Source organism: Rhododendron vialii, chromosome 11a (assembly GCF_030253575.1).
Source record: "Rhododendron vialii isolate Sample 1 chromosome 11a, ASM3025357v1".
Taxonomy (NCBI): Eukaryota; Viridiplantae; Streptophyta; class Magnoliopsida; order Ericales; family Ericaceae; genus Rhododendron; species Rhododendron vialii.
The window spans coordinates 25,254,639-25,326,524 of NC_080567.1; the positions used below are offsets into that span (position 1 = coordinate 25,254,639).

Consider the following 71,886-nt stretch of genomic DNA (forward strand, 5'->3'; position numbering starts at 1 on the left):
AAAGACATTTGTTAGAACTGTAATATTATTTTCTTCGGACATTGGTATTTCGATAACTTGGGGCCTCGAGCCAGGGATGTACTCATTGAAGTTTATTTGAGAACAGTGAACAGAAAGGTCTTTTGGGGTATTATTTGTATTACAGTGAGGACTTTATTTATTAAAAGTGTTTATTATTTATGTCGAAAATCGAGGGCGTGACATCTGGGCTCCTAACAGACCCAGGCCTGAACAGGAAACCCTCGCGCAACGGAGTGACTATGTCGCACGATGGTTTGGTTGGGCCTCCTGGCCCAATGCAGCTTCTGGACAGGCCCAATCATGCTTATCCACCCTTAAGAGCCTATAGGTTCTCACTTAGGCATTGCAACAATTTTGTGGTTTATTGTGAGTTGATGACTTTTAAATCCGAGGCGCATTTATATCCCCAGCAGTGGTCTGCCCGTGTACAGTCCATTTTCAAAATCAATGACGATCTATCCGTCCCATGTTCAAAATCAGCGACGATCCATCCGTCCGATTATCAAAATCAACGACGATCTATCCGTCCCATTTTCAAAATCAACGACGATCCATCCGTCCGATTATCAATCAACGACGATCTATCCGTCCATTTTCAAAATCAACAACGATCTATCCGTCCCATGTTCAAAATCAACGACGATCCATCCGTCCGATTATCAAAATCAACGACGATCTATCTGTCCCATTTTCAAAACCAACGACGATCCATCCGTCCGATTATCAATCAATGACGATCTATCCGTCCATTTTCAAAATCAACGACGATCTATCCGTCCCATTTTCAAAATCAACGACGATCCATCCGTTCGATTATCAATCAACGACGATCCATCCGTCCGATTATCAATCAACGACGATTTATTCGTCCATTTTCAGAATCAAGGACGATCCATCCGTTCGATTATCAATCAACCACGATCCATCCGTCCGATCTACTTGTTCCCCCAGGAAAGTTGCTTCAAACGATTGATCAACTCTCCGATCCATCGGTGCACGGTATTTTTACATGCTTGTTCGCATTTTCCATTTTATTGGCTTTTGGGTAAATTAGATGGGTGTCTAGAAATCTTTGACGTTACCCGTATCAGCCGATGGTGCCCTGCGTGCCGTCAAAGAATGACTACTGTAGACACCTCAATCTGGTTTCCCAATTGATTTACTTTCTTTTTCGGTTTCTTGTTTCTCCGATAATGAATCAGGTCAAAATAGTATTGAGTGTGAAGTGGTTTGAGCTTGGAGTAGGCAAAATCCATCTTGAACCTAAAGACCCTAAGTCAAAACCCTGATCTCAGGGGTTGACCATCGCGCGATCTATTGAGTACATCGCGAGATGCTCTACTTGCCAGGTGTTGGTCAATAGTCAAGGTTCCTTGACTATTGACCATCACGTGGGTGGGACAAACCATTGCGCGATGGACCCACTCCCTCGCGCGATGGTCAACTCCTGTCGTTTTCACTTTTTTCCAGCTGGATTTTGTAATGATTAGGGGGCTACTGACCTGGGAACCCCGTTTTCATGGGCTGAATAGCGTTTGCAAGTGCATGGGTTGCACCACCCTCACAACCGCTCCCCTCACCTTGTTGGCCACTTTCTCCACCAAGGAGGGCTGGCCAGCCTTGTTGGCTGGTCACTAGGCTAAGTCCTTCACCCACCTCACACCCTCTCTTGTCCTTTAAATACCCCCCATTGTTCATCTTGCAAAGGGTTACAAAAAAAAATCAAGAAGGAAAGACAATACTACTTTTGAACACTCCTCCCACTTCCTTACTCAAATCATTCCTTTACACTCATCTTCCAAGTCACACCGCCTAGCTTGATCCACTTCTATAACACACAAGCAAATGTATAACCCCTTTACTGTTTATTGTTTTGATCCCTGAGGGGGGCTGGCAGAGCCAAGATTGATAATCAATATCAGTCCTGGTTCTAAAGTCAGCAGGGTTACAAGAGCCGTGTAACAAGCAAACCCACGCGCGATGGACTCACTGCATCGCGCGACGCTTTGAGTTAGCATGTGACAGTCCTCGTGGGGATGGGACGCTAGTTATTTTCTGTTTTATAGCGCTTTGGATAATTGTGAAGCATGTTTAAAACCAGACCCACCAGTATTGCATGCTAAAATTTTTAGTTTAACTCCTCGCTCTTAGTAATTTAACTTTGGAATGCCCCTGGGTTGCTCTTGAACATGTCTCAAAGCCAGGCATGCAAAGTAATTCCTGGAAGTCCAGTCGTGACGCTCGCGCGATGAAGTGACCCCATCACGCGATGGTCAGTCTATTTCCAGAAGTTGCCCTTGCATGGGCAGCTTGGTCCATGATCATTGTTTAATGCCCCCACTGTTTAAGGGTTTGTTCTTATCTCCTATCCATTCTGTTTGTAATAATTATTTCCTTTCAGTATATATAATCTGCTTGGTTTGAATCCTGGGTGTGCACTGGTCCTTCTAGAGCCCAGAAGGAGATGAAATTCAACCTGTTTGGAGGGATACAACCATCGCGCGATGGTGTGAGTTTATCGCGCGACAGTTTACTTGCATGCAGGCAGAGCCATGCATGCAAATTGGCTGCTGCTTGTGCCTAATTCATGCCAACGCGCTGTTTTGATGCCCGATAATGGTGTTGGGTTTTATCTTGTTTATCTTTCAAGCATGCCATCCATTTATTTTGTCTTTAATCACATCCTGCAAATATGTTACAGCTTTAAATCCCATTAAACTGTCCCCCGCCCTAAATTGGCTATAAATTGATTAATAAAAGAAGAATCACAAACTTTTTTACAGAATGCTTAAGTAGAAACCAATCTCCGGATTGGGCGAGAAGGGTGCCTTAAAACCCTTCTCCTCTCGTAACCTGGCTCCCGAACCCAGATATGGTTATGACGGACTGGTTCTTTAACTTTTTTTCAAATCAAATTAGCGCAGCAAGTGCTTCAAAATACGGTTCCTTGGATATCGGACCTTTAAAACCCAAGTGGCGACTCTGTATTTTGCGAGCGCTTGTTGTCCAGCTAAAAGCGCTCCCTCGATTTCGGGCCTTTGCATTTTTGGAAATCCGGAAATTTCCAAAGGGCATGCTGCCCACATTAGGGTGCGGCGAATGCAAGAAAAGAAAGAGATACGGTAGAGGAATAAGGAGGACTAATCGGGGTGGCCTGAGGGGCCTGCAGCCGTGGCCACCGCTTTCCGACCCGTTGTGCACTGTGTGTGTGCTTGTTTTGTGTGAACTAATTACTCCAATAATCATGTGTAATAATTTTCCTGGCTACATAAATTAGGGAGTGAGTTCAAAGATTATCAGGAGAGAATCATGAAATTTTCCAGCAACGTTGGTCGGAACCGCGAGCGGTGATCTCAGATGGGAGTATTGGTACAGGAAGCCCTCTCTCTCTCTATTTATTTACCATTCCCTTTTTATTCTTGAGCTTTGTTTGTCTTTTAAGTTGCTAATTACTCCTAATGATAATATATATATATATATATATATATATATATATATATATATAGCGGTGGAGATATAGGTGAAACAGGTAAAAAAAAGTACACCTATTACCTTCTCTTATTGACACGTCATACTTCGCGTTCCATTAACGCGAACTCTGTCCGAAGGCGTTTGAATTCTAGTCTCCGAAAAATCCCAAAAATTCAACATAGACTAATAAAAATATGAGGATTATCACAGCGGTGTCCGATATTAAACGTAAGATTTCAACGTCACGTGATTCGTATTGTGTATCAGATGTAACTTAATTGTCACGCCCTCGATTTTCAACATAAATTAACAATACCATTTGAAATACAAAGTCCTCACAATCGTACGTACAATACCCCAAAATACAATACAGTTTCCGATTCCATAAATTGGTCTACAAATACAATCTTTCAAAGTAGGAATTTCATAACAAAGTCGTTTGTTAAACAAGAAAAATAAAGTGCTCTCCAAAATAGCTTTAATCGATAATGTCAGCATGCACTCCAAGTACTCCATGACCATGACCATGACCTGCAATGAACCTGAAATGGTAGGTTGAGCAAACACGTGCCCAGTAGAGAAATCTACACAACTATTATATACGAATGGGATGACAGGTGGAATGAATAACAAAAGCAAGGTACGGTATCTCAAATGATGAAACGAAACACAACTAGTAATTTTCCCAAGGTCGAAGACATAAATGAAGTACCGTGACTACACACCAAAACTCTAATTCAACCACGAGGACTTACTATCTATATGATTTTCTCATGACTGCCACTGTCCCTCATATCACTTCGAATCACCAATCCGATATCTTGACTTATGAAACTATCGTAATCAAAGAACCGCAACACCAATGTCTTTCGTATCACTTACTTACACTTTCACAATGATAGCCCATTTCCATTCACATCGTGTCACAATTTCCTCATCATTCTGTATCATGAGCAAAAGCTCCTGCCAGGCCAATTAAGAAATCCCGATACTCCCCACTAGTTTCGTCCTCACTGATGGAACTAATTCAAGTCACACATCAAAGGTCACCATACCACAATTCCTTCGATACACTTTACAATTTAGCCATTCATTCCAGTCACATATAATGAATTCACAACGAAAACTTATTCACATAAAAGTAGTACAGATAATTTCATCTCAATCAACTCGCAATCGTTACGTTAGTAATTTCTCATCACCATACAAGCACTCACACATCAAAAGATAAACTCTCATAGCGAGTTCATGGACTTCCACCTTGCAACTCGCAAAATCGTATAAGTTACGCAAGAGGTGTACCACATATCAAACACAAGGAATTGTCTCGGGTATCCATGCTTAGCATTGTTTAACTCAAGAAGAATTCTATGTGTTCGTTTTTCACTTCGCATGTCAACACATACAACATTTGGCCACCTATACTCCTTATATTCTCTAAACCCTCGTTTCGGTGTCAAACGACTCATACGGAACCCAACGACCACTACCAAGCATTTAGTATACTACTAGCCTCGTCAAACCATTCAACTAGTACTCAGGGGAACCTAAGAACACCCATGTTTCACCCAAACGATTCTAAGGAAAAAGGATTTCCCAACGTATACGAATATATCTATCTTATTTTGGCTGCCAAATCTTATCGGTTAAGAATTGGGAGATGAGACCACCACCATTGGAAAGTACATTTTCGGTACATGAATTTTGATATAAAATTTGCCCAAAACAGAGTTCGGATGAAAAAGTTATGCCCGTTCGAAGTTTTGCCAAAATGCTGAATTTTTCATTTCCTACCGGTAGGACACATTTTCCTACCGGTAGGGGACCACAATTTCACGAAAATGACATTACTGGACAGCTTTTGTACCGGTAGGGCCAAAACTCCTACCGGTAGGACATGGGTTTTCACTGCATGATTTTCAGACTCCACCAGAACATTTTTAACAACGAAAACAACGATCTAGGGCACGATTCAAACACCAAATCAACACATACACACATAATAGAAGTGAGAAATCCCTACCTCATGGGTTTTGAGCAAAATCCGAGCCTTTGACCGAGTCAACCAAGCTCTAACGAGGTCCGATCATGAATTTTCTTGGATATTTGGAAAGCTCGTGCTCCGTATAACAACTTTAATTCTCTGGCCTTGTCCGGAATCACACCCTAAGTAGATGAAATCGAAGAGAGAAGAGAAGAGGGAGTTTTTCGGAGGAGAGGAGGAGAGAGAGATAGCCGAGAGAGAAAAAGAGAGAAAAAAAAATGGGAGAAATGATTCTCCTGGGGAAATTATTGGCATGGGGATTAATCCCATGCTCCCACCCCCCACACACACATGTGCACCTCTCGCACAATTACCGTTATATCCTCCCACGAAGATGTCACACCGAATATCCGCACCGTCTATCTCAACGAGCCGTACGATTGCAAAAGAAAAAATATAGTCTCAAAAATACGGGTCTCTACACCCTGCCCTCCTTAAAGAAATTTCGTCCTCGAAATTTGCCAACCCAAACCCAGCCGAGTCACCAATCGTACTACCAAACCTCATGTTGCAATTTCATACTTATAACATCATTCTTTCTTTTCTACGCAGATTCTTCCTTATCTCGTTTGCTCCTCAGAACCCTCACTAATGGTATGGTCTTATCACTCAACACTCAGCCACAAACCTCCATCATCTTTATCATATTTTCAAATCCTAACATCTATACCAAAATACTAGTCCCCACATATCTTCATGACAATCCCACCGAGATTCAACAGTTTATAATCTCACGTTCGTCGAACTCTAGAATTCCTCATTCTCATTCTTTTCAGTTTATTCCACTAAGTATCTCTTGAACTTCCCAGAAGGACATACTAAACTGCTTATAATAACTATAATTCTAATACTCATAAGCTTCATTTTCCCAATACCAACTGATAGATCAATCCATCAATATTTTTTTTTGAATACCCAAATACTCTCCACTGTAATAAAACCAAGAAACCCAAAACTCAATCACTACATAACGATCATCACCATTTGCTCAATTTTAACACCAACTCACCCTCGTTGAACGTCTCACATTTCAAAGCTATTAATACATCTTTCGTCTCCAAAAATAAAAATAAAATAAAATAAACACACCCCACAATTGATTCAATTCTATCAATACCATTGATAATAGATAGTTGCATTATTCTCTTTAACAATCTCAAATTATTTCACGCACCTCGCTACTCACTTCCCTTTCTCAAAGGCAGGGTTCACCTCCCTTGGTACGACGAAACACACCTAACACAAAATCATCAACCTTTATCTCTGACTCACATTTCTGTTTACCAACACAACTTTTATATCGACTCTGCACAAATCTCAAACATTTTTTTCGGCCATTTAACACTCAAACACAACTAAGAGTTCAACACTACTTCATATTCTCTAGCCCACTCTGAATCACTATCGGTTTCTATTTTCGAAAAATCCAAACTCTCCCCTATTGTAACGCGTCCCTTTTACATAACTCTTCACAAGACACATTAAAACCATTCTGGTAAACTATCAATCCACTATTTCCTTAAACCCAATTCTCCAAACATCGTTGTTGCTACTCAAGAAAGGCATACACTCATAGCAACTACCCACATAAGCATCACTGTTTATTCTACATCATATACTTAAAGCAAATTTCACGCATTGAGATTACATAATAAATCAAATATGTAGGTTAGAACTAAACAACAGCACATTTCATTCACGAAATATTTCAACAAACCCACAATGCAATTTAATAGCTTACACAATGCCAGACACATCCACGCATTAACAGGCTCACTCAGTATCCAGCAGATTCACCAACTCACAAAGTATCCAACGGACTCACCAAGTATCCAGCAATCTCACAAAGTGTCAATCAGACTCACAAAGTATCCAGCGGTCTCATAAAGTGCCCATCGGACTCACAAAGTATCCATCAGTCTCACAAAGCATCCACGGACTCACAAAGTATCCAACAACCTCACAAAGTGTCCATCGGACTCACAAAGTATCCATCGAACTCACAAAGTGTCCATCGGACTCACAAAGTATCCATCAGTCTCACAAAGCATCCACGGACTCACAAAGTATCCAACAACCTCACAAAGTGTCCATCGGACTCACAAAGTATCCATCGAACTCACAAAGTGTCCATCGGACTCACAAAGTATCCATCAGTCTCACAAAGCATCCACGGACTCACAAAGTATCCAACAACCTCACAAAGTGTCCATCGGACTCACAAAGTATCCATCGGACTCACAAAGTGTCCATCGGACTCACAAAGTATCCATCAGTCTCACAAAGCATCCACGGACTCACAAAGTATCCAACAACCTCACAAAGTGTCCATCGGACTCACAAAGTATCCATCGGACTCACAAAGTGTCCATCGGACTCACAAAGTATCCAACAACCTCACAAAGTGTCCATCGGACTCACAAAGTATCCATCGGACTCACAAAGTGTCCATCGGACTCACAAAGTATCCATCAGTCTCACAAAGCATCCACGGACTCACAAAGTATCCAACAACCTCACAAAGTGTCCATCGGACTCACAAAGTATCCATCGGACTCACAAAGTGTCCATCGGACTCACAAAGTATCCATCACTTCACATTTCATCACTCTAGAAAGCCCAATGGTAATCTCGTTCCTTTCAACTTCACGATACCTTTCACATTTTCTGTTTACCCATCAATCTCGAACACTCTCGTCAATTAGCCTACTCAAGTCACATGTTTCCCATTTTCACAATCTCGAATATCATGTAACAAATACGCAACATCAATATTAATCATTTCTCTATCAACTTTACAATCACACGATATTTCATCGCCCAAATACCTACACAATGTATGCAATAGTTGCACTAATAAACTTTTACTGCTATTGATTTTCTCGATACTAAAATTTTAAACACCAATATAAATACAAACAAATTGATAAACCTCTTCTAAACACTAACAAGACTCTGGGGTTACAAATAACATGTCTATATTCCTCTTTATATTCTAAGACTCGTACTACCTCATTACTCAAGAATCAATTTCACTCGCACCAAGAACTTCTAATAGTCTCACTTGCCATGAATTTCACACCATTCCAACTAAGGATGCCAACTACACTCCACTTCATTATTAGCCTTAACAGTTCACCCTTATATCGCCTTTACTTCAACCAATTTTCTTACTTTGCCTTACATTGACCACTTGACTTAAATCACATCACTATCTTTCTCCTTGTGTCTTATTTTCCCTATCTCCGAATAACACAACTAATATTCTCCTATCGACCCCTCATAACACTACCGCTACGGCAATCACCACAATGACTACGACAACACCACAGCACATCATTTTTCTACGAAATTTCTATATATAGTTATCTGCCTCAAGCCTAGAGATCTTACCCCTTAATATAAACCTAGTATCCGATTGACTTCCCGAGACTTCCATCTAGAAGGAGCGGTGATCAAGCGCCTCTTCCAACTGGATCTCTTCGGTAGTCGCCTGGGTGTCCAGAAGACACATACTGTTTCTAAACACCCTACCTACAACTCTCATCTTCCTAAGTCAATCTCAGATACTTACAAGGGTTCCACCTGTCTTACCTATTCTTAAAACCACTACCCCTATAACTACCATAACAATAATAAACACAATCATTACCACAACAAGACATCATCTCTTCATACATTCAAGACACTCACTAGTTCAATCCTTTAGCTATGATACACCTCGCATCACATGAAAATTACTTAAGGTATTTAAACTTAACACATAATCTACACAATTCAAATAAAACGCATCAAGTATTTAGCTCACAAACCTTGTTAACAATACAACACTTCTTTTACATACTAACGGATATCATCTTTCACATTTCAACCTCGCCACTACGCATAACCACTACAACAATCTCGACTTTTCAAAATTTTTTTTTTTGTCTAACATCTCATCTGAAAGGATACCTTACCACAAACGGCTCAAGATCAAAACTAATAACAGTAACTTCGCAACCGTAGTCACTACAAAGAGGTCAAACTTCTCTTCTTCTTCTTCTTTTTCTTTTTTTACATGAGTCAACCACATTCCACCAATTCGCATAAACACAGATGCAATGCCACATCAATGAACACACATCAGTCAGGCAAGCACACTCATGTTTTGTTAAAAATATGCAATGACTTTTTTTTTTTTTTGAACCCCTGAGACTAAGTCTCCCCACGGTCTCTAGGTATTCAAACCTAATGCTTTGATACCAAGTTGTCACGCCCTCGATTTTCAACATAAATTAACAATACCATTTGAAATACAAAGTCCTCACAATCGTACGTACAATACCCCAAAATACAATACAGTTTCCGATTCCATAAATTGGTCTACAAATACAATCTTTCAAAGTAGGAATTTCATAACAAAGTCGTTTGTTAAACAAGAAAAATAAAGTGCTCTCCAAAATAGCTTTAATCGATAATGTCAGCATGCACTCCAAGTACTCCATGACCATGACCATGACCTGCAATGAACCTGAAATGGTAGGTTGAGCAAACACGTGCCCAGTAGAGAAATCTACACAACTATTATATACGAATGGGATGACAGGTGGAATGAATAACAAAAGCAAGGTACGGTATCTCAAATGATGAAACGAAACACAACTAGTAATTTTCCCAAGGTCGAAGACATAAATGAAGTACCGTGACTACACACCAAAACTCTAATTCAACCACGAGGACTTACTATCTATATGATTTTCTCATGACTGCCACTGTCCCTCATATCACTTCGAATCACCAATCCGATATCTTGACTTATGAAACTATCGTAATCAAAGAACCGCAACACCAATGTCTTTCGTATCACTTACTTACACTTTCACAATGATAGCCCATTTCCATTCACATCGTGTCACAATTTCCTCATCATTCTGTATCATGAGCAAAAGCTCCTGCCAGGCCAATTAAGAAATCCCGATACTCCCCACTAGTTTCGTCCTCACTGATGGAACTAATTCAAGTCACACATCAAAGGTCACCATACCACAATTCCTTCGATACACTTTACAATTTAGCCATTCATTCCAGTCACATATAATGAATTCACAACGAAAACTTATTCACATAAAAGTAGTACAGATAATTTCATCTCAATCAACTCGCAATCGTTACGTTAGTAATTTCTCATCACCATACAAGCACTCACACATCAAAAGATAAACTCTCATAGCGAGTTCATGGACTTCCACCTTGCAACTCGCAAAATCGTATAAGTTACGCAAGAGGTGTACCACATATCAAACACAAGGAATTGTCTCGGGTATCCATGCTTAGCATTGTTTAACTCAAGAAGAATTCTATGTGTTCGTTTTTCACTTCGCATGTCAACACATACAACATTTGGCCACCTATACTCCTTATATTCTCTAAACCCTCGTTTCGGTGTCAAACGACTCATACGGAACCCAACGACCACTACCAAGCATTTAGTATACTACTAGCCTCGTCAAACCATTCAACTAGTACTCAGGGGAACCTAAGAACACCCATGTTTCACCCAAACGATTCTAAGGAAAAAGGATTTCCCAACGTATACGAATATATCTATCTTATTTTGGCTGCCAAATCTTATCGGTTAAGAATTGGGAGATGAGACCACCACCATTGGAAAGTACATTTTCGGTACATGAATTTTGATATAAAATTTGCCCAAAACAGAGTTCGGATGAAAAAGTTATGCCCGTTCGAAGTTTTGCCAAAATGCTGAATTTTTCATTTCCTACCGGTAGGACACATTTTCCTACCGGTAGGGGACCACAATTTCACGAAAATGACATTACTGGACAGCTTTTGTACCGGTAGGGCCAAAACTCCTACCGGTAGGACATGGGTTTTCACTGCATGATTTTCAGACTCCACCAGAACATTTTTAACAACGAAAACAACGATCTAGGGCACGATTCAAACACCAAATCAACACATACACACATAATAGAAGTGAGAAATCCCTACCTCATGGGTTTTGAGCAAAATCCGAGCCTTTGACCGAGTCAACCAAGCTCTAACGAGGTCCGATCATGAATTTTCTTGGATATTTGGAAAGCTCGTGCTCCGTATAACAACTTTAATTCTCTGGCCTTGTCCGGAATCACACCCTAAGTAGATGAAATCGAAGAGAGAAGAGAAGAGGGAGTTTTTCGGAGGAGAGGAGGAGAGAGAGATAGCCGAGAGAGAAAAAGAGAGAAAAAAAAATGGGAGAAATGATTCTCCTGGGGAAATTATTGGCATGGGGATTAATCCCATGCTCCCACCCCCCACACACACATGTGCACCTCTCGCACAATTACCGTTATATCCTCCCACGAAGATGTCACACCGAATATCCGCACCGTCTATCTCAACGAGCCGTACGATTGCAAAAGAAAAAATATAGTCTCAAAAATACGGGTCTCTACATTAATTGTCCCATAGGTTTTATGAAATAAATTGAAATTCACATTTTTTTCATACCATGATAAACTTCACGTAGCCTGCCCTTATTATTCGAATTAAATTAAAGTGTCAGTTCCTATTCGGACCACACACGACTAAAATTTCAAAAGTTAGGATTTTACAAAACAGTTGGTGTCAACGAGTTCTCCCAATGTAATCAAGTGTAACTGATTTTGCAGAGATGGCCTTGGGTTTGACAGCTTCCTAGCAACATGTTGCATGGTTGGTCGACATAGTGGTCTAGCATTCAGACATTCAAATGCTACTTTTGCAGCAACCACTACTTGTTCTGCCACTCCATTTGTAGAAGGCGGGAGGCGTTTGTGTAACACATCCTTCAATAAAATCCTATTTCCAATTGATAATGAGGATGAGGACAACGAAGATGATGCTAGAGACGAGAGAATATCACCCGGATGCTCCCCCATAATCACTTCCAGTGTTAGCACCCCAAAACTGTAAACGTCTTACTTCTCATTCACTTCCATTGTATAAGCAAGTTCTGCCAAAAAAAATTCCCAACAGAAGAAAATAATTGATAAAAAAAGGGGCTCGATGGGGGGAAGAAAGAACCATGCTCTTGCTATTTAAGGCATTGGTTAAGTTTCAAATTTGTGCAGACAATCACTTCTAGTTTTGTGTAGAGTTCATGAAGGAGGAAATAACATAAGCCACATGAATGCCATTGGCAAAACTTTACAAGATAGAAACCTGATTGGGAATAAGAAAGTCATAAAGGAGGTACATGTTTCCAATTACACACTAACAAGACTAAAGTATGACATAGAGTGGGATAAATCAAAAAAATAAGGGACCTGTCAGTTCTAGTTATCAAGTTATTACCTTGCTCACTCCCATACGAGAAAACGAGTAAAGCCTCATCATTAATGTTCATAGTTCATGAGACTTGAAGCCTATATACATTTTGTAAATTCAGTGTTTCTGTACATAGAGCAATATATAAGCTGCCCAAAAACTTGCTATATTCTTGATTGTTTAAAAACTAAAATAAAACTGCCATGTTAAGGTTGGCTTGAAGATAATAAAAAGGGGAGAATAAAAACTTGCAATAGAGATACATACCAGGAGCAGTATATCCAAAGGTTCCTACAAATGAAGTCCAATTGGTAGAGTCAGGTTTTCTGGTAAATGACCAGTTAACATGTTCTCATCTACTCCCAAATTTCTCAAACGTTGTCCTCTGGTACCATGTCAGTAATTGTCTGATGCAAAGACTTGACTTGGGAGTTCATATTGCTCATTAATTATGCCAAGAAGGCAAGAATGGAGCATCATGCATGAGGGGATGTTCAGCTTTTGCAATATCAGTGAAATCCACCACCACTTTCTTAAACTAATGTCCACATTCTCTTTTGGTGTAAAGTTCTATCCTTAAAATCAGCAAGGAACTCGAAATCCACTACAGAAGTTTTTATTTATTGGAATGAGATTCTTAACCACCAACTCATCTACAAGCTTAAGCTATTAGAGAGAGGGACAACTTTATTATTTATATTTTCAACACACCCCCTCACGTGTAGCTAAGCTCTCCTCCTTAACATGCCCTCTCACGTATAGCCAGACTCTTTTCCATAAGGAGGCTAAACATGCACGTATAAGTTCTAACCATTAGGTAGGCTGTGAGGTTTGAACAGAGGATCTATTGCGTGCTCTAATACCATATGAGATTGTTAACCACCAACTCACCTAAAAGCTTAAGTTGTTAGAGAGGGACAACTTTATTATTTGTATTCTCAACCGTTAGTGTCGGAGGTCACAGTAATAACAGGATTCTATGGACTGGACAGAGATAGTATAGCCAGTGCCTTGTTATCCTTGTGCTTATATCAGCAGATTTTTCTATTTCTCCATACAAGTATTTGTTATGTGTACATACACTTAATTTCTTGGAAAGCAATTGCCTACTTGTTAGGTAATTGGGTAATGCCTGATAACAGTGTTTGGAACAACCTGACGGAAAATCGTATTCAAACCAAAATTTTCTTATGATCTTTTTTTTTTCCTTTCTTTGAAAATAAAGTGGAGTGTAGTAATAAAGTCGTGGAATTCAAAATAAAGCGTGCCTTCTTAAGATGATTTGTATGTAGCTTGAATTCCTGTCGAAACCTGCATCTAGACTTAGAATCACTAATTAAGATGATTTGTGTTGTTATTGATTTTATTTGATTTTAGTACTAAATACTGCCGGCGTGTTTTATTGTCATTTTTAATACTTCTGCTTGACAATTTCAATCCAAACATTGAGTTTCTTCGGTGTCCATACATAAGTCCTTTGTTTCCTTTTTACTGGTTTTTTTTATAGTCGGCCTTTCAATCCGGTATTAGAATTTAATTTAGTAATTAAGAATATTTAAGAGCATTTTACTTGATGAGATCATTAACTCAAACTTTCAACTTTTTATCTTTATGACAGTAACTTATGTATGAGAGATTGGGATATACATTAGAGAAAGAGAGGGTGGGATGAATTCTAGGTTGCAACTAGCAAATTAGATATATGATAAAACCTAGAGGGGTGAATAGGTTTGATTCCTGTAATAAGACAATTTTTTCTTTTCAAAGAAGCTTGATTAGCAAATCAAACGGATAATCAAAAAAATGAAAGTACTAAAAAATAAATATGAGAAGAGACTGAGGATTTTTATAGTGGTTCGGCTAATTGCTTAGTCCACTCTTTAGTGATTGTTTCCCTTGAACAATCACCGGCATCCACCATGTTCTCAGAACTTACAACAGGGTTGGATTTTATAGGAGCCAACACCCCTTCACAATATATACTTCTTTTGGTACACACAGACCATGACACTTCATAGACTCAGTGGTACACGTAGACCATAACTCAGGTACACGCAGACCTGATTTCACCATTCCAATTGATACACACAGACCAGTTCCTCAAACTCTTGGCATACTCACACCTAGTGAGCATACACTTCTCAAATCAAGCAAGAAACTCAAATCCTAACTGGCAACATTGTGGATTGGATTCTCTCTTTCACAAGGTAGGATAAGTGTGGTGATGATCAATCCTTCTAAGGAAGGGTGATTTACAAGTGTAGGCTCAAACAAATGAGAGTATAAAATTCTACAGTGAAAGCTCTCTCTGAAGTCTGAAGAGGATAAAACTACAGTGTATATATCAGACTTGAATTCTTTGAGTGTTCGAATGAATGAATCCTTTCAAGGCTCTTTCTTCTCAATCAATCTGGCTACCTCTCTGATGAAGACTTGTCCTTTAAATAACAAAGAGTAAAAACCCACAAAGTCTTCTACTGTAAATGACCAACGTTCCAACGTTCATCTCATTTACTCCATGCTTTCTCTTATACGGCTCAACGGTCAGAAGAATTAATGTCTTGATCTCTTTTGAGCTACAAAGTCAATAAAGCATGTGACAAATCTATGAAGGAAATATATTAGCACATAATCACCATAACCAAGAACATATATTTGAAAAAGCCCAAAAAGGATATTTGCAACTAACTACGTACTGCAAAATCCCCACTTATAGATTTTCAAATCAAGTACACGAGTAATTCAAATTGTGCCGGTATTTTTCAAATTGATAGTGAGAAATAATAAATATAGGTGTGCAAATATAATCCCCATAAAAAGGTTTATGGAAATCAAAGACATATGGCATGGACCCATGTTTAAAGATGAGAGAGAAAGTGAAATAAAACAGAGCAATGTAAAAACTGATTCTCGATATTGGTCTTCACTTTAAGATCCAACAGAGTAATCTGGTTTTCAACAATGGATGACACCATGAAATCCAGAACTGAAGTCCAGAACTTGGACTTTGCAACTGGATGTACAAAGCCATGAGATAGAGGTCCAGAACTTAGACATGAGATTCAGTCTGTGAACTATACTTCTAAATACACGTGGCTAAGAAATATTATACATTCATAAATCATCACAAATTACATCATCTTTTGAAAATTATTCCAACAAAACATCATCATCAAAATCAAATCCCTAACAAGATACTTTGCTCATTGCCAGATGACAAAATGAGCAAGACTCCTCATCAGGAATGATCACTGTTCAAGAGACTTCGTGGCTATGTATAGAGATTTGAAGCTTACCAGATGCATTATTGTTTAGTTAAGATTAGCACTGAATGAGATAGGGAGTTCAAATATAGAGGCAGCAAAAGTACCTACGTGGAGCAGCGTATCCAAAAGTCCCTGCAATTGAAGTCCAATTAGATGAGTCACTCTTCATGACTTTTGCAGTGCCGCAATCAGAGATGTGAGCTACGTACTTTGAATCGATCAAAACATTCTTGCTTGACAAGTCTCAAGGAGTGACTGGAGGAAAACGATTGCAGTGCATGTAAGACAACATTTGCCACCTTCAACAACATCCATTCTCCTAATCAAATATAACGACTCTACTGCTTCTTCCTCCAAGCTGAGTATATGTCCCAAGCTTCCTCCATTCAAAACGAGTGCCTCACATCACATGTGAACAAAATCCATAAAGCTTTATAATATTTTCAGGTTGTATCTTTGTTAATGTACCGATCTCACTAGCAAATCCTAAAAGACTCCATCCGATGACACATTAAGTTTCTTCCCAGCAACCATGGGACCATTATGTACGTAGGGCAACTCTATAGACAGTACTCCACCTCTCCCCAACACTGTTTGGCACAGATGTTTCAAGTTCCTTCAATGATGTTTTCATACACTATTTTCCGTAATAGCTTCACATTGCAAACAAATTATCACTGTTAATTGGACTTGGCTCACTCTCTGTGTTCACCAGTTTCTTACAAAAAAGCTACACAAACAAAGGGAAAAAAAACTGTAAAACACCACTGTAAAATGTAAAATCTAGTATTACATTTGAAACACTGACACTGTATATTTTGGTGTTAAGCGGATGCTAAGAAAAGTTTTGATTTGAAACACTGACACTGTATTTCTTTGGTATATTGATCTACTGTATATACTGGGAAAAATCACCCCTTCATTTCATATCATTTAAATCTTCACCCCAAAATAATTGGCTATTTGACCGTAATAGTTGATTTTAGAACCACAAAGAACTTGTATTTCTTTTCATCTCCATGACAATTATTTTTTCAACAAACATGGTCTATTTTACATCATATCATGTCTATTCAATATCAACAAAGCAAAAAAATAAAAAGAAGAAGAAAGCCGACAAAAGAAAAGTGAAATTGTACAGTCATAGCAAAAACTCACAAGAGCTTAAGTCCAAGGAAACTCAAGAAGTGAAGCTGTTGGCACCAACGAGTTCTCCCAATGTAATCATGTGTAACTGATTTTGCAAAGATGGCCTTGGATTTGACATCGTCCTAGCAACTTGCTGCATCGTTGGTCGAGAAAGCGGTCTAGCATTCAAACATGCAAATGCTACTTTTGCAGCAACCACTATTTGTTCTGCCATTTGATTTGTAGGAGGCAACAGGTGTTGGTCCAACACATCCTTGAATAAAATCCCATGTCCAGTTTTTGATGATGACGACAACGACGAAGATGATGATAGAGACGAGATGAAATCACCCGGATGCTCCCCCATAATCACTTCTAGTGTCAGCACCCCAAAGCTGTAAACGTCGCATTTCTCATTCACTTCCATTGTATATGCAAGTTCTGCGAAAAAATGCCCAGGAGAAGAAAATATTTGACTAAAAAGGGTGTTTGTTGGGAGGAGGGGGAGAACTATGCTCATGCTACATATCATGCATTGGTGAAGTTGCAAATTTATGCACAGATTCACTTCCGATTTTGTGTAGAGTTCACAAAGGAGGAAATAACATGAGCCACATGAATGCCATTGCCAAAACTAAAGTATGAGAGAGTGGGATAAACCATAGAATATGCTTCCTGTCAATTCCAGTTATCAAAATTAGTACGTTGCTCACTCCCATACGAGAAAACAATAAAAGCCTCATCATGAATGTTCATAATTCTTGAGACTTCGAGCCTTTATGCATTACATATATTCACAGTTCTATCAATATAGAGCAATATATAAGCGGCACAAAAACTTGGTATATTCTTGATTGGTTTAGAAGTAAAATAAAACTACCATGTTAAGGTTGACTTGGAGATAAAAAAAGGAAGAAGAAAAACTTGCAATGGAGATACATACCAGGAGCAGTGTATCCAAAGGTTCCTGCTAATGAAGTCCAATTTGTAGAGTCAGGTTTCATAAATCTAGCTGTCCCAAAATCAGAGATGTGAGCCACGTACTCAGAGTCGAGCAAAACATTTTTGCTTGACATGTCGCGATGGATGATTGGAGGGGAACAATCATGGTGCATATAAGACAAAGCATCTGCCAAACCTTTAACGACATCGAGTCTCTTGTTCCAATCAAACTCTACTGCTTCTTCCTTTGAGGCCAATACCTTTTGCAAGCTCCCACCTTGCAAGAACTCGTAAACCAAAAACAAGTGTCTTGGATGTGAACAGAACCCATAAAGCTTTACGATGTTATGGTGCTTTATCGCTGTTAATGTACTGATCTCACTCGAAAAGCTCTTTTGATTAACAGAGTTACCATCAGATGATGAGTGAAGTTTCTTCACAGCAACTATTTGACCATTTGGCAGGGCAGCTCTATAAACAGTACCACATCCTCCTTCCCCAATGCAATATTTGGCACTGAAGTTCTTCGTCGCATCAATGATGGTTTCATACATCATTTTCCCATCATAACTCCATATTGAAAACAAATCTTCATTATGTACTTCTCTTGGCTCATTTGTTGTGCTCTTCATTTTCTTACTAAAACACAAGCAAAATCCGAGAACCATGAGGGAAAGAACTAGAAATCCAAAAGTAGGAAGTACAATTAGTATCACCAACTTCTTTTCCTTCTTTCTTGGAACCCCGTCAAGCTCACAGGCCTTCAAACCAGTAGCATTACCACATAAACCTTCATTACCTCTAAGTGCCTCAAATGGAGCCTCTTGGAAAGCTCTAATATGAGGAAGAGGACCCTCTAGATGATTGTAGGATACATCAACTGATGTCAAACTTATCAGATTAACAAAAGAAGATGGTATGGATCCGGAGAGCTCATTGTGGGAGAGATTTAGCATTTCTAACCTTTGTTGTGCTCCAATCTGTTGTGGTATCGTACCAATTAGCAAGTTATCCCCTAGATCAAGACTTTGAAGTCCATGGATTTGACCTAGTTCCAAAGGAATGTTTTCCCCAAGTTTATTATTGCTTAAGCTCAAGTTCAATAGCTTCATGCAACCCCCTAACTCCTGAGGGATTGAGCCACTTAGTTTGTTTCCTACCAAATTTAGAATCTCTAAGTTGGCAAGACGATCGAGTTCTCGAGGAATATTACCTGACAGTTGGTTATCATTCAACCTAAGGTCGAACAATGAAACCAAACTACCAAAATTCTTTGGGATCTCTCCAACTAGATGATTGGAAGATAGATGAATTAGAGATAGTTGAGTTGCATCTACCAATGCAGGCGGTATGCCTCCAGAAATATAATTATTGGACATTTTGAGGCTTTTTAAATTGTTACATTTTCCCCATCTTGGAGATAGTTCACCAAAGAAATTGTTGTCACTCAAATCAATATAATCCAAATTCGGGTATATTCCAAAATCTTCTGATATGTTTCCCGAAAACTGGTTTCCCTCAAGCCTTACCCTGTATAAGCTGCTACAATTTTTAAGGCTTTTGGGGACACGTCCACTGAAATTGTTGTATGAGGCTGTAAAGTTTTCAAGTGATCCACTCAGGCATAGGTTTTCTGGTAAACGACCAGTGAACATGTTATCACCAACTTCAAAAAATGTCAAACGTGTAAGATTGTTCAAGTATGGGGGAATAGATCCAGTAAATTGGTTATCAAAAAAAGATAAAGACACAACAAATTCCAGACTCCCTATAGAACCAGGGATTGAGCCTGTGAGATTGTTCATACTGAGACTGAGATCAACTAGGGACCTTAGCATCCCAACTTCTTCAGGGATCGACCCGGAAAGATGATTGTCATGAAGGTAAAGAATGGTTAAGTTAGCCAAGTTTCCTATAGAAGTAGGGATTGAACCCGTGAGATCATTCGTATTGAGTTCGAGATCAGTGAGGGACCTTAGCATACCAACTTCTTCAGGAATTGACCCGGACAAATGATTTTTGAAAAGGGACAGTATGGTTAAGTTGACCAATTTCCCTATAGAAGTAGGGATTGAACCCTTGAGATTGTTCATTGACAGATCGAGATTAGTGAGGGATATTAACATCCCAACTTCCTCGGGGATTGACCCGGAAAGATCATTTCGATATAGGTACAGGGTGGTTAAGTTGACCAAGTTCCCTATAGAAGCAGGGATTGCACCCGTGAGACTGTTTGTTGAGAGTATGAGATCAATGAGGGACCTTAGCATCCCAACTTCTTCAGGGATCGACCCGGAAAGATGATTGTCATGAAGGTAAAGAATGGTTAAGTTAGCCAAGTTTCCTATAGAAGTAGGGATTGAACCCGTGAGATCATTCGTATTGAGTTCGAGATCAGTGAGGGACCTTAGCATACCAACTTCTTCAGGAATTGACCCGGACAAATGATTTTTGAAAAGGGACAGTATGGTTAAGTTGACCAATTTCCTTATGGAAGTAGGGATTGAACCCTTGAGATTGTTCATTGACAGATCGAGATTAGTGAGGGATATTAACATCCCAACTTCCTCAGGGATTGACCCGGAAAGATCATTTCGATATAGGTACAAGGTGGTTAAGTTGACCAAGTTCCCTATAGAAGCAGGGATTGCACCCGTGAGACTGTTTGTTGAGAGTACGAGATCAACGAGGGATGTTAGCATCCCAACTTCCTCAGGGATTGACCCGGAAAGATGATTTTGGTATAGTTGCAGAGTGGTTAAGGTTGCCAAGTTCCCTATAGAAGGAGGGATTGAACCCGTGAGATTGTTTGTGTTGAGTTCAAGATCAATGAGGGACCTTAGCATGCCAAATTCTCCAGGGATCGATCCGGACAAATGATTTTCGTAAAGGTGCAAAGTGGTTAAGTTGACCAAGTTACCCATAGAAGCAGGAATTGAACCAGTGAGATTGTTTGAATTCAAAGTGAGCTCAATAAGAGAAAGGAGCAATCCTATTTCGTAGGGGATGGAGCCACCTATTTGATTTTGGTGCAGCTCTAAGGTCTTCAAATTGGACAATTGGCCTATTCCAGGTGGAATTGAGCCAGAGAGACGGTTGGCGGACAAGCTAAGATGGGTGAGTCTCTTAAGGCTACCAATGGGGGAGGGGATGGTTCCATAAACCGAGTTGTTTGTAAGATCAAAGCTAAGAAGATGAGGGAGGGATGAGAAATTTAGATTCGAAAGTGTACCTCTCAATCCATAACTCTCAAGGTCAATATGAGTGATGACTCTGCCAGCCTTTTTGCAACCAATTCCAATCCATTTGCAGTGGTTGCTTCCGACAACCCATGAGGACAGGAGAGATTGGCTTTGGTTGTCAAGGCTAGCTTTCCATGCCAAGAGAGCCACTGCTTCCATTCCTTCTTCTCCAACTTCTTTCTTAGGCGAAGAAGAAGAAAAAGCAGTGGAATCGAAAGGAGAGACGAAAGCGAGGACGACGAAGAAGACAAAAAGACATTGGGATGGAACGAACAGGTCGGGAAGTGTCTTTGCTGGTAAAAGTTTCATTCTCGGTTTGATACGAAGAAGCTACGAGAGGCAGTTGGAATGAAGAGTTTTTAAGCGAATGGAGAAGTTTTTATAGAAAGAGTAAATAATTGCATGATAATCCTCTATTGCAAGAAAACCCAGATATCTGAGTTCGAAATTTGACAACGATCTTGGGGCCAGGCCACAATTAAGAAATCTCTTATGAATCCCCCAGTCATAGCGTGGATGACTTATCTTTAACCGGACCAGGGAGGGAAATAGTCGATCGGTGTATATAAGTTGGTCCGGACACCCCTACCCTGACCGTTGAAACAAAAAAAAAGAAGAAGTATTTATCGAGCCAGTATATAATTGACCTCTATCACTTGGAGAATTCTTTGCAGGTTTGAATATTCTCATACAAGATCATCTTCTATGATGTACAAGTTGTCGACAGTGTAAAAGTCGATTTGCTAAATTTGTATAGTACCGGATACTTTTTAAATACTCTAGGTCGTGCAAGTTTTAGTATCCTTTGAAATTTGAAACTGAAAAGTTTCCAACAGATTTGATCCCTCCCAACTTTTGAATCATTTCGCCACTCATTGCCTCCCCGTAAACTAGACTTTCAGGTGATGCAGAAATATTACGACTAACTGAAACTCGACTGTGGTTGTAATTTCTTCATCTACAGAGGAGGGTACCCGCTATTCCCAGATTTTAGAATGCTAGAGCTGGTGACATGGTTCAGTTAAGAACCGCGGTGTGGAAAGAAATTATTTCAAGTAAACTTAGGAAATCCAAGTTAAAGTCACTTCTGAGTTTTCCAAGGTCGCATTTACCGACAGAATCCTTGTGTGTGTGTTTTTGTTCTTGTTTTCTTGGTGCTTGTTTTATATCGACAATATCCGATCGGACATGTTGAAAGTTAAACTTAATTGATTACTGTGTGCGCATGTGTGTGGGCCTTGTTGTGTTTGGTTGAGGAGACAAAGAGAGAGTGGGATGACAGAGGAGAAGTTGAGAGTGATGAAGGAGGGACCTAGCCTAACTATTTTGGTACGGTGAGTTAAGAGGGCAGTTGAGAGATTGTGTGGCTAAGAGTTATTTGTGCTAGCTATATATATGTGTGTATGTGCTGTGTAAAAAGTGTGGGAAGGAGAGTGGGAAAGGAGAGAAAGCAGAGAGCAGAGAGCAGAGAGCAGAGAGCAGAGAGAAAGAGACGTAGGGAGCCCCTGAGGGGGTCTCCCCCCACCAGATTAAGTATGTGTGAGCTGTGAGTGAGTGAGTGAGAGTGAGTTAAATGTATTCGTATGTTTTGATTGAGAAATGAATAAAAGTAGAGTTGTTAGTATGTGAATTCTCTCTTGATTTCCAACAGAACATAAATTTACCCTGCTATCACAATTGTTCAATAATGGTCCCTCTTTTTTAAAACTGAAAATGAACATGAGCATTCAGTTCAATTGCTTTCCACACTTAGGAAGAGAGAAATATACAATTGTTGTTCTTTTTCTGTAACTAATAATTTTTTCGAAAGGGTAACCCATGTACAAAAGAAAACAAAGGACAAAAATCCAAAAAAATATACTCCGTCAAGAGAGCTTATACCCAATTCCAAGCACCAAAACCATATATGTAACGTGGCAAGAAATTGATCAATGGAAGGATTGCTCTCTCTCGACTCCCAATCAAACAAATTAGAAAGAAGAAGACTCTTAATTTTTGGCAACGACTTCTCGTCCGCATTAAATATCTTGGACTAGCGGATGCCCGTGCCTAAAAGCACATCGGAATGTAACATAGTCACAACTTAAATAAATTATTTGTTTTATCTGACTTCTATATGCAATAAACGTAATTTCCACAAAGCTTCAATTATCATTTTGAGATATCTTTCTATTTGATCATTATAGACAACATTTACATACAAATATATTGCCTAAAAAGTGAGGATAGATAGAGATAGATTTATGAGAAGAATATTCTTTGTAATTTTTTTTTTTTTTAAAATACACGATCTAATGGCTAATTTAATAGGACGTGATTTAACGGATGTAAAGGGTGCTTTCTTTTATGTGCTTAGACATTTTCAACAGAAACTGCTCTGTTTTATATATCTTCGATTTCTCGCCCGCCAAATATTACCATTTCTTCAAGGTTATGTTATGCTATAGACATGCCTGACTCTACAGGTCAAGCTAATAATAAAATCTAACTTGATTGACAGAATTTCTTATTGGGTAGCTTGAGCTAAAATATCGTACAAAGGAGTTTAGGCAAAAGGAATTCATTAATATAAAATCACAATGATTAAAAGAAAGTACTACGGGCATGACGGCATCACAACGAGAAAGCTAGCATCCCAATCAAGTGGGCCCCCAACTCCAATAATCATATGCCACCCTAGACTCTAAAAAGTTGGGAAGAATATAACCAATAGAAACCCAAAACAAAAACAACAAACAAAGGATTACAAGAATAAAGGAAAGAAAACAGGACAAGAACTAAAGCATGAAACATGTCCATGAAGCCCCTACACTATTAGCTTCTGATGCACGCCCAAAAAAGACTATTTATTTTTACAGTATTGCTCATATTACGGAAGTACTAAAATGCCGTTGGCACCCCACCCTTGCACGGAGCTCCGTCCCTGGATTCTGACCTTTGTCGTTGTCAGTGCACCACAGTATAGGTAATTTGCACAAATGTCTGATGCAAAGACTTGACTTGGGAGTCTGGCCATAGATTTCCATGAGCAAATAACGGCTCCTTTAGGCTGTGTGTGGAGCGCACCTTGAATTTGTGAAGGCAAATCCATAACATCTTCTTGTCCATCAACAAATCACTCCACAAATCTTTAATCCAAGCACCGCACAATTTTTTTCCCCCTGTTTTTCTTCAATCACAATTATCCATAAGTGCAAGTACGTTCTAAATCGGGACCAACTTATCCCTTCCCGCATTATTCTTCGATATTGGTCATTATGCCAAGAATGGAGCATGTTGAAAGGCAGTTTAGCTTGCAACATCTACTGAAATCCAGTAATCCACCAGCACTTTCTTAAGCTACTGTCGGCATTCTTTTCAGGGTGTAAAGCCCTGTTCTTAAAATCGCCAAGGAACTCGAAATCCACTACAGTAGTTTGTTTTTGTTAGTGTTAGATGTCACCCGTCACCGTAATAACAGGATTCCATTTACAGGGTATAGCTAGTGCCTTGTTTCTCTTGTGTACTTTCTTGGAAAGCAATTGCCTAATAACACTACTGCTTGGAACAACACAAGGGACAATCGTTTTCAAACCAAAACTTTCTTACGATCTTTTTCCCTTTCTTTGAAAATAAAGTGGAGTGTAGACTGTGTAGTAATGAAGTCGTGGAATTAAAAATACAGCACGCCGAACCTAAATGTCGCGAACAATTCAACTGCCATATCAATCGGAATCATGCAGGTGGCTGAAATTCAAGTCGAAAGATGCATGCATCAAGACTTGGAATCAGTCAATGCTGATTTTTGGATATTATTATTATCACATGGAGAATTGATTGCAGGTTTGAATATTCTCATGCAAGATCATGGCCTACGATGTACAAGTATTGTGAATCATTTCCCCACCTAGTAAATGCCACCCCTGCTATCACTATTGTTCAATAATGTTACCAAGAATTATTGAGATAGTTATGGTCCCCCAATTTTTTTTTTTTTTTTTTTGATAAGTGTGAATCTGATTAAGCTCAACCACAAAAATCAATGTCTAGAGATGGACTCCCATACAATAACCAACAAATACAACCACAAAAACAGTCAGTATCTAACAAAAGAAAACTGTACAGGGAAATATACAATTGTTATCTTCTTCTTTTTTTTGATAAGTTATTTTTTTCTGAAAAGACATGAAAAGGATACCACCCATGTACAAAAGGATGGAAAATAGAAAAGGCCAAAAAAATATACTCTGTCTAGAGACCCTATACGCAATTCTAAGCACCAGAAAATATATATTTAAGAAATTGATCAAGGCAAGGATTGCTTTCCCTCAACTCCCAACTAAACAAATTAGAAAGTAAAAGACTCTTAATTTTTGGTAACGACATCTCATCCCCATTAAAATATCTTGGATTTCTCGCCCGCCAAATGTTACCATTTCTTCAAGGTTATGTTATGCTATAGACTTGACTCTACATGCAAGTCAAGCTAATAAATCTAACTTGACTGACGGAATTTCTTATTGGCTAGCTTAAGCTAAAATATCGTTCTAAGCAGTTTAGGCAAAAGGAATTCATTAATCATTGACATAGGATCACAATGATTAAAAAGAAAGGACCATGGGCATGACGGCATCACATCGAGAAAGCTAGCATCCCAACCAAGTGGGCTCTCCAAGTCCAATAATCATATGCCACCCTAGACTCTAAAAAGTTGGCAAGAAACCAACCAATAGAAACCCAAAACAAAAATAGCAAACAAAGGATTACAAGAATAAAGGGAAGCAAACAGGACATTAACTAAAACATGAGACATATCCATGAAGTCCCTGCACTATTAGCTTCTGATGCACACCCAAAAAAGACGGTTTATTTTCACAGTATTGCTCTAATTACGGAAGTACTAATTTCTTCCCCCACGAAAAAAAAAAAAACTCAAAACTCAAAATGCCATTTGTGGGTCCCATCACTAGGTAGACTAGTTTCTGTAAGAAATATATATGCATGGGTCATGTTATCTGGAAGCTTATTTTAATTTTATTTTTAACAGTGAAGCAAAAAGATTTTATTGATAAGAAAAAATGATTACAAAGCAAAGCTCAAGTTGTCAAGAAGTCAATAGAGCACCCAATGGGCCAAGCCCAGAACACCAGAGGGGTCTTAATAGGTATAAATATAACAATAAAGCCCACAAGAATTCCAAAACCCAAATGTAAGAATAAAGCCCAAAACACCGAAACCCTAACCCAAAAACTAAAAGGCATAACCTATAAACAACATAGGCCTAGCCGGAGACCAACATATAGACAATATTGGCCAGCCTAAACAGCAACCCTACCCACCACCAACCGCGGCCACCTAGAGTGAGCCAGGCCGCTGCCACCACCGTCTTCAGAGCCCGGGGAAGAAGCCCCTGTTGCAATCCCGGAGAACGGCCCGACCACCCCACCACAAGCCACCCCACCACACCCACAGCCACCAACACCTCCCTTCACTAGCAACGAACCACCGCCGGCCCAACCTCCAACACCCAAATCATACACCTAAAGCCCAAACCCTAACCTTAGCCTCCCACCATCAGCACCTCCGACCACCACCGCCGCCGCCCAACACCAGGTGCAATGGCCTTTGGCACACGGAGCTCCGTCCCTGGCTTCCTCCCTTCGTAGTTATCAGCACCATAGTATAGGTCTTCAATCACAACTCCATACTCCTCTCTTGCCTTGGTTTCTCGTTACTCTTCAGCAGGGAAAAGAAATCCGAGAACTGTACTCCATGTAAACGATTATACGGAAGTGCAAGTATGTTCTAAATCGTGACCAACTTATCCCTTCCGGCATTTTTCTTCGATATTGTTCATTATGCCAAGAATGGAGCACGGTGAAAGGCTGTTTAGCTTGCAGCATCTACTGAAATCCACCGGCACTTTCGATCTTAAACTACTGTCGGCATTCTTTTCATGGTGTAAAGTTCTGTGCTGTAAATCGCCAAGGAACTCGAAATCCACTAGAGTAGTTTGTTTCTGTTAGTGTTAGAGGTCACTGTAATAACAGGATTCCATGTACAGGGTATAGCTAGTGCCTTGTTTTCCTTGTGCTTTATATCAGCAGATTTTGCTATTTCTACATGGAAGTATATGTTGTGTGTGGACTTTCTTGCAAAGCAATCGTCAGGTGGTTACATAGGTACTTGTTATTACCTAATAGCAGTACTGTTTGGAACAACATGAGGTAAAATCGTATTCAAACCAAAAATTTCTTACGATCTGTTTTCCCTTTCTTTGAAAATAAAGTGGAGTACTGTAGTCGTAAAGTCAAGGAATTCGAGTTTTTTGTCGATCTATCCACCTTTTCAAAACATATTGGAGAAATGTCCATATTCTAAAACGTTTTACAAAAATAGTTCATCGTGCATTATCAAAATGCGTGATCTCTTCGCACACATACGAAATGCGTTTTACAAAGCTTGCGTGGTAACAAAATCCATGCAAGCAGATAATCATTCTGAAAATGCTTTTTATAAATTAAAAAAAATACAGCGCATAAAGTTTTATTTAAAAAAAAAGAAGGTTGCAAAGCTAAGTAAATAAGTTGACCCTTTACTTCCGTGGTTTTCCCTGGTTGGTAATTGGTGCCGAATAAATGGACATGATTTTTGCGGGGTTCATATTAGGTCCCACAAAGATAATTCAAACCTTATTATTCTTAAAATATTTTTTTATGGATTCTTGTAAAAAACTAACTTAATCATGCATCAAAACTTTGCGGTTAAGAGTAATTCTTCGCGGTCAAGAGTAATTCTACGCTACCGGAATAATTCTTTGCGGCCAGGAGTAATTCTTTGCGGCCAGGAGTAATTCTCTTTGTGGCCACGAGTAATTCTCTTTGTGGCCATGAGTAATTCTACGCGGCTAGGAGTAATTCTACGCGGCCAGAATTAATTCTTTGCAGCCAGGAGTAATTCTTTGCGGCCAGAAGAATTCACGGCCAGGAGAAATTATAATTGTTGGGATAAATTGTTCGTTTGACAGGAGAAATAAAAAAAATAAAAAATATGGACCGAAGTTGAAAAAATACATATAAGACGGTACTGTAGATTAAAAAAATCAATTTTTAGGTATTTGTTTTCTTGTTTTTCATTATAATTTTTCCTTTTAGTCTCATCGAGATGGATGATCAATCCAAAAAATAAAACTTAGATGTAAAAAAATATATACAACCTAAACTTAGTGACTCAACCAAACTTAAATGGGCAATGATATTTTTTATTTTTGCAGGGCTTATTATGGGTCCACAGAGATGATTCAAATTGCAAGTTATTCTTAAATATTTTTATGAGTTTCTGAAAAAAATTAGCTCAATCCGATATCAAAGGGTTGTTCAGCCTTTATGGATATCAAATTGAGCTAATTTTTTTACAAGAATCCATAAAAAATATTTTAAGAATAACTTACGGTTTGAATCATCTTTGTGGGACGTAATATAAACCCCACAAAATCATACCCATTTATTCGGCACCAATTACCAACCATGGTAGTTAACTTTGCATCTGCCCTTTTTTTTTAATTATAAAACTCTAAAACGCATCTTCAACATGTGCTGTCCTTTTTTTTTAAAAAGGTGTTCTTTTTTATTTATTTACTAAAACTCATTTTCAGAATGCGTTGTTTGCTTGCGTGGATTTTGTTGCCACGCAAGCTCTGTAAAATGCATTTTGTATGTGCGAGATAGACATCATGTATTTTGATAATCCGCGATGGACTATTTTTACGAAACGTTTCAAAACATGGACATTTCTCCAATTTGGACAGATCGATGAAAAACTTGAGGAATTCAAAATACAGCACGCTGAACCTAATTGTCGCAAACAATTCAACTGCCATATCAATCGGAATCATGCAGTTGGCAGGAATTCAAGTCGAAAGATGCATGCATCTAGACTTGGAATCACTCATTGCTGATTTTTTGTTATTATTACTTGGAGAATTGTTTGCAGGTTTGAATATTCTCATGCATTTCCCCACCCATTATATCGTGAATAAATGCCACCCCTGCTATCACTATTGTTCAATTATGTAACCACGAATTATTGAGATAGTTATGGTCCCCTCTTTTTAATTGAACTGAAAATGAACATAATCATTCAGTTCAATTTCTTTCCACACTTAAGAAGAGAAATATACAATTGTTATCGATCTCTCTTTTTAGATAAGTAATATTAATTTTTTTTGAAAAGATATCAAAGGGATAGCACCCATGGACAAAAGAAAGCAAAGAAATAAAAATGGCCAAAAAATATACTCCGTCTAGAGAGCCTATATGCAATTCTAAGCACCCGAAATATATATTTAACATGTCAAGAATTGAAATTGATCATGGGAAGGATTGCTTTCTCTCGACTCCCAACTAAACAAATTAGAAGGAAAAAGACTCTTAATTTTTGGGAACGACATCTTATCCCCATTAAAGTATCTTATATTTCTTGCCCGCCAAATGTTACCATTTCTTCAAGGTTATGTTATGTTATGCTATAGACTTGACTCTACAAGTCAAGCTAATATATCTAACTTGACTGACGGAATTTCTTATTGGCTACTTAAGCTCAAATATAGTATTAGGAGGTTTTTTTATTTTTATTGATTGGCAAGAGGAATTCATTAATCGATCATTGACATAGGATCACAACGATTAAAAGAAAGGATCACGGGCATGACGAGATCACAACGAGAAAGCAGGCATCCCAACCAAGTGTGCCCCCACCTCCATAATCATATGCCACCCTAGACTCTACAAAAGTTGGCAAGAAACCAAACCAATATAAACCCAAACCGAAAACGATCTCAAATAGTAGCCTCCAATGTAAACTTTGGGAAGTCCTGTAGAGACCCGTAATTTCATCATTTAATTTTTGGTATTTATAATGCAATTGGTCTATATAAATAAATAAATATATATACGGGGCGGTTCCGGGGACACTTAAAAAAACCCTTAAAAAAACACTCCAAATCTTAATCTCATAGTTTCCGATCAAATTTTGATGATCCGAACCGCTCAATGTGTTCAGAACGTGATTTTAAAGGTGCTCGCGAGAAATTGGCAAAAAAACCAACCGGCAAGGGCTTGATTTGAGCAGTTTTTTATTGGACCATTCAATAAAGTTCAATAAAAAATTGTTCGGATGAAGCCCTTCCCGGTCTTTTTTTTTTGCTGATTTCTCGTGGGCACCCTTAAAATCACGTTCTGATCACATTGAGCGGCTCGGATCATCAAAATTCGATCGGAAACTATGAAGTGTTTTTTTAAGAGTTTTTTTAAGTGTCCCCGGAACCGCCCCGATATATATATATATATATATATATATATATATATATGAATTTAAGTTTTGAACAAAATGTTGTTGTTAATGTGTGAGGGTGTATGAGTTGGGGGTTATAATGTGATGTTTGTTGAATAGAGGGGTGTTAGTGCATTAGGGCTATATGTATCAACACACACCAAGAGAACACTTCACTTTCCCCTTTTCTTTTTTTTAACGCAAGCTCTCTCTCCCTCCTCTCCCTTTCTCTCGGTCTCCTCTCTCTCACTCCCTCAACCAAATTCTTGCTACTCCTCCATCAATCCTTGAAAACCCACGCACATCTCTTCATCCTCGGCCCTCGGATCGCGTGCGAAGAGCTCGGTGGAGGCATATTTCGGATTTGGAGGCTAGAGTTTGGTTTGAGCTCAAAGCTTGGTCTTGATTGTCACGCCCCAAAATGAGAAGTGACCGGCCATGAACCACAAGACCAAAGCTCGTAGAACATGCAGCCTAAAAAGAAAATAAATTAAATGCCAAAGCTTTGAATCACTTAATAAATTTTATTTCAAAACAGTATCAACCGAAATGGTTCAGACAAAAGAATGGGGCACAAACATCCCATGAACCAAATAAAATCCAGTGATCCAACAGTAATAAAAGAATCCATTATCTGTCAAAAGTTTCAAATGCGGAAGCGATTAATAAAATAAAATGATGAAACACCCTAAGGAGGTCAACAAAAGAAAATCCCCGAGATGCCACCAGAGTCCTCCTAACTGCCCAACTTACCTGAAATGGAAATTGGAATAAATCCGTCAGCTGACGAGCTCAGTGAGTAGTAAAGCATGTATAATAATACAGTTCTAAAACATGGCTAAAAATAGATTATCACGTTAACATATTTTGGCATACGATGGTGTACATCAAACCAACAAATAAGGCCATAAATCATTTACCAAATAGGTCTCAATGGTGATCACAAACCAATCTCCAACAAAATGGGGAACCACAATCAATATCGATAGAACCAAATGCCAGTGAATAAATGTCTCATAAGTGGATCCAATATCGTATCTTTGAGTCACCACGAGTAGGCAGCCCGTGGAACTTTTCCCGAAGAACGACCCGGCAAAAGAAAGCCGTTGAGCATTAGAGTCACCGGCCTAGCCCGGTCTCTTCTCTATGGCCAGAGTCACCCGCACACAGAGGATTAATTTCCCTGGACTTTCAAAATATGTTCCCATCAATATCCACAAAGTTCTCACCAAAAGATTATTCAATCAACAAATGGTTTCACCAATCCGCATGCCAATTTCAAGAACCAAATAAAACAAATACATGTTCTCAATTTCAATCATTAATTTTCTAAAACAATAATTTAAGGGATACGGAGAAGTTCGCAAATACGTAACATGCTTAACCACTCACCTGGGTCCAAAAAAAAATGCAATCGAACAACGCAAAACGATCATAACCTGAACAAAGAATCATTTAGCAATATTATCACCAACTGTATATCAAGTATTACCAATGTAGGACTGACTGCCTAAATAGGTGTTTTACTAACCTAGACTAATTACCCAAGTCACCAAACTAGCAAACCCAAAACTCTAATTCCCAAGTCTAAGTAATTCAGTCATTTTTCCATGTGCACACCATGACTAACTTTCTGCTCGAAATTCTAGTTTTGCACTTTCTTCAATCATAACCCACCTCTTAATCCACCACAGCAACCCACTATTATACACAAAACCACAACTTGAATAATATTATAGGAAGGGAATTACTTGCCAACATAGCAATGAACATTTAACAACCTTAACAATTCACCACGCACAACCCGACACCGTGTTCGTCCATTTCCCTCTCGCCTTGCCACAAACCCAACACAACCAATAATTTCACTCCACACCCACGTTCACAATTTCAGCCCTAGCATGGGAAGGTGAAAAAGAAGGGAAAAAGAAATAGATATGAAGAGAAGAAGAACCACTTACTTGAGGCTATCTCCGAACCAGACAAAACCCTTGGCTGCTGCGACTTCTTTCTCTCAAAATAAACAACCCTAGTCTAATATAATGACTTCCTCTTACCCACGTTCTCCCCCTAAATAATAGGCAACTACCTGATAAAAGTATTTAATACGGTACAACACCAAATACTAAAACTATTTAGACTTATACCCCTGACAACAGTTATACTATGTGGACAGAGACAAAATATCAATTAAGATCCAAACCATAAAATTCTCTTCTTCTTTTTTTACAATAGAAATATAATTATTAGGAATTAGAAAAGATGGGGTGTAACATCCTTCCCCCCTTAAAAATAAATTTCGTCCTCGAAATTGCATACTAACCTCAAGCATACAAACATGGGTATTTTCTATTCATTTCCTCTTCACGGTTCCAAAGTAACTTCATAATCTGAGTGCACACCACTACACTTTAACCAAATGATTTTTTTTTTTTCCGAAGTGCCTTTCTCTTCATATCAAGTATCTCAATGGGTTGCTCATCATAGGTCAAATCATCTTAAACATGAAGTGGCTTATAATCAATAACATGGGACGGACTATGCACATACCTTTTCAACATCGACACATGAAAAACGCTATGAACCTTAGTCCAATTAGGCGGTAACGCCAAACGATAAGCCACCTCACCAATACTTTCCAAAACCTCAAATGGCGCAATATAGCGAGGACTCAACTTTTCCTTTTTGCCAAACCGAATAACACCTCTCCATGGGAACACCTTAAGAAACACCATATCTCCTATTGTAAACTCCAAATCCCTCCAATGACTATAATAAAGTATCTCTTGTAATATGATCAGAAATTGAACTAGCCCAAATCTATCAAAGAAGCTAATCAACCAACCTTGTCAATCAAATTAAGATTACTAGGATTCTAAAAGAACATCAAACTGATAGTCACTAGATTTCCATCATTCCAAAAATATTCATAGGGCCATCTAATTACTCCAAATCCCCCAAACAGTCAACCATTCTTTTATGGAATTTATTGGTTGGGAATGTTCTAAATAAAAAAAATGGTTGACTGTTTGGTGGATCTTTGCTTGGGAGTTTTTATTAAATTTCTTTTTAGGCTACATGTTCTACGAGCTTTGGTCTTGTGGTTCATGGCCGGTCACTTCTCAATTTGGGGTGTGACATTGATACTTGAGGTAGGGATCTCCAGCCTTCTTTATACTCCCTCCGTCCCACTTTGTTCCGCATGTTTCCTTTTTGGAACATCCCAAAAAATTGTCTATATCTCACAATTTATAATGTTTTTTATGATTTCGAAAACTTTGTTTAATAAAATAAATTGAGATCTATTAAACAAGATCCATATTGAATATATAAAATATTATAGATTGTGAGATATAGACAATTTTTTGGGACGTCCAAAAAAGAAAACAGACGGAACAAAGTGGGACGGAGGGAGTATGTGTTAAGTGTTGGTTTGATGTGCAAGGATTAAGTTTGATCATCTATTTTGAGTCTTGAATAAATCTAGTGTATGCTGAAAATTTCGTGGGTTCTGGTAATCTGTCTTTTTGGGGCCCTTCTGCTAGGAATCAATTTTTGGTGTCTTCATAACTGTTAAATTGCGTTTCAATACGAAGATTTCGGTACCAAGATCATGCAAAACTGATAATCACACAATTAGTTATGAATTTTTGAATACTGGCTGTTTGCTGGATGTGCGAATCTGTGCGTGGCTGTTTTCTTTTAACTTCTGGGCATGATGAACATTTTGGGTGGCTTTGGGTCTTTTACAGGAGTTGCATATTTAAGTTAAGAAGAGATTGGCGTTGGAATCAAGTAATTTGGTTAAGTATACAATTTTTGGTGAATTTCTAAAGCAGGGTTGGTTGACTAGTGCGAAAATGGTTGCGAATCGGTTTTTCTTTTGATTGTTGGGTTAACCTCCTCTCGTCTCTGAACCTGGAACTTTTACTGAGTGTAGGGCTTGTAGTGGTGCAACCTTTGGCATTGGTTTCAATGTTTTTGGGTTTAAGATGAAAGAGTTATGATTTTTCAATCAATTTTACTTATTCCCGCGTAGAATCTGACAGCACCGACGGACTTTGGTGTAATGGCCATAACTCCTAGCTCGGGATTCGAAATGACTCACCGTTTGTTTTGTTAGAAACTAGACACATAGAGCTTTCCAACGATATATGCCATGCATCATGGGTATGTCCGAGCGATGACAGATTTGCATCCAAAGTTGACCCAAATTTTGCCTTTGCACCAGTTTCATGGTTACGTTGAGCCATAATCATAAGGCCGTAGTAAGGCTACCCGAACTCCGTTTCTTTTTGATGTATGACCTTCGGATCGAAGAAGAAGAAGCCTACTTTTCAATGGTTTAAATGTCGTTCTTAAATTTATGTTATTTGATCGGATATAGTCAGAACTTCAAGTGTGAATGATTAATTTCACCTATTGGATATGTGGGGATATGACGAGTTGATCTAGATGATTAATTATTGGGATATGAGAACTAGTGAGCATAAGGGTTAAAATACTTGTAAACGATTGGAATAGAAAATGGATTAGATGGATGATACGATCGATGATAAATTAAGTTGTAGAATGTTTGACGCGATGTGTAAATTATTTGATGTCTTTCCATGAGATTGAGTCTTTGGGCTTGCGGGATACTTGCAGTGAGTTAAACAGGATTTGGTGAATCACTTGGCATGAGTGCATGGTTGTTAAGCATTGATGGGTACTACAAAGATGAAGATCTTTATAAGTATTTGCAAATTAGACTCTTAATGGAGATGTCACAAAGGGGGTCCATTAGGTGGTACTATGAGATGTGAAATAAAAGGATTTTAGTGGACGCACGGGGGTCCTTAAAGCCCGAAATTGAATAAAAGGATTTTAGTGGACGCACTGGGGTCCTTAAATCCCGGAATTGAATAAAAAGATTTTAGTGGACACATGGGGGTCCCAAAAGCCCGGAATTGAATGAAAGGATTTTAGTGGACGCACGGGGTCCCTAATGCCTGGAAGTGCACAAGAAAGCCACGGATCCACCGAAAGGTGTGATGCCGGAATGAACATAGGACGCACAGGGTCCTTAATGCCCGGAAATGAAATCGAAACATGTGACAGTGAAAACGGAGGATCTTCATAGTATTTAGCACCATACTAAGATTGAAATGTCAGTTTGAGTTGGTAACTTGGATTGTCTAGTATGTCAATACATGTTTTATATTCCTTCTTTTAGACCTCTAAATCATTGTGGCTTGTTTTCCTTTATGTGGTGGTCAACTTGTTTTGTGTGAATGCATATTTGGTACCTTGTGGTGCTATGCATTGCGAGAGTTTCATAAAAGAAATCTTATTGTGAAGAGATTTTTACTAGATGTTAAACTTGAGATTTGAAGATTGATTTGGGGTAGACGGGTGAGTTTTCTTGTTGTTGAGGTGCGATATTGTTTGACTTGTCATTGCTTACCTTATGTTCTAACTCTACATGCCTAGTGTGTATATTCTGGGGTGAGGTTGGCTAGTTGTATGAGAAAAGAGAGTGAAAACATTTCGTTAAAGAACTAAGATTAATCTTTAGGTCATTGAAATGGAAATGAAAAAGCAATGATTGATTTGGATAACGCCGTAACGGTAAGCTGAGATTTTTAAGAATATTGGTGTGTGTGGGTGAGAGTGTTGGTGTTTGAGAAATGGAGTTAAATATTTTCCAGCGTGAGTATGACATTTTGAGCTTCACTTTTGACAAAACAAGTATGCTTTTGAAAAATGTTTTCCCTTGTGATCTGTCTTCACTTCTGCATGTAATTTAGGTATGGATATCTCTACGAGCTAGTGTAGCTCACCCTATCCTCACTACAACACGGATGGCCTATAGCGAGGAAATATGGCGAGGAAAAGAGATTTCGTCGCTAAAAGTATACAATCTGCGAGAAAATTCAATTTTGTCGCTAAAAAGTTACATTTAGCAAGGAAATTTAATTTCCTCGCCAAAAAGTTACATTTAGCGAGGAAATAATAATTTCCTCGCAAAAGGGTTACATTTGGCGAGGAAATTATTATTTCCTCGCCAAATGTAACCCTTTTGCGAGGAAATTTGTTTTCCTTGCTCAATGTAACCTTTTGGCGAAAAATATTTTGTCACCTTTTTTAGGACTCATTAAATTTTTTATATGTAAGTCATTATTAATTATGTTCATGTATCTTTAATATCACGATGGTAAGGGATAATCAACTACATAGTTCAATATCATTAGCAAATTTATTAAAATAAAAAAGTGATAAATGGAAAAAAATAGTTTCCTCGCCAATCGCATTGAATTGATGAAATAAAAAATATGTTTCACACGAATTATATGAATTCACTTTTCCCCAACTGAAATTAATTGTTAACAATGTCAGTATGTTCAAATTCTACTAAAATTTATTGTTTGAATACAAAGATTTTTAAGTCACTCGGGGTGATTTAACCGTCCAATATATTAGCACCAGGGATCAAATTGCCGATATTTTTACACAAAAGGACTTGTGTCTTCCCGCATCGGACACTGCGTTTCAATCTGAAGGTCATGCCTCAACCATCAGCTTGCGGGGGGATGTCAACCAATCAGTGCAAATCAATTGATCAAGAAAATAAGTCCTAATAATGTTAGCCATTTCAGGGGTTATATTTTATCATTTGCAATATCTTTTGTAAAGCTTATCACTTGTAACCGTATTTGTATATAAATACCCAAGGAATAGAACACTCTAGGTAACAAAGTGCATTCATCAATTCTATCGTATTGTTCTTTTGACTGTTATAAGTCCAAAAAAAGGATTGAACATAGGGATTATAAATTTGTGGATGAATGATGTGCTTTTCAGAAAAAGAATGCATGGGATATATGGATTGCTTTTCGTAGAGATAACTGATTATTAATTCATACAAAAAAAATTAATGAAAAGCTAAACAAAAGATAAAGTATTTAATAATTGCGAAATGTATTTTCAAAATATCACTAATCTATTTTCAAAATATGTAAGGTTAACCCCATTTAAAAAGAAACATAACAAATTATTACTATTATAATATTGTAGTTGAGTTAAAATTGTTATGGGCGCATATACACAGTAAGAACAGATTAACCCACTAAAAAAAAATATCGTATTTGCAGAAATTTAAAGGGCTCAAACTAATTTAGGCACTACAAAAGGTTACTAAACTTAGAGAGAATTAAAACGAAGTATAAAATAAACAAATTTAGAAAGTTATAAAGATTTATTAAAGATATATAACAAAACATTAAATTATAAAAAAATTCAATAAAAGCGAATAATGTTAATGATTTAAAAAACAAGTTTAAAGAAACACTACAAAGGGACTAAAATTAGAGAGAAATGTTTAAAGAAGCAAATTTAGAGAGGTGAAAGGATGTACAAAAGGTTTATATATAAAAAAGGCAAAGGTTTGAACTGAAAATGAAGTTGGTGTGATGGATGGAGTGAATGCCTCCATACAGGAGGCCACGGTTCGAATTCGCGCGGAAGCAAATGAGCTGGAGAACTATCTATTTTTAGTTTCAAGAGTTTTAGCGAGGAAAAATTTCCTCGCCTAAACTATAATTGGCGAGGAAAAAATTAGTCTAGCGAGGAAAAATTTCCTCGCCTATTCTGTAAACATTGTATTAGTCTAGTGAGGAAAAACTATAGCGAGGAAAAAATTCCTCGCTAATTGGGTTAGAATAAGCGAGGAAATTTTTTTCCTCGCAAATTCTTTTTGCGACAAGGCTTTTGCGAGGAAAACGGGCGAGGAAAAATTTCCTCGCAAATACATTTTGCGAGGAAATCAGCGTTTTAGCGAGGAAACTAAATCCTCGCTACAAGCCTTTCGTGTTGTAGTGCCTTTCAGGTACTCGCCATGGCACTTAGCTTGGATTGCATGGAGTGCACATTGAGACGTCTCTTGAGAGCTTCATTGGTATCATAAAGGAAGTGTTTATCATCTAGTCTAATTCATGTTGTGTACTTTACTCGCAATGGAAAGTTGTACCTTTTGATTAGAATATATGTAAAGCTATGTGTAAATTCCTCTCCTTGATCATTATGGAACTCATTTAATTGTAAACGTTTGGGAGACTTTATGTAAAAAAAAAAAAAAATTAGAGAGAAGAAGAAGAGACTTTGATTCTTTATTTGGATTGGCATGACAGTTAAGGGTAAATATAGTTTGAGAGGAAGACTTTTGTGGTGGAAAATATATTATTATTTTAGCTTAAAATCGAGGGCGTGACAAGTCCTATTATAAAGACACAAATAAGTGGTGAAACCTTTTTGTTGATCAATACTCCTACTATTTTGAATGATGTCAGGATAAATAAGATTTTAGCTCTATATAGGGTGTTACAAATTTACGATTAGGCTTTATTTTTTGTTTTTTACTCATATACTAGTCCACGCAAATACTATTTAAAATGTGTCCCCAAATGTGTCGTTTCATTAATTTTCATAAAGTTTAAGTGCAGGAGTTGCGTTGCGTGTCTCTGTCGATGTTACATAAGTCAAAGCCTTATTTGGACTGCAGATCAAATATTCCGGAAAGCAATTCATTAGGAGATTAGTTAGTTTGTTTGTTAAACAAATGCTACATACCACTCCGATCTGTTGAAGTTCTACTAGTTTTCTCTTCAGAAAATATATCTATTCTTTGTTTGGACCATAAAGGGAATGAGGAGAGGAAATTCGTTGAAGTGTTTGATAGCCCTAGTTACATTCATTTCTTATCTTCCTATGCTCGTATTTGGCCTTGCTTTTTTTTTTTCTTTGCTATGACTAAATTTGGAGAGGGTATTCGCTGTCCTAAAGCCATTTTACTTTGACTGCATGCAAGTTGTAATTGCTAAATACGTACAACTTCAAAATACAGATTTCACGTTTTGTAAGTTCCACATTGCATGATTGGTGGAAGTCTCGATTGGATTGCGCAAAAATATCAGTTTTTATCTTTTGTGATTGTTTTCTTGGTTCTTGTTTTACTTCAGAAATTTCAGATCAAACATAAATACTATGCCGTGCGTTGAGGTGATCGAAGAAAAATCGTAACTAAATGCCACCCATAGTTGTGGTCCCTTATTTATTGTTTGAACTAGAAATGAACATGAGCAGCATTCAGTTCAATTGCTTTCAACACTCGGGATGAGACATACAACTGTTACCATTAATTTCTTCAAGGTTATGTTGTGATATAGTCTTGACTCTATAAGTCAAGCTAATAAATCTAACTTCACTGACGGGAATATCTTATTGGCTAGCTAAAGCTAAAATATAGTATATATACCTCCGTTGAGTTGTCGGGAATGTTGTGTGGAAAATTGGTTCCCAAAAAAAGTGAAGTGAGGTGAAGTAAAGAAAAATGAAAATTCATTTTCCTCCGTGTATTCTGTTGACAAGAAATCTTGCTGAAAAACAAGAATCCATTCATTTTGCAAAGATCTATTTTGCAGGAAAGTATTTTTCAGTAGGAAAGTTAAAGTTGTAGGTCCTACAACTTTCAAACACACAGAAAATTACAGAAAAGTTGATTTTTCCGTCATTTCCATGCAACTGAACGGCACTGTTGTACTTTTACAATATTGCTCTAATTACAGACGAAGAAATTTCTTCCCAATGAAAAAATCACATCAAAATGCTATTTGTGGGTCCCATCACAAGGTAGACTAGTCTCTGTATGAAATAGATATGTATGGGTCATGCTATCTGAAAAGCTACCTGGTGCCATGGCCGTTGGCACCCCCACCCTTGCACACAGCTCCGTCTTTGGATCCCTCCCGTCGTCGTTATCATTGGACCATCATAGTATTGGTAAGTTGCACAAATTGTCTTATGCAAAGATTTGACTTGGGAGTATTTGGCCATAGATATCCATCTGAAAATAACAGCTCCTTAATTTAGGCTGTGTGGAATGCACCTTGAATTTGTGAAGGAAATCCATAACATTTTCTTTTCCCTCGACAAATATTCCTTCCACAAATCTTTAATCCAAGCACAGTCTAAAAGTTCTTATTTTATTTTTCCGTGTTTTTCTTTAATCAGACCTCCACATTGCATGAATTCTTGTTTCCTCTCTTACACAGGGAAAAGAAAATCCATAACTATATCTAATGAATAAGTTTTATCCAAATTCTTGATGGAGTTTTGATTGCTAATGAGATAATTCATATGTGGAAAAAATCAAGGAGGAAAGGTGTGGTTCTTAAAATTGACTTTCATAAAGCATATGACAGTGTTGGGGTTTTTTGATGGTTATGCTTCGGAAGTCTGGTTGTGGTAGTAAATGGTGTTCATGGATAAAAGAATGCATTTCAACTGTGCAATTGTCTATCTTAAATAATGGATCCCCAACTGATGAATTTAGGACACACAGAGGGCTTAGGCAAGGTGGCCCTTTATCCCCTTTTCTTTTTAACGTAGTGGTTGAGGCTCTTAATGCATGTCATGTTTGAGAGAGCTAGAGATATGGGATTAATCAAAGGGGTGGAGGTGGGCAGAAGTGGATTGATTGTTTCTCATTTGCAATTCGCAGACGATACAATTATTTTTTGCAATGATGATATTGAGGAGATACTGTATTAAACATTAAGAGGCTATTGAGATGTTTTCAATTTCTGTCTGGGTTAAAAATTAATTTTGCGAAGAGTCAGTTATGTGGTGTTGGTATGGTGAAGCAAGGTGTGGAAACTTTGGCCAGCCAAATGAAGTGGTTGAAGGGATCTCTTCCAATGAGATATTTTGGTATGCCTTTAGGAATCTCTTCCAAGAAGGATAAGCACTTGGAAACCGGTTATTGATAATGTTGAAAGGAAATTGGCAATATGGAGAAGGAGACATTCGACCATGGCTGGTAGTGTTATATATGTTGATAAAGTCTACGATGTGTAACTTGCCTATATACTTTATGTCGCTATTTTGGATGCCAGTGGCAGTAGCAAAAGCTATTGAGAAAATTCGTGAGGTGAGAAGAGAGTAGATGTGAGACAAAAATAGAGATAGTGGAATATCTCTCTCCCGTGGAGTAGGTATTGAGGGCAAACCACGTAACTATTGTGTGTTCTTTTTGTGCGCGTTTAATTTCATTATGTTTCCGTTGCAGGTCGATGGAGGTTTTTTCCAACAGTTTTTAATGATGTGGAGCTGATTTTGCTGAGATGTCCTTGGATTTGATAGCTTCCAACCAATTTGTTTTCCATTTCCTTTGCCATGTGTCAAGGGGAAGGAATCCAATTGAGCACTTCGTGTCTGAATGAGCGCGCACGCCTGACTTGGGACACGACTTGTTTGCCATTCTCCCACTCCCCGGGTAATACTGAGACACCCCACTAGCGTTTATTGAAAGAGATAGAATAGACTAGAGCATTGATATTTCTCAGAGTTTTCAGCATTTTCCCTATTTGAAAGGAAATATTCCACGAATGCTATCCTAAAAAATATGATTACTTTTTAAGGAGGTATTCTCACTCGGAGCGTGACGCAAAAACCAGTTACTATAATGCGCTAGACAGAGTCCTTGGCTTGGGAGAGAAAGGTGCAGCTGGGGGCTTTAAGTGGATATTGGAAAAATACGTCCTTCAGAATATGTGGAATCTCAATGAGAAAACAAAACAGTGAAATATATATGCCAGTTTAAAATGCTCACATGACTCTAGTAAAGGGTTTAGGATGCATAATCGGGCTGTGGTTCAATATAATTTCGCCATCATCAAATATATACAGAGAGTAACTTGAAATGCACGAAGGCACCCAGTAAATGTCCTGAACCAATCATTCTTGTGTCGTGTGGATGTATATATGCCAGAAATGACTATGTCTGAATTAAGGAAGTAATTAATCTAACAGAAACAGAACGATACTGATGGAACTACTACTCATTTGAAGAGTTTGTAACTACTCAAATACCCTGCGCTTTAGGTTTCGTACCAAAAAGCAATGTGTCCTCCTCGTGGAAGAATACGATGACTAATAATGAAGGAAAAAGAATAGTACAAGTACATTCTAATTCGAGACTTACTTTCCTCCTTTCGTTGTTCGTGTTCAATATTTCTAATCAAATTTAGGCGTTTTTTTGCTTTTGTATTAAGCGGTGGAATTGAGGGAAAATCCGCAATAAGGAAGGCTATGACAAAATTTAGAGACTCCTGTCTAGTCCTGATCCATCCTGTTTCTGTCCCATCCAATTTTGTGCCTTAGTGGATCTTCCGTAAGCCCACAATGGGATCCAAAGCATTCAATTCACAAGTCCAGCATTGAAAGTTGTCACTCCAAAAAAAAAAAAAAGCACGATACGACATGATAACTATGTGAGGGAAAACACCTTTGTGTAGAGGTGTCAAATGGGCCGTGCCGGCACGGGCACGGCACGGGCACGGCACGAGCACGGGGCGGCACGGCATGTCACAAGCACGGTCTTGGCCTGACACGACACGACACGGCACGGTCTTATTGGGCCTGGGGCACGACACGGGCACGGAAGTGGGCGGCACAGCACGGGCACGGCACGGCACAGTCGTAGACAGGCACGACACGGGCACGGGCACGAAAAGTGGACAGGAATGGCACGGCCTGGCACGGTTCTAGCCGGGCACGGGCATGTGCACGACACAGCATGACACGGGCACGAAAGGGCATGGCACGGGGCACGGAAAAAAAAAAAAAAAAAAAAAAGCCAAATGGCTTTTTTTAATTTAAAAAAAAAGTAAACAATTTCTATTTGGTAAAAAATATTTGTTTACCTTTAAACATCTAAGATATTTAATTTAAAAAAAAAACAATTTCTTAAAAAAATCATGTTTTTAAAAAATCAATTTTTATTTGGTAAAAATTATTTGTTTTGTTTTTGTTATTGTATAGGCTTTGGACCTTTGGTTTGTAAATTTAACATTACAAGTTAACGAGTAAAATTAAATAAACTTATCAAAATATTTATGGTGCAAGAGTAATTTAATATGAAAGGAAATATGCAAGAGTTGTATATTATTTACTCCAAATCTAACGAGAAATAAGAAAAAAAGTCTCAACAAAAAAAAAAGAAAAAAAACACATAGTAGAAATAAGGGGGAAAAAAATAGAAAAACAAAAAGGGGTTGGTTGGATAGCCTGGACTAGGACTTGAACCCAGGTCCCTAGGTTCTTTCATACACAAACAAACCACTATGTAAAATTTGGTGTTGTAATGTACTAATGCATAGTATTATGTTTGCATTACCAACACAAGCTTCCCAAATAAATTCCAAGACAAGGACTAAACAAAATCCGTATCCTGGGATTATTTCTCATTGTTCAACTTGTACAAGACATTATCATCATCCATCATTGAAGGAATTTATTTAAAACGGCACGACTTAAAACGGCACGGTCCAACCCGGCCCGATTAAGTAAACGAGCCGGAAAGTCTTGACACGATCGAAAACGGCACGGCACGACACAATTTAAGAAAATGGGCCGGCACGACACGACGCGATTGAAAACGGCACGGCATGACACGATTTATGAAAACGGGTTGGCACGACACGACACGATTTAAGAAAACGGGCCGGCACGACACGACACGTTTGGCAAACGGCACGGCACGACACGACACGATTTAAGTAAACGGACCGGCACGGCACGGCACGACACGATTGACAAACGGCACGGCACGGCACGATACGATTTGAGTAAATACTATAAATGGGCCGGCACGGTACGGCACGAAGCAAGGAGTTAAATGGGCCGTGCCAGCACGGCACGACCCGTTTGACACCTCTACCTTTGTGTAAGAAAAAAGGATGGCTAAAATGACTTTTAAGCCTCCACCTTCTTTTTGATTTTTTGACACAAACAAGGTCTTAGTCAAGAACGTGTTTCCACAACTCATAATACACGGCAGTTGGGAAGAACTGGAATCTTCAACAGTATTGATGCTTGAATTCTGAACCTTCCAATCATTTGTGGATATTAGCATGCCCTGAAAACTCACACCATAGACTTGTTTTTGGGGTCCTGTATTGTGTTCTCTGAAAATTAAGTTTGCTTGCTCAATATTGTTACACGTACATTAATTAAGAAAGTCGGGACCTATTTTCGGACTTTGAAGCAATTCATTAACAGATAAGGTAGTTTGGGTAAACAATAATGTCACACATTAAGAAAGGCAGGGCCTGTCTCCAACTTGTTCGTGTTCTGATATTTGTTTGGGTCCAAAAGAGAATGAGGACAGCAATTCGGTGAAGCGTTTTTATGGCCCAAGGTTACAGTCACTCCCGGTCCTGGCCTTTCTTTCTTTCTTCTTTCTTTTTGTGATGGGCCGCTGCATTTCTGATCTTTCCACGGGTATAAATTTGGCCTTGCCTCCCTCTCTTATTTTCCCAGTTTCAAGGACAGGCTAGTTGAAAGTGTGATTCAATTCATAGAGATTTCTTCACCGTGAGTGGGAAAAAAATAAATACTTATTTTGTTAGTGGATGAGCCTTGTGATTATGCAAATGAAAATTGCGATGTATCAAATGCATCGATCAAAAATCAGTTGGCCGAGCACTTAAGATATATCGTATTTTGATAAATCATGCATCTTCCAAATAATTTATCACAACTAGAACTAGTGCTGCTATTTTAATGAGCAACTTGTAATCATGGTCTGTTAGACATTACTCCTTCCTCTGGATGTTGGGGGGAACCAACCCTCCGGCCGGATCACTTAGTGGAGAAATTAGGCTCAGTTTGTTCGGGCATAAAATGTTTTCCGGTAAAATATTTTACCTATTTTTTGGTATTTGGTTATGTAAAAAATTAGAAAAATATTTTACATGTAAAACATTTTTCATCAATTGGATGAAAATGACTTACCCTTAAATCTTCTGTAAGTTATTTTCCGAAATGAACCCGATGTCTTTTACTGCAATTCTCACTGTTCAGTTTTCTCGATCGTCAGTCATGACTCACGTTTAACCCCAATATTCTCAGATCTCTCCACCGTTTAAGACCCTCTCTCTCTACACTATTTTGTTGATTTCTGAAAATATTTTCAAGTGCCAACCAAACACCGAAACATAAAAGTTTGAAGTTGTTTTCTGAAAAAATATTTTATATGGAAAACATTTTACATCGAAACAAACGGGGCCTTAGTTTCAAAATATTTGTGTGTCATATAGTCATAGGTAGCTCATTCGTTAGAACAGACTTGACTTCAGGGACCTTTCTAATTTCTTGGCCTGGAGTGGCCTTTCATTTGTTAAGTTCGAAATTGAGCATGTAATATGAAGAATTCTACAATATGGTCAGTGCAAAAGAAATCAAAGAATTTGACAGGTTTTAATCTGGATTGGCGTAGCGAATGCTAAATGAACCATTGAAGTTTGTTGATTTTTTAGGTTCATAGATGCCTCTAGTGAATTTCAAAGTTAGGCAATCCTTCATTACTTACCTACCAAAAAGAAAAAGTTCCCCCATAACTTTGCTTCACCTTTTGATTTTGCAGAGTCCTGCTTTTCATACCCCTTTTCAGTGACACCGGAGTTCCCAAAATTTGAATTCCAAAATAAATCAAGTCTGCCAGCAAGATGTCTTTTGAGTTTCTTAAAAATTTGTTAAGTCCTTTTAAAGTTTCTAAGTGTTTTTTAAGTTTCTAGAGTCAAACACATCTTCCAATTAGTCTATGGTCAAGTCTTTTTAATTTTTGTATTGGAAATCTAAGTTTATTTTTCCTATGTTGGAGGGATGTTCCAACAAGTTCTATTTATATCCTTTCCTATGAATGAAATCTTTAGAGAGTGTGTTGAATTAAAATATAGCCTTTGGCTTGTGAGAAGTTTATCTTCTTATTTCGTTTCTGTATATCTTAGGTGGATTCCTTAGAGTGGTGAGCGATCCATACGTCCTGTATCCCCAGTTAAATCCTCGGGTGGTGATATCTGTATCCCGTTGGTTTCCTAATTAACTTGGGTGGTGAGCGTTACCCGATTATCCTTTTTTTACTTTTCTTCCGTCCCATTTTAAAAAATCCGCCGTCAGTTTTTGGTATCAGAGCTTTGGATTTCATGGCTGGTGGTAGACGTCAAGCTAAGGTGGGAAAGGGTATTCCAGTTCATGAAAGAGATCTCCGCGACATCGAATTAGACGAATTAAGAAAACAGGTGCAGGAACTTCAGCAGCAACTTCAGCAAAAACAGTCCTTTGAACATGAGAGTCCACACCAATACTTCGAGGGAGAGTCTTCTGAGGATGGTGGGGAAGATTTTAACCCATTCTATCGTGCTCCTAATCAATCCTCATCCAGTGAAGCAAATTTTTCTCATCACCCTGCTCGCAAGAATTATGAAGTGCAGCGTGAGAGTTTAAATGTGAAAGTAGATATGCCGGAGTTCGAAGGAAGAATGCAGCCGGATGAATTCCTCGATTGGCTTCATACTATCGAGCGAATTTTTGAGTACAAAGATGTGTCGGATCACCAAAAGGTAAAACTTGTGGCTATCAAGTTAAAAAAATATGCTTCATTATGGTGGGAGAATTTAAAGAGGCAGCGAGCTCGTGAGGGAAGAAAGTGAATTGTGGCATGGGAAAAGATGAAAAAGGAACTTAAGAGAAAGTTTTTGCCGGAAAACTACCGACAAGATATTTTTCTTAGGGTCCTTCTATAATCAACCCATTGGGTTGACATTAATACCTATTATTTTATAATATAAATCCACATGTCACAAAAGAAAGAAAGTTGGACAACAACCAAAAACCCATTTTGTTCCCTGAGTGTCAGATCTACTTTTTATTTTACCTAAATGCCAACTTTGCCCTTATTTGTTCACCTTTACTTTTTGTTGTTGCAAGTCCACGGCAACCTTTTTTTTTTTTTTTTAAATATTCACGGCTACTTTTTGCTTTTTTTTTTTTTTAACACTCAAGTGTCCATATTATCTTATGCGTACTTCAACTAATCATGGAGGCCTAATTCCACCGCCCTGTATGAACTAACCACAAAAAAAATTAATAGCGCTTGTGAGGTTTCAAACTTGATACATTTGGAAGAAGCAAATCCTAAGTCTCAGACTCTACCTACTAAACCAACCCCTTGAGGTTTACTTTTATTCTTTCTTTTTCTTTGTATTTATTGACTTCTTTTTGCCCTGAAAAGTGATTTTTTCAAAATTAATCACAGAATGCATAAAATTCACCAAATCTTATACTAAACTATTCAAGGCTTTAAATCCATACAAAAATCTCACATTTCCAACATCAATAGCAAGGCACATACAAATATAAAATGTAAATTATAATCAAATTCAACTTACAGTTAGTTGGGTATCCAAAATAACCATCAATCTGCATAAACAGTTTACCTTTCTTTACAAAATTACTTCCCAACTACCCATATTACTACTATTTGTGCAAAAATCTACAACTTAAGTTGGGATCTATGGAAACAAAATAAAGTTAATCCCCAAATAGCCATGTTCCTGCCATCATTTTGTGCAAAAGTCTTTCAAATTGAACTGAGATCTTCAAAAACAAAATAAATGTAGATCCCAACAACTTCCATATGTACCACCCTGCATGAAAAAATAAAAACATGATGCACAATTTTACCTTAATCAAATATGCATTTTTATCTTATCAAATCTGCATAACTAATCAAGACAATTAAGCTCAAGCCAAAGCCAAAGGGTTATGGACATTACCTAATATTTCAGAGAAAAGATTGGATTCAAGCCAATGTCGCTACTTGAAGTTTTCTTTTTCTTTTTCTGTGAACCGTTGACAAAACCAATATTTTCCTTCTCCGGACATGTCGTAATATTATGGCCAACTTTCTTGCAAAATCCACAAGACTTGGTTACCTTTCGTGCTTCTTTTCCACCTTTCAATCGTTTTGTCTTGGGACGCCCTTTGGTTTTTGAAATCGGAGGACAATGAATATCATCAATTGGTGTATCCGATAAAGTTTCCTCCTCTAGCACTCGCGGTGCTTCCTCACTTTGTGGCACTTCACGACTCCAACGTACTGGTAAATATGTGAACGGTATTGCATAGCAATCCTTATGAAGAAACACACTCAAAATGTGACGACAAAGTATTCCCCAAAATTCGAAGTGCTTGCAACTACATGTTGCCATCTCACCATCCCAAAACACGATACGCTTTTTCGTAGTTGTTTCCTCGTGATACTTTACTATAAACTCATTACCATTTTCGCCAAGCAATGAATATAAAGTTGCTCTTCCGAACTCTTCTTGAAACTTTTTAAAACAAAATGGTGTGAGAACACCACGAGCTTGCTCTTCCAATGGAGACATTGTTCTCAAAGTAGAGCCTCTATATTTTTCTAACATTGTATCATGCAATTCTCGTTGTTGAACATCTTCAATAGCAAGATCAGCCTAAATATTTGATCAAATAAGTTATTGCTGATTTACCCAAAAAAAAAAAAAAGTTATTGCAATATAGAGAAACTAAGGGAGGAGTTCAAAAAAATAAGGATTACTCACTTGTTTAACAAATTGGCTCAAGTTGCTGTGAGAGCCAATAAACCGCTTTATAAATGCATTGATGCTCTCTGACCTTCCTGTAGTTGTCATCCCACCAAAAAAATTATCACGGAGATAAGCTGGTACCCAAAAGTGCTTGATCCCATTCAAACCAATGACATGCTTATTGGTATGCATATTATACTTGGCAATCAAGTGAGACCACTGGTGTTCAAACTCTTCAGGCGAGTCCAAGTGGTATAACTTGTAAAAATCAGCACACCAATCTTGATATTGACTTTGAAGAACAGCCGTAAACCAACCACTAAATTTGCTAGTAATATGCCATATGCAAAAGCTATGCTTTGTGGTTGGAAATTCTTTTGCAATTGCTTGAGTAATCCATGGATCCTGATCAGTTAGTATAGTTTTTGGTTGTTTCTTCATCAAAGCTGTGAAAGTCTACAAAATACAAAATATAATTAGTTTATCCAAATATTACTTTCAGAATAAATATATAATGAGAAATATAATAAAAATTACCTTAAACAACCACCGAAAAGCACTTGTTGTCTCATTTCGAAGAAGTGCACACCCGAACAATATCGTCTTTCCATGATTATTGATTCCCACAAAAATGCCAAAAGGCATTTGATAGGCATTAACCTTGTAAGTAGTGTCAAACACGACAACATCTCCAAACTTTTGGTACCAATCGAAAGAAAGGGCATGAGACCAAAAAATGTGTTCTAACTTTCTTTCTTCATCAACTGTAAAAGCATATTGAAACTTGGAATTTTCTTCTTTTGCAACCTTACAATGATGCAAAAGATCCATAGCATCGTTAACTTCATGCTTCTTCCCAATTTTAGTTAAAAGGTTCCGCACATCTTTTTCAAGGAATGGAAGGTAACCATGTTTGACTTTTTTTTCAACTTCCATAAGGCGCATCATTTCCTTGACTGAAAGACCAGCTTCTTTGAACAAAAGTATACGCTTTTCATCAGCATCCGAAATCTTTCGATTGACAGGAAGAAACCGAACTTCTGTAGGACTTAACAACTCATGGTTATGCTCCGTAATGAACTCAGTGATTTGCCATTCTTGAGGGAAAATATCAAATGATTTCTTTAAAGTGATACGTATTCGAGCTTTGCATCCACACCTTACAGATTTCTTATTTCGTTGTTCTTTGGAGGAGTCCACAAGTTTCAACCGTGGTTTCCCTTCACATTGACAAACAAAATCTTGTCGTCTTACTTCTCCATTTTTTTTGTTTGTGCGATCTTTCCGAATGGAAAACCCACTCCTACGGGCATAGTTTTGAAAGCAAACATAAGCCTCTTCTTCACTTAAAAAACACTGACCAAGAAAAGGATCAAACACATTTTGCACTAAGTCATCTTCACTCTTTTTTTGCCCAGCTAAGTCATCTTCACTTGAACAATCAATTTCTTTGGGATACTCATTCAACTCGAATGTATTTCTTTCGAACGATATAACCCCCACTTCATCATTTGAAGGCTCATTCAAGTCAAAATCAATGATACTTTCATCCATGGTCCTACAACACCTAGTATAATGTCCCAAAAAACATATCAGTAAATATAAATGTAAAGCTTCAAGATTTAGCTTAAATGACAACCCTCCTACATGGTCTTGTAAGTTGGAATGGCTAACCACCTCACGAAAGATCCAAATCTTAATCCTTCGCATCAATTGGAGTGCTTTCCAAATTTTTTGTTTAATAAAGTTAAGAACATTGAACTTTTAGAAAGGAAACATTAAAATATCATTTACTGAAGCACCCTTTCTAAATACCATTTGCCTTTCCGAAAAAAATAAAAAATGCTAAATCCTATTTGGCTTCAAATTTCTTAACAGAATGTTATGGAGACAAAAACATATAAAATTGGTTTACCCATCGATCCATCAAAAAGTTTCCTTTAACATTCAATAAACCCCACAAGCCAAATACAGGAACACCAATAGATATCCACAACTACTTGTCATAAGGAACAAACAAACTAGGTTAAAATCTGTGAATGATTCAAAGTGAAGATTAAGACCCCCTGGTTGAAACCATAACTTCAGAGTGAAACGTACCTTATTTTTTTAGGGCTTCTAGAATGGAGCTTACATGTCACCAGCAGGTGTGATTCCAACAGAGATTCCGGCAGAGATATATAGGAGTAGATTCTTCAAACGGAATCAATCAATCAAAAACGGAAAAGCCGTGAGAATTCTACCAAGCAACCGTTGTCTTCTACAAGCCGAAATCGAAACAAAAGTAGGAAAACAAAAATCAACGAATGTTGCGTTCCGTTTGGTTGCAGGAAACGAAGGAAATAATCAGGACTGAAATAATACTACTAAACACAAAGGAAATCTAAGCAGAAGAAGATTTGTACTAACAGTGGAGCAATAAATGACCTAAAACACGAGAGAATCGTACAGAACAGGGTTTAGTAAAGTTTACATTGTGAAGTTTATATGTGAAGCAGAAGCTTTCGATTTAAATAGAGAGGGAGGGAAGGAATGGAAAACGGGAACAATGGGTGTTACCTCTGTAATTCTTTCCTCCAATGGTGTAGTCGAGATTTCTGAGTTCAGAGTTGAAGAGAGAGAAAAAAAAATTGCAGTCTTAAAATGGAAAGAAAAGAGTAAAGTAAAAGAAAGAGGAGGGAAAGGAAAGTTATTTTTGGGGGAAAAGGAGGGAAGGAAAACGAGGGAGGTTAGTTTTGTCATTTGAAAAGAATAGCCTTCCACCTGCCAAAACCTTGTCACAAAACGTCTTCCACCTGCCAAAACCCTGTCACAAATCGTACAAAAGTAAAAAGTAATAGTCAGCCCAAAGGGCTGACGGTAGAATTAGCCTTTTTCTTAAGCTTCACAACTTCCAGCAACATGATTTGTCCGTAGAAGAGTATACAATGGAGTTTGAACATCTCATGATCAAATGCGACATCGTCGAACCGGAGGAGCAAATTATAGCTCGCTATCTTGGTGGGTTAAGGACTGAAATTGTCCGTGTCGTCCAATTGCAGCCCTATTGGACATATAATGATGTTGTCAAACTCGCAATCAAGGTGGAGAGACAAGGAAAAGAAGGTCATGGAAAGAATCAACAACCCTTGCTTAAGGATGTAATTTCCAACCAAGGGAGTGGCTTGGAATCCAAACCAGTTCAAGCATTGAAGCCAACTCCTAAAGGTGAGAAAACAACTGAAGGCAGCCATCCAAGTTCATCTCATACCAACTCCCGCAAGTGTTTCAAGTGCCAAGGGTACGGCCACATCGCTTCCGATTGTCCAAACCGCAAGATTATTACTCTGGTTGAAGAAAATGATGAACATGATTCGAGGGATGGGCAGACGGAACTGGAAAATGAAATTACTTATGCGGATGAAGGAGTGTTGCTTATGATAAGTCGAAGTTTGAGCACAGTCCATAATGGGGATGAAGCTGGAAAGAAAGTCGACCATGAGGAGTGTTCCAAAATTTTGATGGCAGCAAATGTGGAGACTGAAATTGATTGGTCTAAACCTCCCATCTATGATGAATATCCTGAAGAGGATGATGATTTGGAAGAGCTGAAATTGTTAACTACTCGCAACGCCCCCCAACTTCACACATCAAGCCTAACAGTGAACTCAAAGAAACGAAAGGTTGATGATTTGGATTGGCTTGATGAATCGGTTTTAAAACAGCGTACGAGAATTTTTGAGACTTACGGAGTCATTCGAGGATGTGAATGTAGTTTCATCATGGACTCGGGAAGTGGAGGTAATTATGTGTCTGCAAATTTGGTTTCATTTTTGAATCTCTCAACTGAAGAACTTGCTAATCCTTATCATGTGCGCTGGGTGAATCATGAGGCAAGAACATTGGTGACTAAGCGATGTTTAGTCGAATTCTCCATTGGACGCCAATATGAGGACAAGATTTGGTGTGATGTGATGCGAATGGACTCATGTCATGTTTTGTTAGGCCGACCATGGCAATGGGATCGAAATGTTTATTATCGTGGTCGTGAGAATGTTTGAGTTAAAGGTGAACGGGGAACCTATAAAATTATTTCCAAAATACTCTCTACCTTGAAGCTACAAAAGCATGGCTGCCACATACCAACCGCAGCAGTTGATTGTAGGATACATCCACTGGCGTAAGGCTTTATCATATTGACAGATTGAATTATCCCTTAATTTTAGGAGAACACTGCTTAGTTTGGGAGGGATCTTGGTGCCTGGGTGAAAGTCAAACAGGAAATGGAAGGTTATTTTGGGGTTAATCAGATGCTAACGGACGTTTTGATTTCAAACGCTAACACTGTATTTCTCGGGTATATTGTTCTATCGTATATGGCCGGGGAAAAAATCACCCTTCATTTCATTTCATTTAAATCTTCACCCCAAAATAATTGGCTATTTGACCGTTATAGTTGAATCTTGAACCACATCAAAGTTGTATTTCTTTTCATCTACGTGACAATTATTTTTCCAATGAACAGAGTCTATTTTACACGTACCATATCTTGTTATTCAATATCAACAAAGCAAAAAAGATCGCAGAAAGCAGACAAAAGAAAAGTGAAATTGTACAGTCATAGCAAAAACTCACAAGAGCTTAAGTCCAAGGAAACTCAACGAGTGAAGCTGTTGGCACCAACGAGTTCTCCCAATGTAATCATGTGTAACTGATTTTGCAGAGATGGCCTTGGATTTGACATCGTCCTAGCAACTTGCTGCATGGTTGGTCGAGAAAGCGGTCTAGCATTCAAACATTCAAATGCTACTTTTGCGGCAACCACTACTTGTTTTGCCACTTGAGTGGTAGGAGGCGGCAGGCGTTGGTCCAACACATCCTTCAATAAAATCCGATGTTCAGTTTTTGATGACGACGACAACGACGAAGATGATGATAGAGATGAGATGAGATCCCTTGGATGCTCCCCGATAATCATTTCTAGTGTCAGCACCCAAAAACTGTAAACATCGCACTTCTCATTCACTTCCATTGTATATGCGAGTTCTGCCAAGAACAAAACAAAAAAGTGACGAGCTAAGAAAATAATTGAACAACCAAAGGGTTTGATTAGAGGTAGAGCTGACCCTAAGTTAAAGCTTGTGTTGTTGCTGCTTAAGGCCTCCAAATTTTTTTGAATTTTAGGGGCTTTTCCTACTTTTTTACCTCTTATAGTAGTCCAACAAAAAGGCCTCATTTTTAATTTTCGCTTTAAGCCTTTGAAAGTCAGGGAGGAAGGGGAGAAGCATGCTTATGCTACCTATTAGGCTATGGTTAAGTTTGCAAATTTACGCGTACATTCGCTTCCATTTTTTTTAGAGTTCATGAAGGAGAAAATAACAGAAGCCACAAGAATGCCATTGCCAAAGCTTTACAACATACAAACATGATTGGGAATCAGAAATCATACATACTCTCAAGGATGGATTTGTATGGAGCACGTTCCCCCACTCGAAACTAAAATAATGTTGTTACATTTTTGTATATATTAGCATAATTATAAAAGTGTCCTATTGCATAAATATGCCCACTTGCATATATTTCGAAAATATACATATAGAATTAGTTTTATGCTTCAATTTCACCATATGTTGCATTTGTACTTGTTGGTTTATGAATTATTTGTCTATTTGGAGCTATTTTTTTCTTGATTCTCTTTTGTATTTTACCGTTTGGGGGAAATATCTTAAAATAAGTTTTTAATAAAACTATCTGGATTATTCTAAAACTTTTCGATGTTCATGTAAAAAATACTCAAAAAATTTTGTCTGAGATTTTGTACTGAATATTAGATAATTTAATTGAATGGATGCGTTATAAACTATTGTGCATGCCTTAATTTTGTATGATCTTATTATGGTTGACTAGAAAAAATAAATTGTCACCATTCTATATAATTAATAAGGTGCCCTCACTAGGCTACATTTCTGGATCCTCCCTGTGTGACCTATAATGGAACAATGAGTAATCATTAGACACAAAGACTAAAGTATGAGAGAGTCGGATAAGTCAGAAAAAAAGTGTCATACCAATTCCAATTATCAAATTAGATATATACTTTAAAAAGTGTTCATTATCCATTAGACTTCTAGCCTTTAAGCAGTAAGCATATATATATAAATTCAATCTATGATTTAGTGCAACATATAAGCTGAATTTATATATAAGCGCTCAAATAAGAACTTGCTATATTCTTGATTGTTAAAAGCTAAAATAAGCTACCATGTTAAAGTGTGCCTTGAGATAAAAAGAAAAGGAACAAGAAAAACTTGCAAGAGACATGAGTACCAGGAGCGGCATATCCAAAGGTTCCTGCAAATGAAGTCCAATTCGCCGAGTCAAATTTCATAAATCTAGCCACCCCGAAATCAGAGATGTGAGGGACATATTCAGAATCAAACAAAATATTTTTGCTTGATATGTCTTGATGGATAATTGGTGGCGAACAATTGTGGTGCATATAAGACAGAGCATTTGCCAAAGCTTTAACAACATCCACTCTTTTGTTCCAATCCAGCTCTACTACTTCTTCCTTCGAGGCCAGTACCCTTTGCAAGCTCCCACCTTGCAAGAACTCGTAAACCAAAAACGAGTGTCTTGGATGTGAACAGAACCCATGAAACTTTACGATGTTGTGGTGCTTTATTGTTGTTAATGTACTGATCTCACTCACAAAGCTCTTTTGATTAATCGAGTCACCATCAGATGAGGAGTGAAAAGTTTCTTCACAGCAACTATTTGACCATTTGGCAGGGCAGCTCTATAAACAATACCACATCCTCTTTCCCCAATGCAATATTTGGCATTGAAGTTCTCAGTCGCTTCAATGATGTTTTCGTACACCATTTTTCCATCATAACTCCATATTGAAAACAAATTTGGAGTATTTACTTGTATTGGCTCGTTTGTTGTGCTCTTCATTTTCTTACAAATAGACAAGAAAAATCCGAGAACCGTGAGAGAAAGAAGTAGAAACCCCAAAATAGGAAGTACAATTAGTAACGCCACTTTCTTTTCCTTCTTTCTAGGAACCCCATGAAGTTGGCAGGCCTTCAAACCAATAGCGTTACCACATAAAGCTTTATTACCTCGGAGTGACTCAAATGGAGCCCCTTGAAAGGCTCTAATATGAGGAAGAGGGCCCTCCAATTGATTGTTGGATATATCCACTGATGAAAGAGCTATCATGTTATCAAAAGAAGGTGGTATGAAATCAGAGAGCTCATTGTGGGAGAGATTTAGCGTTTCTAACATTTGCAGTGCTCCAATTTGCTCTGGTTTTTTTTCCTAATAACAAGTTATCACTCAAATCAATACTTTCAAGGCCATGGAGTTGACCTAGTTCCAAAGGAATGTTTTCCCCAAGTCTATTATTGCTCAAACTCAAGTTCAATAGCTTCATGCAGTCCCCTAACTCTCGAGGGATTGAGCCAATTAGTTTATTTGCTGCTAAATTTAGAGTCTCTAAGTTTCCAAGGTGACCGAGTTCTACAGGAATGTTACCTGATAGTTGGTTATTACTCAACTTAAGATAGAACAATGAAACCAAACTTCCAAATTTCTTTGGGATCTCTCCAACTAGATGATTTGAAGAGAGATCAATTAGAGACAGTTGAGTTGCCTCTACGAATTCAGGTGGTAACCCTCCAGAAATATTGTTGTTTGACATTTTGAGACTCGTTAACCTATGGCACTTTCCCCATTGTTGAGAGAGCTCTCCATAAAAATTATTGTCACTCAAATCAATATAATCCAAGTTTGGGTATACTCCAAAACCCTTTAATATGTTTCCCGAAAATTGGTTTCCCTCAAGCCTGACCCTATGTAAGCTACTACAATTTTTCAAGCTTTTCGGTATGAACCCGCTGAAATTGTTGTATGAGCTGTAAAATTTTCCAGTGATCCACTCAAGCATAGGTTTTCTGGTAAATGGCCTGTAAACATGTTATCATCCACTTAAAAAAGCCTCAAAATTGTTAGATTATTCAAGTGTGGGGGAATAGATCTAGTAAGTTGGTTCTCAAACAAACGCAAATACTCAAGGAATTCAAGATTCCCTAGAGAAGCAGGGATTGAACCCGTGAGACTGTTTGTTGCGAGGTCAAGATCAATCATAGACCTTAGCATCCCAACTTCATCGGGGATTGATCCAGAAAGCTGATTATCATTAAGGTAAAGACCGGTTAAGTTGACCAAGTTCCCTATAGAAGTAGGGATTGAACCAGTGAGATTGTTGTGTGACAGATGGAGATCAGTGAGGGACTTTACCATACCAACTTCTTTAGGGATTGACCCGGAAAGATGATTTTGGTGTAGTTGCAAAATGGTTAAGGTTGTCAAGTTCCCTATAGAAGTGGGGATTGAACCCATGAGATTGTTCGTATTGATTTCGAGATCAGTGAGGGACCTAAGCATCCCAACTTCTTCTGGGATCGACCCGGACAAATGATTTTCGTAAAGGTAAAGACCGGTTAAGTAGACCAAGTTCCCGATAGAAGCAGGGATAGTGCCAGTGAGATTGTTCCCACAAAGAGCGAGATCAATGAGAGACCTTAGCATTCCTACTTCTTCAGGGATTGACCCGGAAAGTTGGTTTCTATGAAGGTAAAGAGTGATTAAGTTGGCCAAGTTTCCTATAGAAGTAGGGATTGAACCCGTGAGATTGTTCGTATTGAGTTCGAGATCAGTGAGGGATATTAACATCCCAACTTCCTCAGGGATTGAGCCGGAAAGATGATTTCTGTATAGTTGCAGAGTGGTTAAGGCTGCCAAGTTCCCTATTGAAACAGGGATTGAACCTGTGAGATTGTTCGTATCGAGTTCGAGTTCAGTGAGGGACCTTAACATCCCAACTTCTTCAGGGATAGACCCAGACAGATGATTTTTGTAAAGGTGCAAAGTGGTTAAGTTGACCAAGTTACCCATAGAAGCAGGAATTGAACTAGTGAGATTGTTTGAATTCAAATTGAGCTCAATAAGAGAAAGGAGCAATCCAATTTCGTAGGGGATGGAGCCACCTATTTGATTTTGGTGCAGCTCCAAGGTCTTCAGATTAGACAATTGGCCTATTCCAGGTGGAATTGTGCCAGAGAGACGGTTGGCGGACAGGCTAAGATGGGTGAGTCTCCAAAGGCTACCAATGGGGGAGGGGATGGTTCCATAAACCGAGTTGTTTGTAAGATCAAAGCGGAGAAGATGAGGGAGGGATGAGAAATTAAGATTCGAAAGTGTACCTCTTAAGCCATAACTCTCAAGATCAATATGAGTGATGACTCTGCCTGCCTTGTTGCAACCAATTCCAATCCAATTGCAGTGGTTGCTTCCGAAAACCCATGAGGAGAGGAGAGATTGGCTTTGGGTGTCAAGGCTAGCTTTCCATGCCAAGAGAGCCGCTGCTTCCATTCCTTCTTCTCCAACTTCTTTCTTAGTTGAAGAAGAAGAAAAAGCAGTGGAATCAAAAGGAGAGACAAAAGCGAGGACGACGCAGAAGACAAAAAGACATTGGGATGTAACGAACAGGTTGGGAAGTGTCTTTGCGGGTAAGAGTTTCATTCTCGGTTTGATAAGAAGAAGCTACGTGAGGCAGTTGGAATGAAGAGCTTTTAAGTGAATTGGCAAGTGTTTATAGAGAGAGTAAATCATTGCATGATAATCCTCTATTGCAAGAAAACCCAAACATCCCAAGTTCAAAACTTGACAACTTCTTGGGGCCCGGCCGCAATTTAGAAATCTCTTGTGAATCCCATTGCAAGAAAACCCAAACATCTCAAGTTCAAAACTTGACAACTTCTTGAGGCCCGGCCGCAATTAAGAAATCTCTTGTAAATCCCATAGTCACGGCGTGAATGATCTGCCTTTGGCTGAACCGAAGAGGGGAACAGAAAGTTAGCCCGGACACCCCTGACCGTTGAAAAAAAAAATGTATATAAATAGCGGCAGTATATAGTTGACCTATCACTTCGAGAATTCTTTGCAGGTTTGAATATTCTCATACAAGACCATCTCCTATGATGTACAAGTTTGTTTGCATATCCCATATTTGTCGACAGTGAAAAAATCGATTGGCTGTGAAGTTAAGATTGTTGCAAATCTGTCGTGCAAGTTATAGTATCTTTTGAATTTTGAAACTGAAAAAGTTTCAAATAGATTTGATGCCTCTCTAACTTTCGCATCATTTCGCCACTCATTGCCTCCCCGTAAACTAGACTTTCAGGTCATGCAGAAATATTACGACTAACTGAAACTCGACTGTGGTCGTAATTTTCTTCATCAACAAGCCAAGCTAAAGAGGTATGCGCGCTGATGCAGAGTAGGGTACCCGCTTTTGCCAGATTTTAGAATGCAAGAGCTGGTGACATGGTTCAGTTAAGAACCGCGGCGTGGGAAGAAATTATTTCAAGTAAACTTAGGAAATCCAAGTTAAAGTCACTTCTGAGTTTTCTAAGGTCGCATTTACCGACAGAATCCGATCGCACATAAATTTACCCTGCTATCATTATTGTTCAATAATGTTACCACGGATTATGGAGATAGTTATGGTCCCTCTTTTTTAAAACTGAAAATGAACATGAGCATTCAGTTCAATTGCTTTCCACACCATAGTTTTAAATCGCGGTATCGGTCGCCGTCGCGGTATCGGTCGCGGTATATCGGTATCGGGACATATCGGTGATACGTCGCGGGAATCGGGTGTCGCGGTCGTGAATTTTTAAAAATCATCAGCAACATGTATAAAACTTGAAAAATATACTTTTGCCCCAAACATTGGCTTAAATTATCACATTTTAATTAATTTAAGACATGTAATAGCCCATTCTCTTCATGTGAAATATCCGATAATTTATCAAAACTCGCAAGTCAATAAGATTTTACAAATATGAGAAAAATGCAACATTATAAGTTTCGATATAATTGACATAAATAGCAAAAATAAGATGAAGACATTAAAATAAACACACCATAGAGGTTTTACATTACATAATCGCTAGGCACAACTAGTTTCAAGCTCATAGCTTTTAAGTCAAACATAATTTTGCTAATACAACTTCAATGCCAGAATGAATGACGTGGGGGTACCAATACGTACATGAATGACGTGGAAGCAAATATATACATATGTGTGGAAGGAGCTCTGTTTTTTGGTTTTTTCTGTTTTTTTTTTTTCCAGAACCGATACGTACCGGCCGTACCGGTCCAAAAATCGGTTACAGACCGATACGTATCGGGAACCGGCCGATACGCCTGTGAATTTCAATCTCACCGATATATCGGCCTATATCCGAACCGGGAGTCGAAAATTCCGGTACGAACCGGCCGATACGTACCGTATCGGCCGATATTTAAAACTATGTTCCACACTTTGGAAGAGAAATATACAATTGTTGTTCTTTTTCTGTAACTAATAATTTTTTCGAAAAGGTAACCCATGTACGAAAGAAAACAAAGGACAAAAGTCCAAAAAAATATACTCCATCAAGAGAGCCTAAACCCAATTCCAAGCACCAAAACAAATTAGAAAGAAGAAAGACTCTTAATTTTTGACAACGAATTCTCGTCCGCATTAAAATATCTTGGACTAACGGATGCCCGTGCCTAAAGGCACATTGGAATGTAACATAGTCGCAACTTAAATAAATTATTTGTTTTATCCGACTTCTATATGCGATAAACGTAATCTCCACAGAACGTCAATTATCATTTTGAGATATCTTTCTATTTGATCATTATAGGCAACATTTACATAGAAATACTACATTGCCTAAAAAATTAGGATAGATAGAGATAGATTTATGAGGAGAATATTCTTTGTATCTTTGAAAAAAAGAAAGATCTAATGGCTAAAATTTAGCAGGACGTGATCTAACGGTTGTAAAGGGTGCTTTCGTTTATATGCCTAGACATTTTTAACAGAAACCGCTTTGTTTTATATATCTTCGATTTCTTGCCCGCCAAATATTACCATTTCTTCAAGGTTATGTAATGCTATAGACTTGACTCTACAAGTCAAGCTAATAAATCTAACTTGACTGACGGAATTTCTTATTGGCTAGCTTGAGCTAAAATTATTGGCTAGCTTGGCGCTGTTTTGAATGGGAGAGAGAATACCGGGATAACAGGAAATAAGGGTTTTCCAAAGGGAGGGTATTTCTGCCGTATACTATTTCCCTTTTTAAACGAGGTAGACTATAGGCCGTACCAAATATTAATAGTGGACTACGGAGGTTAGAAACTTGATAAATGGACTAAATGAGTTTGACAACTACAATAGTGGACCCTAGACAAATTTTTTAATGATAGGGAGCCTTGTTGATAAGGACACACTACAGGTTTCAACGTGCAATTAGTCCACCTAGACTTTTCATAGTGGTTCCAGTCCTTATATGGACACGCGTTCCAAAAATACCCAGTTTGTGAGATACCAACACTATTTAACTTTTCATAGTGGTTCCAGTCCTTATCATTTGTTGTAAAATACAGCCATAAAATATTTTCGATGAGATAACATTATCTCTTTATTCAGTTTGTGAGATACCAACACTATTTAGCTAAGATACTGTTATCTCTTGCTTTATTTTTGTCGATACACTATATTTTTGGCAAATAGAGTTATCTCTTACTTTATTTGTGAATTGAATTGGCTGAGATATTATTATCTCATCTGTTTTAACAAGAAAAAATAACAGATAACATGTTAAATATTGTGTAATGAAGTATTTGCATGTGTTTATATTGTGATATTACTATCTCTTGCTTTATCCCTTGTTGTAAAATACAATCAGAAAATGATTTTGATGAGATAACATTATTTCTCTATTAAGTTTATGAGATACCAACACTATTTATCTGAGATACTGTTATCTCTTGTTCATTTTTGCTGATACACTATATTTCTGGCAGATAGAGTTATCTCTTAGTTTATTTGTGAATTGAATTGGCTGAGATACTATTATCTCATCTGTTTTAACAAGAAAAATGACAGAAAACATGTTAAATATTGTGAAATAGAGTTTTCGCATGTGTTTACATTGTGATATTACTATCTCTTGCTTTATCCCTAAGTTTATTTGTGAATTGAATTGGTTGAGATACTATTATCTCATCCGTTTTAACAGTATCTCAACCAATACATTTCATCCAGTAAATTTCACAAAAATTAAAAGAGATAACGCTATCTCAAGAGGAATAACAACTGGAAGAAGAAGAAGAAGAAGAAGAAGAAGAGAATGAGGAGGAAGAAGACGTAAAACAGTTCAGTCTGCAAACAGATACAAAGCAATAGATACATATATCTCAAAAAAGTAGTCTATCTATGAGAACAAAGCAATAGATAATGTTATCTCAACAAAAACAGTCTCAGTATCTACCAGAACAAAGAAATAGATATAATGTTATCTTAGTAAATAAACAAAAATAGAAACAGATAACAGTATCTCAGCAAATGATACACATATCTCAGCATCAATAATTTCTGTATCTACCAGAATAAAGAAATAGATGATGTTATCTCAACAAAAAATAATCTCATTACCAGAATAAAGCAATAGTTAACGCTATCTCAGCAAATAAACTCTATAAACGTAAAAATAGAAGAACACAATAAAAATCAAAACAAATATTGAGACAGAGAAGAACACAACGACAGAGAAACATCACTACAGAGATCACGAACAGAAAAAAACTTCGAAGACAAAGATCGTGATCTTGATTGGGAGAGATCGTTACAAAGGGAAACGAGATCATGATCGCAATACAGAATCGAGATTGTGAAAGTGATCGTGAAAGTGATCGTGATCCAGAACTAAGTTGTGATCGCGAGAAGAGAGAGAGAGAGAGAGAGAGAGAGAGAGAGAGAGAGAGAGAGAGAGAGAGAGAGAGAGAGAGAGAACTGAGCTGTGATCGCGGGAAGAGAGAGAGAGAGAGAAAGAGAGAGAGAGAGAGAGAGAGAGAGAGAGAGGAGCACCAGCGAGCTCGTGATCGTGCTGCTCGAGATCTAGAAACGGTTGGCACGTTGGGTTGAAAAGCAGCAGAGAACAAAATTTAAAAGCAGCAGGGCATTTTGGTCTAGAAATGGACTGTAGACCTAATAAATGTTACAATAATGGACCTTCACCACTATTACACATTGGACTGGACTAAACACCCAAAAACACCTTCAAAACGGACTCTAGCCCAATTTACCGTATAATATCCAGTTTCTATCATTTAAGAAGCCCACTAAACTTAAACTAATTCAATTAAACATCAAACCATACTATTTCTCCTAGCACAATCTTCTCATATCATTCCCACCCTCGAGCATACAATAATTGGCGACAGATGCAGATCAAAACTAGGATACTGCAAAAGTTTTCATATGTAGGGAGGACCATGAATGCAAACGTTGATACAGAGTGGGCTGTCACATCAAACCGACAGACAACTATCTAGCAAATTAATGTACTCCCTCCGTTCCAAAATCTTTAGATTTTTTCGATATTCGTGTTGTTCTTTAAACTCTTATATCTTTCAATATGAATCTTCAAAAATATGCGATATGGATCTTATTTGATAGTTTTCGATTACATCAATAATACAAAGTTTTCAAAATTATGAAAAATATCATAAGTTGAGAGATATAAGAGTTTAAAGAACGATACGAATACCGAAAAAGATAAAAGATTTTGGAACGGACTAGCAATGGTGGCCTTCATCACGTGGGTAGGGTGGAAGGGATTACTAGGGAAAGAAGAAAAAAAGAATGAGAAACATGTTACATGGTACTATCTCACAGTTAATAAAAAAAGAAAAAGGAAAAATGGAATGAGAAACATGTTACGTGATGCGGAAAGAGTCACTTCTATGATCATATTTGGCCGGCCTCATCTTTGCCGAAAGAGCCCTTGTGCGTGTGCATGCATTGTTATCTTTTGTGCTTGTTTTCTGGGTTCTTGTTTTCCTTCAGTAATTTCAGACCGAACATAAATACTATGCTGTGCATTGAGGAGAAGGAAAATCGTAACTAAATTTCACCCATAGACTGAGAACTTTCGGGTCCTTCAATCACTACTGTTCAATAATGTTACCGCGTTTTTACCCAAAAATAATGTTACCGCATATTAGTGGTACTGTTGTGGTCCCTTACTTATTGTTTGAACTGGAAATGAACATGAGAATTCATTTCAATTGTTTTCAAAACTCATGATTCAGGAAGAGAAATACAAGTCTTACCATTTCTTCACGGGTATTCTGTGATACAGACTTGACTCTACCAGTCAAGCTAATAAATCTAACTTGACTGAGTTAGAGCTCTAAATCACGGAAATACTACTAGTTTCTACCCACAGGAAAAAACACATCAAAGATGCTGTTTATGGGTCCCATCACAAGGTAGACTAGTCTCTGTATGAAATATATATGTATGGGTCATGTTATATGAAAGCTACCTCGTGCCGTGGCCAGAGCTGACCTCGTGCTAAAATCGAAGAGGGCTTTAGGCTCCAATTTTTTTTTAAAATTTTAGGAGCTCCTCCTATTTTTGTACCCTTTATAATGGTTTATCAAAAAGGTCCAATCTTTAATTTTCGCTTTAGGCTCTTAAAAAGTCAAGACCGGCTCTAGCCGTGGCCGTTGAAAACTTGAAGCTACCTGGTACCATGGCAGCTGGCAGCCTGGCACCACACCCTTGCACACAGCTGTCATTGGATTACTCCCGCGCGTCATCATTGTCCTCTGGTACCATGGCAGTAATTGTCTGATGCAAAGACTTGACTTGGCCTTTGAAGTTACATGGTACCATGGCAGCTAGCAGCTAGGCACCATACCCTTGCACAGAGATCTGTCATTGGATTACTCCCGCGCATCATCGTTGTCCTCTGGTACCATGGCAGTAATTGTTTGATGCAAAAACTTGACTTGGCCGTTGAAGCTACATGGTACCATGGCAGCTAGCAGCCTGGCACCACACCCTTGCACACAACTCTGTCATTGGATTACTCCCGCGTTGTCCTCTGGTACCATGGGAGTAATTGCCTGATGCAAAGACTTGACTTGGGAGTTTGGCCATACACTTCCATGGGAAAACAACAGTTCCTTTAGGCTGTGTGTGTGGAATGCACCTTGAATTTTTTTGATCATGACGCACCTTGAATTGTGAATGCAAATCCATAACATTTTCTATTCCATCGACAAATCTCTCCACAAATCTTTAACCCAAGCACAGTCTAAAAGTTTTTTTTTTTCCTTCGTGTTTTTCTTCAAACACACCTCCACATTGCATGAATTCTTCTTTCCTTTCTTGCGCAGGGAAAAGAAAACCCAAATAACTATATCTAATGAATAAGTTTTATCCGGACGTGCTAGTATGTTCTAAACCGTGACCAACTTACCCCTTCCTGCATTAGTCTTCTATATTGCTCATTAATTATGCCAAGAAGGCAAGAATGGAGCATCATGCATGAGAGGATGTTCAGTTTGCAATATCAGTGAAATCCACCAGCACTTTCTTAAACTAATGTCCACATTATTTTTTGGTGTAAAGTTCTATCCTTAAAATCAGCAAGGAACTCGAAACCCACTACAGAAGTTTATATTTGTTAGAATGAGATTCTTAACCACCAACTCATCTACAAAATTAAGCTATTAGAGAGAGGGACAACTTTATTATTTATATTCTCAATACACCCCCTCACGTGTAGTTAAGCTCTCCTCCACAACATGCCCTCTCACGTATAGCCGGACTCTCCTCCATAAGCAGACTAAACATGCACGTATAAGTTCTAGTCATTGGGTAGGCGGTGAGGTTTGAACAAAGGATCTATTGCGTGCCCTAATAGTTAACCACCGACTCATCTAAAAGCTTAAGCTGTTAGAGAGTGACAATTTTATTATTTGTATTCTCAACCGTTAGTGTCAGAGGTCACAGTAATAACAGGATTCTATGGACTGGACAGAGATAGTATAGCCAGTGCCTTGTTATCCTTGTGCTTATATCAGCAGATTTTTCTATTTCTCCATACAAGTAGGAGTATTTGTTATGTGTACATACACTTAATTTCTTGGAAAGCAATTGCCTACTTGTTAGGTAATTGGGTAATGCCTAATAACAGTGTTTGGAACAACCTGATGGAAAATTGTATTCAAACCAAAATTTTCCTATAATTTTTTTTTCCCTTTCTTTGAAAATAAAGTGGAGTGTAGTAATAAAGTCGTGGAATTCAAAATAAAGCGCGCTGAAACTAAATGGTGCGAACAACTTCTTAAGATGATTTGTAGGTAGCTTGAATTCCAGTCGAAACATGCATCTAGACTTAGAATCACTAATTAAGATGATTTGTGTTATTATTGATTTTATTACTAATTACTGAAGATTTGATTGAAACCATGCAACATCCAATAAATTTTAGTACTAAATCCTGCCGGGGTGTTTTATCGTCATTTTTAATACTTCGGTGTCTATACATCGGTCCTTTGTTTCCTTTTTACTGGTTTTTTACAGGCGGCCTTTTAATCCGGCATTAGAATTTAATTTAGCAATTAAGAATATCTAAGAGCATTTTACTTGATGAGATCATTAACTCAAACTTTCAACTTTTTCTCTTTTTGACAATAACTTATGTATGAGAGATTGGGATACATTAGAGAAAGACAGGGTGGGATCAATTCTAGGTAGCAACTAGCAAATTAGATATGATAAAACCTAGAGGGGGTGAATAGGTTTGATTCCTGTAATAAGACAATTTTTTCTTTTCCAAGAAGCTTGATTAGCAAATCAAACGGATAATCAAAATAAAGAAAGTACTAAAAAATAAGTACGAGAAGAGACTGAGGATTTTTATAGTGGTTTGGCTACTTGCTTAGTCCACTCTTCAGTGATTGTTTCCCTTGAACAATCACCGGTATCAACTATATTCTCAGAACTTACAACAGGGTTGGATTTTACAGGCGCCAACACCCCTTCACAATACTTCTTCTGGTACACACTGACCATGACACTTCACAGAATCAGTGGTACACACAGACCATAACTCAGGTACATGCAGACCTGATTTCACAATCCCAACTGATACACAGAGACCAGTTCCTCAAACTCTTGGCACACTCACACCTAGTGAGCATACACTTCTTAAATCAAGCAAGAAACTCAAATCCTAACTGGCAACACAGTGGATTGGGTTCTCTCTCTCACAAGGTAGGATAAGTGTGGTGATGATCAATCTCTCTAAGGAAGGGTGATTTACAAGTGTAGGCTCAACCAAGTGAGAGTATAAAATTCTACAGTGAAAGCTCTCTTTGAAGTCTGAAGAGGATAAAACTACAGTGTATATATCAGACTTGAATTCTTTGAGTGTTTGAACGAATGAATCCTTTGAAGGCTCTTTCTTCTCAATCAATCTGGCTACCTCTCTGATGAAGACTTGTCCTTCAATAAAGCATGTGACAAATTTATGAAGGAAATAACCAAGAAACAAATATTTGAAAAAGCCCAAAAGGGATATTTGCAACTAAGTACTGCAAAATCCCCACTTATAGATTTTCAAATTGACAGAAAATATGAATTTCTTATTCTATTCAGTTAATCAATTACAGAGAGAACTAATCCTTTACATATAGCTCACACACCAACTTACAATCACAAACCACCACCTTTACTTTCTAACTAATTCAGTTGTGATAGAGGGGCTAATCACCTACACTCACAGCCACACCATATGAGTTACTCTTTGTCAAAAGTCGTTGCTAAAAAGGCTTGCACACAGACTCAGATGTAGTCTTCAGTTGTAAGTGAGTTATTGGCCTAATATCTCCAACATTCCCCCACAAGCGATTGGGTGAGGAACGAACCAGGAGCTTGTCCTTAAGATAAAGAAATCGAGAAACAGAAAGGGGTTTGGTAAACACATCAGCAACTTGATCCATAGAAGAAATATGACGAAGAACAAGCTTTCTAGCAGCAACCTGTTCACAAATATAGTGATAATCGATTTCAATATGCTTAGAACGAGCGTGAAACACAGGATTTGAGGCTAGGGCCAAGGCACTAAGATTATCACACCACAAAATGGGCTGAGAAGACTGACGCACAGACAGATCACGGAGCAACATTTGAAGCCAACTCAGTTCGGTCATAGAATGAGCAAGGGCCCTGTACTCCGCTTCAGTAGAAGAGCAAGAAACGGTGGGCTGCTTCTATGCCGACCAGGAAATAAGATTGTTTCCCCAAAAAATACAATACCTCGAAGTAGATCGTCGATCAATAGAATCGCCAGCCCAATCAAAATCAGAAAAGGCTTGCAAATTAAAGGAACCAGGGGTGAAACTAAGACCATGATCAATAGTGCCTTGAACATAACGAAGAAGACGTTTGACGGTAGTAAAATCAGCAGTAGTAGGAGAAGCCATATGCTGACAGGCTTGATTAACAGCATAGGCCAATTCTGGTCTAGTAATAGTCAAGTACTGTAGAGCACCAATAATACTACGATAAAGAGAAGGATTACCAAAGGGAGGGGAATCAGTAGTGGAGGAGACAGACTCAAGAGCAATAGGAGTGGCACATGGTTTACATTCAACCATACCAGCTTTAGCAAGAATCTTACCAGCATACTTGCTTTGGGACAAGAAATAACCATGATCATGAGATTGAACTGAAATACCAAGAAAATAGGAAACAAGACCAAGATCTTTCATGGAAAAAGTACCCTACATTTTGTCACGCCCTCGATTTTCAACATAAATAATAAACATTTTTAATAAATAAAGTCTTTGCTGTAATATAAATAATACCCTACCTTTCTGTTCACTGTTCTCAAATAAAATTCAAATATTACATTTCCAACTCGTAGGCCCAAAGTCATTAAAATACCAGTATCCTACGGAAATATTATTACAATTTACAAATAATATCTTTCCTAAAAATGCTCTTTCAGATCTTGTGCTATGAAATCCTTCTTGAATACCTTTTAAAGGTTTGGTCACAAATGCACAACAAGCACTCCATGCCAACATCCTTGCATCATACCTGAAAATGATAGGATGAGCTACACTAGCCCAGCAAGGAAATCTATACACAAGCTATATGAAATTGCGACGAATCATGCTCCTAGAGCGAGTGAATACGACGAGAACTACAAAGAAATATGGGTCTTCCACCACGAACGAGCATACTACAACCAGGGAATCATGATTTCAGAAAGATAACCCTAATAGCTCACACGTCAAACTAGAAGCAAAAATCGACTGGAATTAATTCAATTAGACCACAACTTGTCCTCAACCGTCATTTGTCCATCGCTACGCAATTACTCCATTCTGTCTCGATTTATACGAATGTGTGATGATCATGCACCAACAGTGGTACGTGAGCAACATTATATATGTACAACGAACCCCAAGATGCTAATGACAATGAGTATATCTATCGGCAGAACAACACGAACATATCATTGGATTTCCTTTCTTTTGAACATAATTGATTTGTCTTTTATTTCTCAAGTATTAGCTACTCCATGCAACAAGAACTAGTTTCCTTGATTTGTACCCGAAAATGTTAAGGTGGGGTGAGCTCACTAGCTCGTAGAGAAATCTTGAAATGAGATACATGAAAACATGTTATATTAAATTACCGAACAAGAGGCTCAATGAGGAAGGATAGTAATCCAAGATATAGTTCAAAGTCGAATGACAAGCCAAACATTAGATTCACAACTTTATCCCTCTTTTTATTTCTCACGCAACACAGGTCATAAGTCTAGCTCAATCAATCAACAATGCGTGACATATGATGTAAAGCAATGCACCGGGCAATGTTGGGCCCCGTAACCCTCGCCAAGGTCCCACCAAGAAGGTGAACCGGGCTCCGTCCATATTAACGTGAAATCCGAGCGGTGTTGGGCCCTGTAACCCTCGCCAAGGTCCCACCAAGAAGGTGAACTGGGCTCCGTCCATATTGACATGATTTCCGGGCGGTGTTGGGCCCTGTAACCCTCGCCAAGGTCCCACCAAGAAGGTGAACCGGGCTCCGTTCATATTGACGTGAATTCCGGGCGGTGTTGGGCCCCGTAACCCTCACCGACATTCGAAGTTGGATACGACTCCATCCATTGTCCATATGCTATGACATGCCACACCACGATACATACAAAGTTTGATGTCACACATACCCATAACACTCGAATCATAGGTCCATAAACATCCTTCATTATGCACAATCCATCCATAATCAATCTCACACCCATTATTGAGTTAAAACGATTATGCAATATCATTAAAAATTGCATACTCAATATTTTTCAATGATTCCAACGCCAAATTATCACCAACTTACTAATCTTTAAAACCCACAAGGACCCATAACCAATAGCGTCATTTAACCATAACAAACAATAAATAAAAAAACGCAGCCCGATTCGCTGCCCAGATTTTCAGATTTTCGTTCAATCTTCTAAAAATTACTATAAATCGAGTTCTTAATATTTTTGAGTGATTCCAATCCCAATAGTTGCGCGATTGAACGAAGCTTAAAAGTCACAAAGGAACCCTTGTCAAATCTGCACTCCAAGGGTGGTTAAACAGGGGTTTTCCCAGGCTACACGAATCTGTCACGCAGTGTGACAGATTGACACACCTCCACTCAAACGAACATAACTTTCTTTGTACTAAGAGTTTTAAGACGATTCCGGTGGCAAATGAAAGCTGACTTCAAGACCTCCGAACCGATATAAAGTTTGTATAAAACAAATATCGGACAAGGAAATTATAGCCGTTCGAAGTAGGCTGAAACCCAGAAAACGAGACAGATTGCAGACCAGTATTCTAAAAATCACCATAAATTCAATTCTCAACGGTTTTGGGTGATTCCAAAGGCATTAGAACGGGCTCTAAGTCTACTCTATTTCATACGAAGGAACCAAAATTCAAATCTGAGCTTATGAAGGCCTAAAACCCCAAAAATACAGGCCCTGTTCTGCTGATTTTCGGAAATGGAAGGAACAAGCTTAAACAACGAAGCAAGATACGATCTAGGTACATAAATACCGTATAAACGCATAACAAGAGTAAGAAATCCCTACCTCATGGGTTTTGAGCAAAACCCGACCCTTTGACCAAGTCAACCGAGCTCCCATGAGGCCCGATCGTAATTTTTCTTGGATGGATAGGAAGCCCGTGCTCCGTATAACGACTTTAATTCTTGGGACTTTGTTCGGAATCACGCCCTAAGTAGATGAAATCGAGGAGAGAAGTGGAGGGAGAGTTTCGGAGGGGGAGAGCCGAAAGAATAGAGAGAAAGGAAGAAAAAAAAAAGTGGAAAAAGGGAAAAATGGTTTCTTTTCCCTGTACGTCCATATATATGTACTAGTATCACTATTCGTGCGTTGCACGAATCGCGTGCTCATTATAATGCATCAAATTTGAGTTTTTGCTATGTGTTCTAATTTTGTTTAATTTGTCATTAGAAATTTATTAATGGTATAAGAAAACTATGTTGTTTAAGGGCAAAACTCAGCTCAGAAGCCTAAGCAAACAACTCTTGATCGATTCCAATCACTTTAATCAAATGCAAAAATTAAGGTTTTGATTTCTATCTTCCCATACAAAACTTGTTACAGAAAAAGATACACACCCAAAACAAAACTAATCTCCGAAAACACAAAATTATAGAACAAATCTCTATCGCAACCACCTTCATTCATCATCAAAGGCAGAAACCAAGTCTCTGAGCCATGTCTTCCAAG

General features: G+C 38.2%; 4 protein-coding genes, 3 long non-coding RNA genes and 1 pseudogene across 17 annotated transcripts; all 8 read right to left on the reverse strand.

The window, feature by feature from the left end:
- Window positions 1-3,776: 3,776 nt before the first annotated feature.
- On the reverse strand, window positions 3,777-5,828 carry LOC131306525 (uncharacterized). Its single transcript, XR_009193932.1, has 2 exons — window positions 5,516-5,828; window positions 3,777-4,034 (listed from the first exon to the last, which is right to left on the reverse strand). It is a non-coding gene; the product is annotated as an uncharacterized LOC131306525 (long non-coding RNA).
- Window positions 5,829-8,710: 2,882 nt separating this feature from the next.
- Window positions 8,711-11,969, reverse strand: LOC131306524 (uncharacterized). Its single transcript, XR_009193931.1, has 2 exons — window positions 11,531-11,969; window positions 8,711-10,049 (listed from the first exon to the last, which is right to left on the reverse strand). It is a non-coding gene; the product is annotated as an uncharacterized LOC131306524 (long non-coding RNA).
- A 414-nt stretch (window positions 11,970-12,383) lies between these two features.
- On the reverse strand, window positions 12,384-21,837 carry LOC131306510 (probable leucine-rich repeat receptor-like protein kinase At1g35710). Of its 10 annotated transcripts, none has more exons than XR_009193919.1 (6): window positions 21,395-21,837; window positions 18,164-19,318; window positions 17,251-17,661; window positions 16,302-16,491; window positions 16,201-16,224; window positions 14,624-15,402 (listed from the first exon to the last, which is right to left on the reverse strand). XR_009193919.1 is itself a non-coding variant. In XM_058332792.1 (4 exons), exons 1-3 carry the CDS (start codon window positions 21,711-21,713, stop codon window positions 17,273-17,275), a joined length of 1,863 nt encoding a protein of 620 aa, XP_058188775.1. In that variant the 5' UTR covers window positions 21,714-21,837; the 3' UTR covers window positions 14,624-16,224; window positions 17,251-17,272. The 10 variants fall into 10 exon arrangements, 3 of the variants coding, with proteins under 3 accessions (XP_058188776.1, XP_058188775.1, XP_058188773.1); XR_009193918.1 differs by having other exon boundaries at window positions 16,197-16,224; XR_009193920.1 differs by lacking the exon at window positions 16,302-16,491 and having other exon boundaries at window positions 16,197-16,224.
- A 26,034-nt stretch (window positions 21,838-47,871) lies between these two features.
- Window positions 47,872-51,787, reverse strand: LOC131306507 (protein FAR1-RELATED SEQUENCE 11-like). Of its 2 annotated transcripts, XM_058332788.1 has the most exons (6): window positions 51,719-51,787; window positions 51,260-51,352; window positions 49,697-50,717; window positions 49,175-49,615; window positions 48,368-49,066; window positions 47,872-48,238 (listed from the first exon to the last, which is right to left on the reverse strand). In XM_058332788.1, exons 3-5 carry the CDS (start codon window positions 50,711-50,713, stop codon window positions 48,368-48,370), a joined length of 2,157 nt encoding a protein of 718 aa, XP_058188771.1. In that variant the 5' UTR covers window positions 50,714-50,717; window positions 51,260-51,352; window positions 51,719-51,787; the 3' UTR covers window positions 47,872-48,238. The 2 variants fall into 2 exon arrangements, with proteins under 2 accessions (XP_058188771.1, XP_058188770.1); XM_058332787.1 differs by lacking the exons at window positions 51,260-51,352; window positions 51,719-51,787 and having other exon boundaries at window positions 49,697-51,253.
- Window positions 51,788-53,609: 1,822 nt separating this feature from the next.
- LOC131306512 (MDIS1-interacting receptor like kinase 2-like) lies at window positions 53,610-56,431 on the reverse strand (annotated as a pseudogene).
- A 146-nt stretch (window positions 56,432-56,577) lies between these two features.
- Window positions 56,578-58,869, reverse strand: LOC131306511 (probable leucine-rich repeat receptor-like protein kinase At1g35710). The gene has a single exon (XM_058332794.1). The coding sequence runs from the start codon at window positions 58,727-58,729 to the stop codon at window positions 57,134-57,136; it is 1,596 nt and encodes a 531-aa protein (XP_058188777.1). The 5' UTR covers window positions 58,730-58,869; the 3' UTR covers window positions 56,578-57,133.
- A 3,558-nt stretch (window positions 58,870-62,427) lies between these two features.
- Window positions 62,428-68,842, reverse strand: LOC131307050 (uncharacterized). Its single transcript, XM_058333468.1, has 6 exons — window positions 68,388-68,842; window positions 67,914-68,192; window positions 67,197-67,259; window positions 67,049-67,146; window positions 62,596-62,651; window positions 62,428-62,484 (listed from the first exon to the last, which is right to left on the reverse strand). The coding sequence occupies exons 1-6, from the start codon at window positions 68,840-68,842 to the stop codon at window positions 62,428-62,430; spliced, it is 1,008 nt and encodes a 335-aa protein (XP_058189451.1).
- Window positions 68,843-68,955: 113 nt separating this feature from the next.
- On the reverse strand, window positions 68,956-71,500 carry LOC131306522 (uncharacterized). Its single transcript, XR_009193929.1, has 2 exons — window positions 71,224-71,500; window positions 68,956-69,173 (listed from the first exon to the last, which is right to left on the reverse strand). It is a non-coding gene; the product is annotated as an uncharacterized LOC131306522 (long non-coding RNA).
- Between the last annotated feature and the right edge of the window lie 386 nt (window positions 71,501-71,886).

Coding starts and splice junctions, on each gene's coding strand:
- LOC131306511 (XM_058332794.1), bottom strand. CDS start 58,729: ATGAAACTCTTACCCGCAAAGACACTTCCCAACCTGTTCGTTACATCC.
- LOC131306507 (XM_058332787.1), bottom strand. CDS start 50,869: ATGCGAAGGATTAAGATTTGGATCTTTCGTGAGGTGGTTAGCCATTCC. Junction 49,616..49,696: donor CTTTTCGGTGGTTGTTTAAG/GTAATTTTTATT, acceptor TGTATTTTGTAG/ACTTTCACAGCTTTGATGAA. Junction 49,067..49,174: donor TGAGCCAATTTGTTAAACAA/GTGAGTAATCCT, acceptor TCAAATATTTAG/GCTGATCTTGCTATTGAAGA.
- LOC131307050 (XM_058333468.1), bottom strand. CDS start 68,842: ATGAAAGATCTTGGTCTTGTTTCCTATTTTCTTGGTATTTCAGTTCAA. Junction 68,193..68,387: donor GATCGACGATCTACTTCGAG/GTATTGTATTTT, acceptor TGATAATCTTAG/TGCCTTGGCCCTAGCCTCAA. Junction 67,260..67,913: donor CAACTGAAGACTACATCTGA/GTCTGTGTGCAA, acceptor TATGCTCACTAG/GTGTGAGTGTGCCAAGAGTT.
- LOC131306510 (XM_058332792.1), bottom strand. CDS start 21,713: ATGAAACTTTTACCAGCAAAGACACTTCCCGACCTGTTCGTTCCATCC. Junction 19,319..21,394: donor TGAGAGTTATGGATTGAGAG/GTACACTTTCGA, acceptor TAAATTTGGTAG/GAAACAAACTAAGTGGCTCA. Junction 17,662..18,163: donor CTTTGGATACACTGCTCCTG/GTATGTATCTCC, acceptor ATTTTTTCGCAG/AACTTGCATATACAATGGAA.